The sequence below is a fragment of the Rhododendron vialii genome, chromosome 1a (genome assembly GCF_030253575.1).
Source record: "Rhododendron vialii isolate Sample 1 chromosome 1a, ASM3025357v1".
Lineage (NCBI taxonomy): Eukaryota > Viridiplantae > Streptophyta > Magnoliopsida > Ericales > Ericaceae > Rhododendron > Rhododendron vialii.
In genome coordinates, this window is record NC_080557.1 from 10,653,611 (window position 1) to 10,714,558 (window position 60,948).

Consider the following 60,948-nt stretch of genomic DNA (forward strand, 5'->3'; position numbering starts at 1 on the left):
TCTATTCAGGCTAATATGATTTAGCGAAGCCTTCATCTGTATCCGATTATGTTGAATTTTTCGCATGAATGATAGGCAAATTGAGGGCTACAAAATAAATACTTGGGATTGTCAAATAGAATTGTGGGACGAGTTCCATTTCACGTACATGAGGGACCACATGAGTTCATTTTGTCTCTTACTTTTGTGGCTCAAAGTCAAAAGACAAAAAAAAATCTTCGTGCTTTGTTTTTTTAAATAGGAATTGAATCTTCGTGAGTCCCCTTGAAGGACTGGGCAGTTCTATCCAGCCCATTTTCAGGCCCTTTCAGAACCCACTTTGATTATTGGGACCATTTACTTTTGAGACCTCATCGAGCACATTATCCAAGCGAAAAATCACAACGTTGGATATCGTTTGTAATGTTTTATGAATAAATTTATCTTCAGATAAACAGCACGGCAACGAATCTCATGTTTCTCAAGATATCTGTGTTTCGAAAAGATATCAAACCATTTCCAATCAACATCGATTTTGGCGTTTCTATTGTTCGTAATGGTCCCCATCAATTGAATTGGGCCGGAAAAGACCTTCTAGTCCTCAAAGGGACCGGAGATGATCCATTTACTTTTTACAAGTGAGCCTAAACTCGTAGTAAAACAATAACAGCCACTGTCCCCCTTTGGACAGTTTTATTGGCCAAATTATGAATCAGGATACATAAAAGGATGAGTAATCACATAAGATTAATAGTGAGGGAATTATTAATACAGTATCGTATCTCATCTTTGTGAAATAGATCATCCCTGCACCAATTGTTACACTCAACGCCAGATATGCTGTCCCATGGGATATATTTGTAATCCAATTTCAAGTCAAATATAGCCATTGTTTACTATAAAAGTTACATCAATAAACTTATCTGATAACTGTTTAATTTATATCTTCCCAAACGGATAGGCCAATCATTTTCTGGGTAAGCAGGTAGATACATAACAAGATAGGTAGATGGGTCAATGTTGGTCATTGGGCTCTAATATTTATTTACATTTTAGCATATGTGTTCGTGGGTGTTTTTTTTTTTAATTTCGTTTTAATCAGAGTAAAACATCTATGCAGATTTGACATGGAGGGATACGTTACTGGGTTTGGAAATCCTGATTGGGCACGGACTCATTCGGCTGCTACGACAACAGCTCCCGCTGTTTTGGCTATGTTAAGTGGAGGTGCTACATGTATGGGTAGAACTGTCATGGATGAAATGGCATACAGGTTGGGTTTAAACTTTAATCACACTGTTCTTCTACTTAATTAAGTTGTTTGATCTTGTTGGAAGGGGGTTTAGGACGACAAAAATGCGTATCTCGATATTGTTGTAATTATGACTCTCTCAAGCTAACAGGCAATTCCAGTTGATGACTAGAATGACCCAAATCAAAGCCGAAAGGCATCATAAATGGCTGGCCTAAAGACCCAAAACAATTTATGTGCACATCTCTCTCTCCATATATACATATATATATATATATATATATATATATATATATATATATATATATATACACACATTGGGTCACTGTTTCAGTCAATTTTCGGAACATGCAATTACTAACTAAGAAATGGTATATGCAAGTTGGGAAACAATGTCAATGTGTATCTCGATATTGTTGTAATGACTCTCACTGATGGTTGCTAGGATTGCATCTTTAGCTTGAAAGAGCAGATTACTGGATATATCGATACCGCATCCATCGTATCCCTTCTTACAAGCGAGGTCCTCCCAAGTGTTCAGGGCTGTGTTTTCGCTAATATCTCGAGAAATGAAGAGATGAAGAAAGTAGAACAGTTCATTCTAGATGGTTTTCAACTCCATATGCAATAGTTTTTTGCTGGATTATTTTTGCAAGCACTTCCAATTAGCGGCAGAAGAGAAGATAATAAATACATAATGCCAATTACTTAAGGCATTTGGAAACCCTGGTCATAATTAAATAGAAATTTTATCGAATCATGTCGCCTCTAGGCAAAATGACAATCCATCGAATGTAATCCTGCATTGATACACCAGTTTCTTTTTTTGGTAAGTAAATTCATTTATACCAAACACGCAAAGAAGCTACAATCCACAGGGGCATACCCCAGGAAAAACAGAACAAAGCTCAGCTCAATGTCAAAAGACAAAGAAAGGTAACCTATCTAACAATTGTTTACACCAAAAATACGAGAATCCAAAAGCCAATCATCGCAAACCCGCCTATTGCATGCAGTGAACTTTACTGAAGACCAAGAGCTCAACTTTGCCCTGACACCATCAAAAATAACCCCAGCAAGATCAGCCACACCACGGCTCTTTTGCTGAAAACTCTCAAATTACGCTCTCCCCACAAAGCTATAGATGATAGCAACTAGAGAGAGTTTGTAAACTGCATTTCTCAAACCTTTCGCACTTCTATTCTGCACAGCCCAATCAAGCTCTTGAGACAAAGGCAAAACATTCCGAACCAGGCCATTCCTTACCAAAACTTGTTTCTACACTTCAGAGGCAAAAGAACATTCAAAAAAGAGATGGGCAAGGGACTCAACCGCATCCCCACAGAGCACACACTGTGGAGTAATAGCCAAACCCCAGCTCCCCAATCTATCTTTAGTTGCTAGTCTACCCCAAACAGCAAGCCATGCAATAAAACTCCATCTAGGAACCCCTTGAGTAAACCAGCTAATGCCATGCCAGGGTTGAAAAGGGTTTCTATGTCTACAAGCCTCCCAAGCTGTCTTCTCAGAGAAAAGCCCATCAGCAGATAAGGTCCACACAACCCTATCACATAGAGTAGGATTCGGGAGAAAACCTGCAGGAGTGTGAAGCATGATCTGGAGAATTGTTCTACTCATTTGTCTTGGCCACTTCCAACAGCCTTGAACCATAGTATAAAGCCTTTAAAGCATTCCCCCTATTAACCACCACATCTTCTCCAAAAGTCTGGTATAAGGCTCCCAAAGGATGCCAATTATCAGTCCAAAGGAAAGCATCCTCTCCATTTCCAATAATATACTTGATCCAGCCCTGGCATAAACCTCTCAGATTCAGCAATTTCCTCATCACCCAAGACACTTCATTAGCCAAGTTTCAAAGTTGGTTAAAGATATCTTGTCTTCAGCATCTTCTTAAATAAGTTTTTGACACAAGGATCTTTAGAGTTCTCTTCTGATTGTAAAACTCTAACTGAAATACATGTTTTGGGGCAGTATAAATGGAGAAAACAAGCATTATGGGACGCCAAAAAATATCTGTTCACCAGATCGGTTACCTGGAGGATCTTCAAGTGGATCAGCCGTTGCAGTTGCTGGAATGCTGGTAGATTTCTCCTTGGGTGAGTTGTGCCTTTATTATAAGCTTGTTGTTTTTCTACTTATGCTTCATAAGTTGGATCAAAAGGTTTCCTTTGTCACAGGCACCGATACTGGAGGAAGTGTAAGAGTTCCGGCATCGTACTGTGGGATTTTAGGGTTTCGGCCTTCTCATGGTGTTGTATCAACCACTGGGGTCATCCCTTTGGCACAAAGTCTCGACACTGTCGGTAAGGAAGCATATGCATTGAATACCACAAAAGCTTTTTGGCCTTATCTTGCAGGGACTCGTAACAAGATAGCCCTAGAAGCCTGTGGCTGGAGGAAGTAGCTCTCCTGAGACATTCAACTATGTGTGTTATGCAATTAGTTTTATATAGTGACACAAAAACCTGAACGTGGAAAATGCCAAAAATGCAGGAAATATGATGTGGTAAATGCAAATATGTTTCGAGCCTTTGACCCAAGAAGCAAACTTCTCTCAGACTTTTCCCACAACAGTAAACTAATGCACTACAAGGAATAATAGGTTTGCCGGCGCTTGAAAAAGGCCGTTAGAGGCCCGTTAAACGCCGCCAAATGTGCCAATAAACGCCGCCAAATGTTTGGCAAATTTGGCGGCATTTTACACCAAACGTCGGGGACGCGGCCGTCGCCGTATGTTTCCGGTGCTTAAAAAACATCAAGGCAGAAGTTCTGCCGGCGCTTTTAGAAATTCCATTTAAAAGGTTCAGCCATTAACGTTTGGTGTCCGTCCCATTACGATGACGTCATTATGACATGTTATGCCAACGTTTTCTCAAAAAACGCCGGAATCAAGTTTTTAAAAGCCCACAAAATCTAGGCCCAACGTCATGCTCCCAAACAATGTTAGAACTCCATTATTTATAGCCCAGTAAAGTTTTACCCAGCAATTCCAATTCTAAATATTTGAAATTAGAACTCCATTATATTTAACCATCAATTCCCATTTTAAAAGCTTCAAGTAAATGTTCAAAAAAAAAAAAAAATTTAAAACCAAACTCAACTGAAAGGATGTGTTTTCCTTTTCACTTCCCAAAGGCCAACAATGTTAGCAACAAAACACAATGTCAGAAAAACTCAAATGTCTTTCAAGCATGACCCTTAATCCCTGATATTACAATTAGAATTACTCTCAAACTCACATGTCTCGCTAGACCAGTTTACAAAGGAAAAAAAACAACTAAAATTTTACAAACGTAGCGTGTCTTAATCCCTAATATGATGCTTCTTTTTGCCGAACAATGAATGACAAGGTTGAAAACTTTGAACACCCTGGATACAACTCTCTTTCAGCTTCCTTCAAGAAACTAAAGAATTTTTTTTGTTTTCTCATCTGGACCTTAGTTACTACTAGAACCTGTTGTGTCCTCTGTGGGACGAACAAATGGGGGAAATTCCAAAGGCATCATAATGCAGTTCATGCATTTCATCACCCTCGTATGAGTCACTCTGCCCTTTATCCTCAGTACGAGCTACAGGAGATGCTACAAATTCGCCATGAAAGATCCAACACGTGTAACTAGGTAAAAACCCATCTATATATCATTAAATGTCCACCTAGTACCTCATTTTTTACTAATTTGACATTCGTGCACTTCTTACACGGACACATGATTTCATTCGAATTCGGATTGATTCCACATGCTTACTTTACAAAATCCTTCACTCCTTGAATATATGCTGGATGCAACCTAGGAAGACTTATCCACCCTTTATCCATTTGTGTTTGTCAACTGTTATTTATTTATTTTTTTTGCACACGAAAAAACAAGCATCGCAATATCAAACAACTTGACTTCACATCACACAAAAATAAACAAACAAATCAAACATGTGGACCTGAATCCTCTAAAAATCGATCTCATTCTCCAAAAATCAAACAGGGTTGAATCATGAAAAGCTAAGGTTTAATCCAAAATCTACCCCCCACATCGTTCAACCAGGTGTCTCCAAAAGCCCTAGTTCTCAACTACCACTGCAACGAAGAAAGTTCAAACGATGACCATAATCGATTCAGAACTCACCAGGAAATGGTCGACTGTGAAGCTCTAAACCTGTAGCACTTCAAACTTTCCTGATGAACGAGAAGTAAAAGCTTTGGTCTGAGTTTCAATTGCATCTACATCTTCCAGACGAAAGAGATTCCTGATGAACGAGAAAAACACGTGAGAAGTTATTGAAATTAGGGTTTGAAAGAAAAAGATAGACTGCAAAAAACCTAGTTCGATTTTCACCGAAGAGAGATTCGAATAAAAACGTGAGATCTGAGTTTGATTTCCAATAAAAAAAATGAAAATCTCTGCAATTCAAACCTCTCGATGAAAACCTCTCGATCTTCAGATTTCTCGATCGAGAGAGGGAGGAGTGAAGTTCAGAGTTCTCGATCGGGAGGGAGGAGTGGGGTTGAGGTTCTGTTTGAAGGATGAAATGGGTTTACGCGTGTCCTCCGTTAGTGACTGGCGTTATGTAGTAGGAAACCTCCGTTAGTGACTGGTGTAATGTAGTAGGAAACTTACCTGAAGCTTTTGCAACACCAATAAGTCAAACATCTAATGGCGTTGTTGTTAACGCCATTTCCAGAATGCCGTTAGTTCCCGTTTTTCTCGTAGTGACGTGTAAAGAACATTCTCAATCCGTTGTAAAATCTACCATGATAGCCATTTGTCAGACCATTGAATCCAAACCTGTGACTTTGTTAAGCAACACCATTTATCACAAAAATTCATTAGTGTAGATGCATTGTTATTTTGAATGAGAATGACTCCCAATCTGGACAGGAAGTACGAGAAAATCATTATAATAGCTAGGCTGTTGTGTCCATGCCAATGTTAAGATTTTGTGGCACTCTTGTGTCCATTCCATTCTGTTTATTGTCTGATTGGTTTACAGTACTTGTGAAGATGCTATTGGTAACCTCTAGTACTTTTTTAATCAGTACATAATTCATAGTCGAGCACTTGTTATTCAGGGTGGTTTGCTAGGGATGCTGACATCCTGAACCGAGTCGGACGGGTATTATTGCAGTTGCCTGAGGTGGAACCTGTGAAACCTACTCACATCACTATTGCAGAAGATTGTTTCCCACTTCTAAGCATCCCAAACCATCGAGTAACTTCAGTCCTTGTTAAATCGGTGGAGAAGCTATTTGGTGGTACGTACGTAGGCAAAATGTGTACAAATCGTCGGTGTTTGTAGTTTTACTCTAGCTGCCAAGGGCATAGGTTCCATGTTGTTTCCTAATGGGCTTTGATTGATAAAGCAAATCTCACTTGTGCATGGATGCAATGAACAACTGTTCGACAAGTCTTCATCACTATTAATTGCATTCTGCTTTGATTTACATCACCAATTTGGTGATGCAGGTCACATTGTAAAGTATGCGTGCCTTGGGGACTATGTTAAAGACAAAGTTCCGACTTTGAAGCATTTCAAGGGCGACAGACTGGAGAATCAAGAATATAATGTTGCGCCCTTGGCTGCTCTCTCAAGTGCCTATAGGCGGCTTGAAAGGTGAACCTTATGACGTAGTCTTATTTGGGATCGATCTTTTGTTTCTTATTCTGACTTGAATAAGACCGTTTTTCATTGTGTGTTTACTCCTCCGTCAATTGCCTTTATAGGTCCGAATTCAAGAATAATCATGGTGAGTGGGTTAGTACAATCAAACCTGATTTGGGTCCTGGTATATCGGAAAGAGTGTGGGCAGCCGTGAGGTCAACAGATGAAAATCTCGATGTCTGCCACTCAGTGAAGACTGAACTGCGTGCTGCTCTCACTGCTCTCTTAGGGGTATTCTCTATCTCCTTCTCTCCTTGTTATCTCAAAAGCCATGTAACTTCGGTAAAGTGATAGTTCCATCCTTGTATATCCTTTGAGTCATCCAAAATTGCTCAGCTTCAATTATGCATATCTATGAAGCACATGTACTTCTAAAACCCCGTTGTACTCGTACCCGTAACGCATCGGGTACCAGTAATTTGCATGGTACTTCTAAATCCGTACTAGATATAAGAGAAACATACCAAAACTTTTCTCTTTGACTTTTGCTTTACCTTAGAAGTGTCCTATATATCATGCCATACCCAATATAGAGATGAAGCTAAGTTGATAACGACTTACTTTTTCTATGCTCAACATGATTGTAGGATAAAGATTTTGGTTGGTTCTTTTGTATAATGACATTAAATTTTGATTTGTACCTTAAGTTTGACATTAAACTATTATTTGATGTTGCATTTTCCCAAGTCATTTAGCTATTACCTTTATTTGAAGCGCATTTATTACGCGTAAATTATTGCTCTAAATTAAAAAAACATATTTGTTATAGTTGTACCCAACAGTATCCATTCCCTATTTTTTAGGTTTAGTTGTATCGTACCAGTACCCCTGTACACGTGCTTCTTAGATGCATATGGGTAGGTCTACATATTGATGAATGTTTCGTCTACTATGCCAAAATTAATATTCTAGTACATACAAACGAAGAAATAGCCGAGACCTACGGTGGATGTGGTCATAAATCCACACAAATAAATTCTGAATTCTCCTTTGGAGCTTCAACTCTTATTCAGTCTTGTTTTAGTTTCTGGGCTTACGAATGATCTTCTTGGGATAAATGACAAGAAGCTTGAATTAAGCAAGAAGACAACATATTACTGATAACTTATTTACCATTCTTACCCGTACTATTCATTCATGTTAATTATGTAGGACCACGGTATCCTAGCAATCCCCACAGTTCCAGGGCTTCCACCAAAATTGCAAACAGAGCCACCTACATTGGAAACATTTCGTTTCAGAGCTTTTAGCTTGTTGTCTATTGCTGGAATGTCTAGCTTCTGCCAGGTTCTCTCTCTCTCTCTCTCTCTCTCTCTCTCTCTCTCTCTCTCTCTCCGTTATATAAGTTATATAAGGAGCTCCCATTTTTGGGTCATACTTCGATGATCTAAACCGTTCAACTTGTTTAAAACATGTTTTTAAGGGTATTTGCTAGAAATTAGCTCAAAATATGTCCGGAAAGTGCTTTATCCAAACAATTTTTCAAGTAGCCGTTCCTATCTGCATTTATAAAAAATTATTTGGATTAAGCATTTCCCGGTCATACACACACACACACAAATGTGCATCTATGTGACACATCACACATGAACTTGTTATTTAGCTTTTTGATTACCAAAATAGTAATTCTGACATGCATACAAAAGAGTCCATGTGGCATATTAACTCAATATTTAGCTTCTTGATTACCAAAATAGTAGTATTTTTGACAGAGACATAAAAGTGCATGTGTGTGACATATGAACTTAGTAATATTTACCTTGTTGATTACCAAAATAGTATTTTTGAAGTTGGTCAATTTCACAGGTGAGCATACCACTTGGAACGTATGACAATCTTCCTATATCAGTTTCCTTGTTAGCGAAACATGGATCTGATGGGTTCTTGCTGAATCTTGTTGAGACGCTTTATGGAACTCTCAGGGAACAAATTGACATCGCTCAAGAACTGAGTTACTGAAGTTCTTAACTTGTTAATGTAAATCTCTATTTCTTATTCGAATAAATATAAGCTTTGGTGCATTATTACATTTCACGACCGTACATGTATATGACCTAGTCTTGACTCTTAAAATTCACTACTTCTCAAATTTCACTAATTTCAAATTTTACTGGTTTTCAAATTTTACAAATTTTTGCTGGATTTCAAATTCCACTAAATTTTATTGGGTGCAGATTTTACCTAGTGAATTTCACTAACTTTCAAACTCAAGAATTTCACTAGTTTTTCGAAGTAGTGAAATAAATGGAAAACTGGAACTGTAGACCATCATAAAAAGACTTCTGCTAACACGACCAGAGTTGCTCTAAGTATGTTAAATTGACATTACTCCGGAACCAAATTGAGCTTCAACAAGTCTCTTGCACAGAAAAACAGCCCAAACAAACACAATTATTCTAAGTCTCAACAAAGAAAGCATAATAACTGCATTTATATCAAAATTCTCAATAATCAATAATTCTTCACTTTTCACTACGATTTCGAGCAACAAAACGGAAGGATTTGCGGAGACCGACGTACCATGCGAAAGAGCTGGAGGTCTCAACAACGTCGGAATCACAGAACACGCACCAGAGACGGTTGCGAGAGGCGTGTTCGGGGCAAACAGAGCTAGGGTTTTTGAGGAAAACCAGACTAGGGCTAGGCGTGTTCGGGGCGACGGCCTTGTCTGTGTGGACACCTGGAATGGTGAATGAACGGTGGTTCTAGCTCAACGGCCTTGACTCGTGCGGCGGAGGCTTGCTGGGGATGGCGGCGCCGGCGGAGGTGATCTCAAGGCGGGTGGAGTCGGCGATGATTTGGGAGGCGGGGTCTGTGAAATTTAGGAGGGGAAGTCTGGCAGGGGTAATTTCGGTAGGAATTACCGTGCTTGCCTTGGTGGGAAATTCCAGAAGTTGGGTTGGACCTGGAGGCCCAATGGACTATTGTTTTTGGTACGGGCCCGTCAATAGCCCCATAAAATACTGTGTTTTGGCAAGAAGATTTCAAAATTTTTATCTACAAATTGAAAGAACTCAGTATTATCTACAAAAACGTAGAAAAAAGTTTCAATTTATTTTTCGACAAAATACTTTATATAGAAATGCTTTCTGTGAAGCGGACACACTAAATAGTACTCCATCCCTTCAATATTGCTTGTTGGATAACTCTTCTTCTTTTTTGATATTAAGGTATCTATTCGGGTCAACTTTCGCTCACTAGATTTTTCGAGAACTTAATTTTTTAAGGAAACACGCAATTAAATGCAACAAAATTAATCTCATAATAAGCAAATATGGTATACAATGTTACACTTTCTTACAAAAGTCAGACAATAAATAAGTATTTTTTTTTCTTTCATGGAAGGAGAGAAATGCATACCGTGGTGTTTGGAGTAAAGTAAAACTTACAATTGAACTTCTACATCATGCATTTATATTCTCTAAAAGTAAAGGCCACAAAAGTCAGACAAAGATAGAAGTACATTTTTTTTTCCACATGGGAGAGAAATGCTTGCCGTGCCTATCAAGAAAAAGAAATGCATGCCGTGGTGTTTGGGCTGGACTTTTAGATTTCCAATTTAACTTCTAACTTTTTTCTGACTTTTTAGCATGTTATTTTTTGTTGTTATGTCTGACTAATTTTTACTAGATTTTGGTCAATCTTTACATCAAATGATTGTTCACCTCGAAGAGAAGAATTTAAAAAGTACAAAAGTTCATAGGTTGACGGCCTTTCTCGATTATACTTTTCCGATTATAAGAAAACAACCAAAAAGTTTAAAGTGTCAGGAAAAAATTAGGCCATACACTTCCTCTATTCGATATATACACTTAACCTCATACCCAATATTTCCTCTACTTGGTTTTTTTGATGATTTCTATGCACTGGAAAATGCTTCAATATACTCATTATATGGGATGTATGGTATCTTGGTGCAAATTCTGTATATTTGATGGAAGTGGATAAAAATAGAGGAAATAAATGGTCGCTTCAAGGCACGTCAGAGCTTTCCTTAAAACGATATTCGCTCCGACCCATTCAACTGAATTTGGTGTGCATGCATCGAGTTAACAGCGAATTTGCCTCCAGAATTAATCCAATGAAGCCCAGTCCCGATTGACTATTTTTCCAACTGTATTATGCACCCATAATGAAGAACCAGAACACCTTCGGACTTTTCAAGCTGGCAAAAATGAGAATAAGGAAAAAAGGTTATAGTGAGAGAGACCGATTGATTGTGTTATGTCTATTCCACTAGTCGTCTTTATTCACTTGACCCTAAGAATCGCTCCATTTGGTTTGGTACTATTTGTTCATTTGAATTGAATAGACACAGCTTTTTGTTTAAACCTATTCACCAACAAAAACATTTAATATTCATTAAATATTTTTGGAATTCCAACATGATATAAATATTTGTCGCCCGATGTATGAATTCTTTTGGTGCTTCAATATATGAAATTTAGTGGTTCAACATATGAATTTATCTGAACTTTTATGGTCTTACATACAAATGTTTTTGGTCCATTTTTCAATTTTTGTAGTCCAATTTATGAGTTTTTAGTGGTCCAACTAACAAATTTTGTGGTTCAAAAAATGGCATAGCTCAAAAAAAATGGCACAAAACTTATTACTTTTGTGGTCTAACTCGAATTTTATGGTGTTGGATTATAATTTGTTTGTGGTGAAATATCAATTTTGTGGCTCCAGCCTCTAGGTACAAAAGTGCATACCGTATGCTCCTTTTAAGAGCCGTGTAACTGTGTCCCTTCCAACTTCTTTTCTCAAATTTCCCAATTGTATTTTCCGGATCCATGGATCAACATAGTCTAAATTAGTGGTTGTATTATGCAACATGATACATATATAATATGTGTTATTTGACGTTGTTTGAATTAATTTTTTGGAGAGCCAAAGGCACAGATAATTCGTTAGTTTGTTATTAGAGAAGTGGACAATTATGCTCTGATACAATTTAATTTTCTTCTGACAAATAAAATTCATCATTCGTAACAAAAGTAATTCATGTTGCATTACCATTACTGGTTCAGAAATCAAGAAATTTGAAAATGATGGTCTTCTAGGTAAAGTTAGTCAGTAGTCCGGAAGCACCATCACTTGGTGCTTCACAACCACACACTTATGGAGTCAACGATTAAGTGTATGAACCCCACATAAAACATGTGGTTCTTAAATCGTACGAAGCACCATGTGGCTTGCTCCTTCTTAAATTGTACGAAGCACCATGTGGCTTGCTCCCGAAAAAATGAATAATTACTGTCTTCTAGTCTCTTCCTCGTAAGTCAAAAAGTTGTTGACACTGTATGCATCATCCACATGAACAAGCTTTTTGGATGTCTCTGTTTTGTGAATTTTTTCTTATTCTTTGGACGTCTCTGTTTTGTGAATTATTTTCCCAATACCGTTTGACTTTGTTGGAAATTGGATTCAACCAAGCAGCTGTGAACAACTGGAATAGACCAGAGTCAAGTAATGAATTACTAAATTAGGTTTTTGTGAGTAGACCTGGGTCTTTTCTTAGTAGCTGCACTATTGCGACGCACAAATGTACCCTATTCTTGATCCGAAAAAGTTATTCAAGCCGTTCATTTTGTTTGGTTTGTCGCACAAGTGTATAAAATCGCACTAATTAGATACTAGTATAGGCATGAACCAACCATGTTTGTCTTGAAAAAACTTAAAGACTATTGTGAATATATTTCAGACAAAACTTCAAGGTAATCAATCATGTATCGTTCGTGTCGCTACCCTATCTCGGATCAGAGTGATTTTTGGCACGACTATTACGGATTGGAGATGGTGCTCATTTATGCATCACAACAGGTCCTCTAGTTAGAATTTAAGTAGTTTTTTTTTTTTTTTTGGACACAGAATTCTTACTAGGCGAAAAAGATTATTTATTTATTTTTTAATTGAAAATGACTTTGATACAAGTCATTTTGAACATCTTCAGAACGATTCCGGACTTTACCGGTTAGTTGATGCCAATTAAGTCCTATCAATTTATTTGAAAGAAATAGATGGTTGCATTTAATATGCCTAATTGTTTGCAGAATATTTATAAGGCCATGGGTGGAGCCAAACCCTTCTATGGGCACCGACCAAAGGTGATCCGAGCCGTTCAATAATTTAAAAAAAATTTGTGAAAGGCCCACGAAAAGTCAGCTCAATTCGATACGTGTAAATGCTCTATTGAATTTATGCATCTACAAGTATCAAATTGATCTTCAAAACATTATTTTACAAAATTAATGAACGGCTCGGATCATCCGTACAAAACCTGGAGTGAACCCTGCATGACGGTCGATGCCTATAGCATTTTTCGGGTGGAGCCGGAAGATGGCATGCAAGGTCACCTGAACCGTTGACTCAATTTTTCTGTAGGATTACTGAAAATTCTACTGGTGATATTTCATTCATCATTCTCCAAAGTTGAAATTTGTTAAGATTCAAATTTGTTCAGGTCCTAAATTACATGTACAATTTATTTTTTTTCAACAAAAATTACAGAGACACAATCCCAGTTGAACTACAACTGGGCCAGAACAGGGTACAGTAAACACAAACTCACTAGAGTTGGCCATAACCCAAGGAGAAAAGGCCTTTCCAACTTCTAACTGAATTTCTAACACAGTGTGCCCGGCGAGAGACATTATTGAAGTACTGGTTGTAGCCATCCCACTTATTGTTCCTGAAAATTTTTAGAACAAGAAAAAACATTAAACATTACCATTAAACACCATTAGAGAATCAGTACTTTCAACTTTGTCTCTCCATTGTTGGTTTGGACTGGTTCGTTTGGTCACATATATATCTCAATTCTGCCAAAAATATGTGAAACAAATCCATACCCTTAACACCAAGAACTTCCAACTTATTAAGCGTCGAGTCATCCAATAATCTAGCAAGAAACAGAAAAAAGATGGTCTCATGAACTGCTAGGAAAAAGAGTACCACCAACCAACTATATTGTCAAATTGATTATAGCATGCATGAACAAAGAAAAAGAGTACCACCAACCAACTATATTTCCTATCAACGTAAAATATGTCGCTTTTTGTATTACCAAATGTTCGGATATGATTAACGAAAACTCATTTGTTTGTCGTGAACCTGTTACTTATCCTGTAACTAGCAAGTTAACGATATGAACCCAACTAATATATTGAAATAACAATAACTTAGCAACGAGATTACAAACAAACATTTAAAAAGCAATATATGTACGTTGCAGTCTAGTAAAACAATCATCATAACATCAAAGCACTTACCAGAAAACAGCACCTAACTTCGATGACTTCTTCTCCAACCAATCTGGCTTACTCTTACCACCTTCCGGCGTGGTTTCTCGCTTCCAACTATTCTCGTAAACCATCTAGGTCTTCCAGTCAAGAACATAACAAATCCCATGGTCACTCCTATTACCAATCCGCATCCATACCCCATCAGCACGATCCTCCAAGTAAATCCACTCGCAAAGTCGCTGTCGTTGTCATCATATGGGGATATCGGCTGTGGTGGTGCCTCATTATCTCCACATTTCTTTGACAATGGTAATCCGCATAATCCCGAATTTCCAATGTAAGAATCATTCTGAAACGTATCAAACTGGTTTCCGTGAGGTATGGGACCAACTAGATGGTTCTTCGAAAAGTTTAAGACTGCAAGAAATGTCAGACTCGTTAGCTCCCTTGGAATCTTCCCAGTGAGTTGGTTTGAAGAGAGGTCTAATGACTCCAATATTGTAATGTTTCGTAACAATGATGGAAGACAACCGGAAAGAGTATTATGAGATAGATTCAGCAACCGAAGTCCTTGTAGCTTTCCAATGTCACTTGGAATCTCTCCTCTGAAATTGTTGTACGACAAGTCAATTGTTGTGAAGACGGTGAGGATATACTCCAGTTCAATTACAACCCCCTTCAGAACCAACTCCACAGAATCTCGATAATTGAAATCTCCCATGTATTCCGATGACGTTTTCGATTTATCCACATTCATCATGGCTTTGAAATTGAGGAAATATCGTTCCGGTAGAAGCCCAATGAAGTTATTTTGAGAAATGTCGAAAATTCGAAGCTTAGGGAAAGGAGCTTTAGTTCCAAAACTGCCTATAGGACCATGAAATCTGTTTGATTTCAAGACAAGAACTTGCAACTCTGGAAGAGACTCCAGCCAGTGAGGGAATGCACCATATAGATCATTGTTCCCAAGATCTAGAACTTCCATGCTTTTACAATTGGCCAAAGATCGCGGCACTGGTCCTTCCAAATGATTTCCATTTAGATTGAGACTCCTCAAATATTCACTTCCATTTGCAAATGTTGTTGGGATAGCCCCATGGAAGCCATTCCTCCGTAGATCTAACACCTCGAGATGATTGCTAACATTTCCCAAACAGGGTGGAATAACACCATTTAAGTTGTTATTCGACAAAACAAGAATCTGTAGGGAACTCAAATTGCAAATTGATGAAGGGATTTCTCCGGTTAGTTTATTGTGTGAGATTAGGAAGCTGGATAATGATGGTGATGGAACTCGGAGTGGTCCTTGAAGATTGTTAAAGGAAAGATCCACCGAAGAAAGATTGGGCCAGGTAGTGTTCCCCTCTACCCACTTCGGAATCTCTCCATGAATTTTGTTGTTGGATAGATCCAAAAAAACCAGATTGGGGGCTGAGTTTTGTAAGAATTCTGGGAACTTGGTTATATCGCAAAAGGACAAACTCAACAAAGAAAGATTGGGCATGGTAGCGTTGGCATTACTACCATTGCTCACTGAGATATTATTTTTCGAAAGATCAAGATTTTGAAGGTTTGAGCTGAATTTCTGTAGCTCTACGACACCACTTAGATTATTCGATGAAAGGTTGAGGTAGCGCAAGTTCACAAGACTTGAGATTGACTGCGGAATGGGACCATGCAGTTTATTGTTGCTCAAGTTAATGAACTCCAACTGTGAATCATGTTGGAATTCATGAATTTGTCCAGTCAACTGGTTATATCCAAGGTCTAACCGTTGCAATGAAGGAATACTAAACAACCACGATGGTAGTGTTCCGTTGAGGGAGATATTGGATAAGAAGAAGTTTTTTAGGTTTCGAAATTCACTTATGTTGTAATTAGGAATAGGCCCCGCGGTAAGTGGATTAGACGAAATGCCTAAAAAGACAAGTTGTGTTAGGTTGGCCACCCAACGTGGAAATGGGCCGTTGAAATTATTAAAGGCGAGATCTAAATACTCCAACTTTGTAAGCTTAGAAAAGAATTCGGGAATTGTACCGTCGAGATTGTTTACCGCAATGCTGAAATAGGTGAGTTGCTCAAGATTTGAGAGAGTAGACGGGACCTGACCGTTCAAATCGTTTTTTGATACATATAGTACTGTAATCCTCGTGAGGTTTCCAAGCGACTCGGGAAGAGGCCCAGAGAGTTCGTTGGAAGAAAGATCCAGGTAATTTAAAAATCCAAGATAGCCAATCAAATCGGGTAGTTTTCCATTGAGTCTAGTCCCAGCAAGGTCGAGAGTCGCTAGAGAAGACAAATTCAGCAAGGAATCGGGTAGACCCGAAGATATGTTTACTAGGTTAAGCTTCAGGTTTTCTAGTTGGGTCAGGTTCATGAGCAAGGCTTTGAAATTGTGCGGTTCAAGTCTTAGTATACCAGCCTTGGACATATCATCCCAAGAAGAAGTGAGATCGAGTGAAACGAGTTTGGATAGGTGGGCGATTTCCGAAGGGATTGAGCCTGAGAGAAAGGAAGAGGATAGGTTGAGATGCGATAAGCTCGTGAAGTGGCTAAAAGAGGGTGAAACGGGGGAGAAGTTGAAGTGATTGAATCCGAGATTGAGTTGCTGGAGGTGTGAGAGTTGGAAAAGAGTGGTATTCGGGTGGATGGTGCCATAGAGTTTGCTACAACTAAGGTCAAGCCCAGTCACGTGACCAGTGGACACATCGCACGTGACCCCATCCCACGAGCAACAATCGGTATTAGTAGTCTCGTTCCAAGATAGTGTCTTCAGGTAACCAAGATCATCACACCTGGAAGAAGCATAACTGCCTATGATAAACATTTGCTTAAATTGCAGCAGTGAAGATCTGTCATTGGGAGAACACGAATGATTCAACGAAGGAGATGAAGAGAGAGGGGATGAACAAGCAGATTGATAAAGGAAGAAATGGAAGAGAAAAAGGAAGAGCCATATCAACCTCTCCATTTGGTTTTTGGATTGAGAGTGCAAAAGTGATGAGTGTCTTTGGTTATGGAATTGTTAGATTGAAGTCATTGATCCCTTTATATAAACTGGTATACAAAGTGAGTCAGTGTACAACTAGTACTTCTGAATAAGTGTTTTTCAAGTTGAACTCGTTTTCTTTTTTTCAAAAACAATTAAAAAAAATACCTTGAAATTGGTTTTTCAAAGTTGACTTGACTTAAAAAACTTGAAATAACTCTTCCACGCCACTCATTTATGACTCAACTTAGAGTTCAAAAATAGGACAATGGAGCTAGCATTTTGATTTGAAGGGAGTAGTTATTAGCTCAAATTTAATGAATGGTTCAATTAAAAATTATACAAAATAAGTACTTTTCGGTCATATTTTTTGCTAATTTCTTAGGAGCACTCTTAAAATTACATTCTACAAATAATGAACAATCTGAATCATAAAAATTTGATCGGGTACTATGAGATTAAAATTTGCAATATTTTTTTAGATATTTTTTTGAGTGTCCCTTAAACCGTCCTGATTAAGAAAATAATAATAGTTTGCTCTTTATAACAAAGTACTCTAGCATTACCCCTTCATTGACTCAGACTTCCAGGTCAAGTCAATATGTAGAAAACTCTTGGCCACCGAAAACGATATTTTCGTCGCTTCTATCAAGGATCAGCTCCCCTCGTACTCCTCCAAACTCCCAATTTTTTGACCATATCGTGAGCCCAAAACAAAAATATACGAGTTTACAAAATATGAGTGTGATTTGATGTTTATAGACGCACAAACACATGGAAATTAAGTTGTCATACAAAATGAACAGTACAATTACAAGATTAATGGTTCGGATCATAATTTTGGTCTTGAAGCAATTACATGTGGTATGCCACATGTGTTTTGATTGGTAATACCGCATACCCATAACTATTGTATTGATAAACTAGGAAACAAGATGGCATCTAGTTTGTTATTATTAGTGTGGAGCATTGCTCCAAAAGCACTCAATAGATAATCCCTCCACATTTAGGGTCTTTCCCAACACATCCAAAGTATGGTGGTTGTCCATCTCATGTTTGGTTCTTTTCCCGACGGGTATGTCTAATTGGTTGTCATGTCTATTCCATGTCTATTACTCCATCCATCTCTAATAGGCAAATTTATGATTAATAAATAAGGTACTTTTGGCAAAAAATATTTCAAATTTTATCTACAAATTAAAAGAACTCAGTATTATCTGCAAACGTGGAAAAAAAAGTTTCAATTTAGGTTCTTACCAAATTTAAAGTTTTAATTTAGTTTCTTACCAAATTTAATGCATCACATAGCAACGAGTTTTGCGGAGCGGACAAATATAACTTGTACCCCCTCCATCCAATATTGCTTGTTGGATTTCTTTTTATTGAGAATCAGGTATTCGAGTCAACTTTTGCCCATGCACCAGGTGTTTTTTTAAGGAAACATACAATTATAAATACAACAAAATTATTCTCATAATAAGCAATATTGTGGAAAATGTTACACTTTTTCACTGAGGAAAATGGATTGTGAAACTATATATTCTAAGAAAATAAAGGCCACAAATAAGTCCGACAAGAAATTGGTATATTTTTTCCCCTCATGGAAAAAGCAAAATGCATACCGTGTTGTATGGGGTGGACTTAGTCTTACAATTGAACTTCCATATCAAGCATTTATAATCTAAGAAAATAAAGGCCATAAAATAGTTTGACAAGAAAGAGAGATTTTTTCCCTCATGGAAAGAGAGAAATGCATACCGTGTTATTTGGGGTGGATTGTGGACTCTGTATGAATCCTTCACATGTATAAGTTTTTCGGACATCTCTGTTTTGTGAATTTTTTTCCCAATACAGTTTGTCTTTGATGGAGATTGGGTTCAACTAGGTAATTGTGAACGACCAGAATCGATCCGAAAGTCAAGCAATGAATTCTTGAAGTAGGTTTTTGTGAGTTTTTTTCGTTAAAGTTTTTGTGAGTTGACTTGGGTCTTTTTTGAGTAGCGGAATAAATGGGCCAGCCTATTCTGGATCTAAAAAAGTGAGTCAAGGCATTCATTTTGTTTAGTTTGTCGCTCAAGTGTGTAAAGTCACACAGATTAGACATCGATATAGGTATGAACGAACCATGTTTGTCTTTAAACATTTTTTAAAGACTATTATGCATGTGAGACAAAACTTCAAGTCAATCATGTGTCGTTTGTGTCCCTACCCTATCTTGGATCAGAATGATTTTTGGCACGGCTATTACGAATTCGAGATGGGGCTCATATATGCATCACAATAGGTCCCCCAGTTAGAATTTAAGTAGCTTGATTTTTTTGGACACAAATGTTGAACTACAATTAGGCCAGAGCAGGGTAAAAAAAAACTCACTAGAGTTGTCCCTAACCCAAGGAGAAAAGCCCTTTCCAACCTCTAGATATATTGGCCCAAGTGAATTGTCTTTGCAGTACCATGAAAAGAGATGACATGTACCTGAAAGGTCACACAACACTCCCTTGATGACTACTGCCACGGATCTCCAACATAGCTTCGCCCCATATATTTCAAGTCCATTTTACTTCGATACCCAGTCCTCATGGCTTTGAAATTCCGAGAATACCTTGCGGGCAAAAACCCAAGCAAAGTCATTGAAAGAGATGTGGATGATTCGATGTATAGGGAAGCAAACTTTAGTCATCCAAGGGCATATAGGGCGATGGAAAAGGTTGTAATGCAGAATAAGTGTCTGTAGTTCTGGATGAGATTCCAGGCAAAAAAATTGGGTAGTAATGCTATTAGTGATCAAACTCACCCTTTATAGACATAGTATTTGTAAATTGAAACGGTAATGAAATAGTTTTATGTTTTAGGTTGAGTTGTAACGAGGTACTGGACTGTCTCGTAGACTTGTAAAGTGGTGTATTGCAATAAACAAGGCTTACCTATAAATGTACTATTCTCATTCATGGTAAATTCCATGAAATATTTCTTTTGGAGTATTATGTTTGTCAAGTGGTGCTAGAACAGTTATTGGTTGAGGAGATGGTGGTGGTTTCTAGCACTACTGGCGAAAAACCCCCGCCTAAATGAGGATCACAACTAGTGAATTTTTTCTTACGTTTGAAGCGTCCATCAAGTGGTACTAGATTTAATGAACCTTACATTTCAAGGACTTAGCCCTGAGCCATTAGCTCATATGAACCTTTCGATATATCTATCTGAATTTCTCATGCTTTTTTTTTTATATAGAAAAAGAGTGAAATCAGCCGCTGTGTTACTGTTAGATTTTTTTTTTAAGGGATACATGGTTTGGACTTTAATTTTCTTTTTGAAACCAGAAGCAAAAGTATTTGCATTAAGACAAAAATTCACATGCTAATGGGACAAGGATATGGGGTTCTTTCTTCGTTTTTTTCCAGACGATATATATCGGTGGGGTTAGTGGGGTGTTAGTATGTTAATCAACGGGGCGTTCAGAGGCTATCCATAGTCCTGAAACCCCAAACCTGTTTCCCATATGACTCAAACCTTGGTCACCACCTAGAATTAGGAGTCATATGGGGACTGTAAGCCGGAGTGTAGGTCAAGGCTTCAAGCCGAACATGGTGAAAGCATGAAATCTGTTTGTAACGATCCTAATTTTTGCCCTATTTTTTTCGAATAAAAATTTGTATTTTGAATTTTATTAAATAATTAAACTAACTAGTATCTGTCAATATTTTTTTAACCCATATGTTATAATGATCCAAAAATTTTAATAACTTAAATTATAATTTTATACAAAAAAATTATTTCTTTATAAAGTTAGTTAGATAATTGTAGATTGTGCTCTATTTTAGTTTAAATCGGATTATCAAAATTTCCTTATATGTGTGTGGTGTGCCACATGTACCATAGTATTTTTCCATCACCTCTTTATCAAAAAAATTCCGGCTCTCTCCCTCTCCCTCACCCTCTCCCTCTCCCTCTCCCTCTCCCAGCCGTGTCTCTCTCTCTCTCTCCATTAAATTCTCCTCCTTTCTCCCCAAGGAAACCATCCCCCTACCCATTTCTTGCCCACCACCCACCCGGTTCTCTCTCTCCTCTCTTCCTCCTTGCTCCCCACTCCGCCCCATCTCTTTAAATACCTCTCTTTCTCTCTCCAAAATACACAACAAAGTACACAAACCCCGCTGAAAAATTAGTAGGAGGAAAGAAAGAAAGATAAAGCTTGGACGCTCCACACTAGACGGACACCAATTCAGGTTACACATTAGTAGCCCAGTCCTCAAACATCTCAGAACTGTACCGCAATAATTCTGATCCATTCCCGAGGTCCCGCGCTCCGTCGTCTTCTCCGATTGTCCAAAAAACATCCGGAACCATTACTCGCTTTGTGACCAAAACCGAGGTATTATAATCCCTCTCCTACCTTCTCCTAAGTATATTGAGTGATTGCATATGGATTTTATGTTCTGGGGAATGCTACGTACAAAGAAAACTTACCCCGAAAATACCCCGAAAACAGCAGTCAATGGTTGAGAATCACTTTGATGATTGGGTCACACACATTAAAGTGAATCTCAACCATTGATTGCTATTTTCAGGGTACTTTCGAGGTAAATTTTCTTTGTCTCTAGCATTTCTGATTCAGTAAACCCTAGAGGTGGGATTTGAAAATTTGGTTAAAAATTACACTGTAGCCCTTTTAGTATAATTAGTGTATTAAGTTTGACCCCTGTACAAGAATAACTTGTTAAAATTGACCCCTGAAGTTATTAAGTTTATACTTTGGTCCAAAATGTTAATAATACGGGTATTATAAATTACAATCAATGCCGGAGGTGATTAAATGTAATGTTCGGCCCTATAGTTGGTATGAACAAAAAAAAATGTTTTATGACTGTATTGTTTTAGCTAATATTTTATAGGTAAATAATAATAATGATTATTAAATAAAGATTTCCTGTATTAAAATTTAATTTCTTGGCTACACAAGAATAAGGGCAACGGCCCATTTATAAAAAGTTTATGATTGCATTGCTTGTTATTGTTTTAATTATTATTTTGATTAATTGTATATTGTACCGATACTTGATTTGAATGCTAGATTGAACCCTAGAGACATGGGGTGGTATGCGAATAGAATTTATCTAGACGATGCTAAGTTAATGAAAAAATAGTAAAGTGTTGAAATTGTGAGATTGTGGATTGTGAGTTGGCCATGGTTAAGGGTGACCTGCAGGGCCCAGCGATGTAATTGCGGTGACCCTAACATAGGGTACGCCATAGGAAGTTCCAAAAGGTAATCGTGTCCTTGCAAGGCTAGCAAGGGGGGATTGTCCCATGACACGGTCATAGTTAGTGGCTTAGGAATGGTGGCAACCCTAACGTATGGTACGCCATGGGAAGTTCCAAAGGGTAATCGTGCCCCTTGTTATGGTCTTAAATGAATTCATGCTAAGTACATAATTTAGGTATATTCATTTAGGACCCCGTGTGCAGGACAAGTAAGGGGGGATTTCCCATGATACGGTCATAATTAGTGGATATGGCAGGAAAAGATCTCGTAGATGAGATTTTAGATTTCACGTAGGGTTAATGGATAGTAATAAACCGGTTTATATAAAAAATCTCTGTTTTACTTTTCCACATCATTATTATATTGTTTACTTGCTAGTTGTAAAGTAAGAGGGCTAGTTGGGTTGGATTATTCTACTGGGTGATTTATCACTCACGGATACGTCTGTATCTTGGTAAATCGGTTGCTTCGGCGATCAATTTGTCAGAGGGTGCAGGATTCAATGATGGTGCAATTCGACACGGGAAGAATATCAAGAACGTAGATCGAGTATGCTTGGGATCCGTGTCAAGCCTAGAGTTGGCTCTGAAGTTATTATATTTTGAATCAGTAAATCTATCTTGGAATTGTAATAGTTAAACCTCTATTTTAGAAAATATTATTTATTTAGCAAATATTTCTTAAGAAATTATTTTATATTGCTTCCAAAAAATCGGAGCGTTACAAAATGGTATCAGAGCATAGGTTCAACACTCGACCTTGGGTAGATTGTGTAGACAACATTATGAGAAGCATAAATCTGAGTAGCTAAACGTTTACCATATATATTACTTCTCTAAAACTACGAGATATCCTACCTAAGTATATCATATAAATATTTATTTACCTGCCGTAACTCAGAGTTCGAGGAGTTATGAAATCGACATTGACTCCGATCAAAAGGAAGCGATAAAGGAACCATTCCTTTTATAATTGGTTGGGCGATCAAACGAGACGAAGAATTCCAGTACGAAGAAGTCAAAGAGACAAACCTTGCCAATGAAGGAAAAAGGTATTGTCAAAGGAGATTTCCTTTGACAATATAGTATCTCAAAGAAGAAGATTTCCTTTCTCTAGGAAGATAACGATTAAAAAATAGGCCGAATAGGCCAGGATCAGTGTCAGAATGATGTTGCAAGCGCTCCCTTTTGAGAACCAGATATTTAGAAACCCTCAAGACCCTAAACCTAACTTCGTGGAGTAGTTGTCACAAGATATGCACAAAAGGTCAATGACGTCGTTCCCTACGAACATCTTGTCAACCCCACCAAAAAAGACAATACGCGTAACCCTAATGCCAATGACAATGTTGCCTATGTCAACGACAATGCTTTCGTGAACTCCGAGATCAACGCCAACTCAAACCTCAACGCAATACGGAGTATCAACAAGGATGTGCAACTCATACGAGTGATTACTGCCACGACTACACCTACACTCCAACCTCAAGTTTCGTACGCCCCTTGTTCCTAAAGATGGACAGATCATAGTAGGAGGATTCTTAGTACTACGTCTGACTTGTAATCTTTAGGCCATAAAAGGAATTGACTTTGACGACAAAGGTCGACTATTAGCCAATTGCGCTATTATCAAAAGTGATAAGAGAAGCGAAAATCATTTTCTACAAGGGAGGTCTTACTCGTTTAAGGGGGGTAGACAAGACCCTTCTGCACCTAACGGGCACAAAACGAGGAGTAATAAGCTCTTTGGATGGTTAGTGAGCCTTAAGGTGGAAGAAACAGATCGTATGGAGTTGAACCCTCCTGACATTGTTTGCAAATACGAAGATGTGTTCCTTGAGGAAGTACCAGGATTAAAGTACCAGGATTACCACTACTAAGAGAAATGGATTTCACCATCAGGCTACTCGATACGGCTCTAATTTCCATGGCCCCGTATCGGATGGCTTCAGCAGAACTACAAGAGTTGAAAACACAATAGCAAGAACTTTTAGAAAAAATGTTTTATCTAGCCCAGTACCTCACCTATGGAGCCCATGCCCTATTTGTCAAGAAGAAAGAGAGGACACTTCGACTTTCGACTTTGTACCGACTACTGCCAACTCAACGAATTCACAATCAAGAATCGATACCCTCTACTGAGAATAGACGACTGGTTCAACCAATTGAGAAGGTTGACTTATAGAGATTGTGACATATCTTGTCACGTTCTCGATTTTCAACATAAATAATAAACACTTTTAATAAATAAAGTCCTCGCTGTAATATAAATAATACCCCAAAAGACCTTTCTGTTCACTGTTCTCAAATAAAATTTAAATATTACATTTCCAACTCGAAGGCCTCAAGTCATCAAAATACCAGTATCCTACAGAAATATTATAACAATTTACAAATAATATCTTTCCTAAAAGTGCTCTTTCAGATCTTGTGCTATGAAATCCTTCTTCAATACCTTTTAAAGGTTTGGTCACAAATGCACAACAAGCACTCCATGTCAACATCCTTGAATCATACTTGAAAATGATAGGGTGAGCTATACTAGCCCAGTAGGGAAATCTATACACAAACTATATGAAAATGCGATGAATCATGCACCTAGAGTTAGTGAATACGACAAGATCTACAAAGAAATATGGGTCTTCCACCACGAACGAGCGTACTACAACCAGGGAATCATAATTTCATAAAGATAACCCTAATAGCTCACACATCAAACTAGAAGCAAAAATCGACTGGAATTATTCCAATTAGACCACAACTTGTCCTCAACTATCATTTGTTCATCGCTACGCAAATACTCCATTCTGCCTCGATCTATATGAATATGTGATGATCATGCACCAACAGTGGTACGTGAGCATCATTATATATGTACAACGAAACCCAAGATGCTAATGACAATGAGTATATCTATCGGCAGAACAACACGAACATATCATTGGATTTCCCTTTTTGAACATAATTGATTTGTCTTTTATTTCTCAAGTATTAGCCACTCCATGCAACAAGAACTAGTTTTCTTGATTTGTACCCGAAAATGTCAAGGTAGGGTGAGCTTACTAGCTCATAGAGAAATCTTGAAATGAAATACATGAAAACATGTTATATTCAATTACCGAACAAGAGGCTCAACGAGAAAGGATAGTAATCCAAGATACAGTTCAAAATCAAATGACAAGCCAAACATTAGATTAACAACTTTATCTCTCTTTTCAGTTCTCAAGCAACACAGGTCATAAGTCTAGCTCAACCAATCAACAATGCGTGATATGTGATGCAAAGCAATGCACCGGGCAATGTTGGGCCCCGTAACCCTCTCCAAGGTCCCACCAAGAAGGTGAACCGGACTCCGTCCATATTGATGTGAATTCCGGGCGGTGTTGGGTCCCGTAACCCTCGCCAAGGTCCCACCAAAAAGGTGAACCGGGCTCCATCCATATTGACGTGAATTCCGGACGGTGTTAGGTCCCGTAACCTTCGTCGACATCCGAAGTTGGATACGACTCCATCCATTATCCATATGCTATGACATGCCACACCACGATACATACAAAGTTCGATATCACACATAGCCATAACACTCGAATCATAGGTCCATAAACATCCTTCATTATGCACAATCCATCTATAATCAATCTCACACCTATTATCGAGTTAAAACGATTATACAACATTATTAAAAATTGTATACTCAATATTTTTCAATGATTCCAACGCCAAATTATCACCAACTTACTAATCTTTAAAACCCACAAAGACCCATAACCAATAGCGTCATTTAACCATAACAAACAATGAAAAAAAACGCATCCCGATACGCTGCCCAGATTTTCAGATTTTCGTTCAATCTTCTAAAAAATTACTATAAATTGAGTTCTTAATATTTTTGAGTGATTCCAGTCCCAATAGTTGCGCGATTGAACGAAGCTTAAAAGTCACGAAGGAACCCTTGTCAAATCTGCACTCCAAGGGTGGTTAAAAAGGGTTTTTCCCAGGCTACACGAATCTATCACGCAACATGACAGATTGACACCCCTCCACTCAAACAAACATAACTTTCTATGTACTAAGAGTCTTAAGACGATTCTGGTGGCAAATGAAAGCTGACTTCAAGACCTTCGAACTAATTTAAAGTTTGTATAAAACAGATATCGGACGAGGAAGTTATGGCCGTTCGAAGTAGGCTTAAACCCAGAAAACGAGACAGATTGCAGACCAGTATTCTAAAAATCACCATAAATTCAATTCTCAACGGTTTTGGGTGATTCCAACGGAATTAGAACGGGCTCTAAGTCTACTCTATTTCATACGAAGGAACCAAAATTCAAATTTGAGCTTATGAAGGCGTAAAACCCCAAAAACACAGGCCCTGTTCTGCTGATTTTCGGAAATGGAAGGAACAAGCTTAAACAACGAAGCAAGATACGATCTAGGTACATAAATACCGTATAAACGCATAACAAGAGTAAGAAATCCCTACCTCATAGGTTTTGAGCAAAACCCGACCTTTTGACCAAGTCAACCGAGCTCCCGAGGCCCGATCGTAATTTTTCTTGGATGGATAGAAAGCCCGCGCTCCGTATAACAACTTTAATTCTTGGGCTTTATTCGAAATCACGCCCTAAGTAGATAAAATCGAGGAGAGAAGTAGAGGGAGAGTTTCGGAGGGGGAGAGCCGAGAGAATAGAGAGAAAGGAAGAAAAAGGTGGAAAAGGGAAAAATGGTTTTTTTCCTGTACGTCCATATATATGTATACACATATACTTATCACACTTGCACCCCTGTACTTGCAATAATATCACATCGATCCCCTAATCATATAACCATGACACTATTCGTATTTCCGCAATTTACGTCTTTACTCGATAATCACAATAATCCTAAAAAAAAAATTACGGACCAAAAATTTGGGTCTCTACATATCTAAAGATGGCATTCCACACACACCACAAGTTTGTAGTCATGCCTTTCGGACTAACCAATTCCCTCGCCATTTTCATGTGTCTGATAGACCGGATTTCCACGACGTACTTGGACAAGTTGTGGTAGTGTTCATTAATGATATTCTTGTATACTCTCCAACAGAGAAAGAACACAAATTAAGACCACTTGAGGATTGTCCTACAAGTACTTCAAGACAAACATTAATATATGAAGGCTAGTAAGTGCGAATTTTGGATGAAAGAAGTCAAATTCCTAGGACATACAATGTCAGAAAAAGGAATCTCAGTCGACGATAGCAGGGTAGGAGCGGGTCATGAGTTGGAAAAGACCTTCTACGGTGTTCGAGATAAGAAGCTTCTTAAGATTAGTGGGTTACTATAGAAGATTCATTTAAGATTTTCTCAATTTTGGGTAAGCCATTGACTCGATTAACCAAAAAAGGGGTTAAGTTCGAGTGGAACAATGCATATGAAAAATCGTTCTAAGAACTGAAGAAAAGATTAACCAGCGACCCAATATTAATCAATCCCGAACGAAACGTGGGATATATACTGCGACGCATCCAAAAATGGATTGGGAGCTGTACTCATGCAAAATGGAAAAATTGTCACTTATAGATCCCGACAATTGAGGCTGTATGAAAGGAATTATCCAACTCACAATTTGGAACTGGCGACAGTAGTATTCGCCCTAAAGTTTTGGCAACATTACTATACAGAGAGCAGTTTGAGGTATTCACTGACCACAAAAACTTGAAATACTTGTTTACGCAAAAGGAGTTAAACATGAGACAAAGGAGATGGATGGAATACTTAGAGGATTACAAATTCACGATGTCCTACCATCCTCGAAAGGCAAACGTGATCACTAATGCACTAAGTCATAAGAACTAAGGACAAGTGGCTAGTTTAGCTATAAGAGAATAGAGGATGATGGAAGACATTGGCAGATTCAAGCTGCAGCCAGCCGCAAAAGGCATTGACGCTTGTCTCCTCGCCTTGGTCGCAACCCCAGCCTTACACCGAGAAATTCTTCTAGCACAAATCTTTGAACAGAAATGTGATTTCATCAGATATCAACTATCGGCAGCCAGGTGGGCAATCCACGCTGATAAGAGCCTTCACTTCCAAGGGACAATTTTTGTACCAAACATCGGTACCCTTCGGGAAGCAGTACTGAAGGAATTCCATCATTCCAATTTTTCCGTCCACCCAGGGAGCACTAAGATGTACCAAGGCCTCTGCCGACAATACTGGTGGGGCAGAATCAAGAAAGACTTGGCCAAATACGTTTCGACATGCCTCACCTACCAACAAATAAAAACAGAACATCAGAAGCCGGTGATACCCTACAACCGTTACCTATACCTAAATGGAAATGAGAATACATCACCATGGATTTTTGTGACAGGACTACCTAGATCTCCATAATCGAACAATGCCATTGGGTGATAACCGACCATTTGACTAAATCCACACACTTTTATCAATATGGATGACGGATCCGACGGACACTCTCAGCTAACTCTACATTTGAAAAATCGTGCGATTACACGGTGTACCCGTATCCATTGTATGTGTTGTGATTCACGATTCTCGTCAACCTTTCTAGGATAGCCTACACAAAGCGTTGAGAATCGATCTTCGTCTCAGGGCTGCCTCCCATCCCCAAATGATGGATGATCTGAAGGACGTACGATCCAGATCTTAGAAGACATACTTCGTGCTTGTGTCTTTGGACTTTAAGGGAAGATGGGAACGACATCTGCCTCTAATCGAGTTTGCCTACAACAACAAACCATCAATCCAGCATGAAAATGACACCATACGAAGCTTTGTATGGGCAACCCTGTCGATCGCCGGTTTGTTGGACTGAATTGGGAGAAGCAAACCTATTAGGATTAGAGTTAGTTTGAGAGATAACAGAAAAGGTCAAGATCATTCGCTAACGACATCTGGCTACGCAGAGTCAGCAAAAAAAAAAAAAAGCTACGCGAACAAAAAGGATCAGACCACTAACTCTTTAGACTGGGAAAAGGTCGAACTTAACAAAGACATCATTTTCGAAAAACAACCAAAAGAGATTCAAGACTATATTGAGAAGTGCATCTGAAGAAAAATTCATTTCACTCGTCTGAATCTTTTGGCGACATCGAGGATTTGAGGAATCAACTTGGGAACGACAAGATACTACGCACGCCAACTACCCTCGTCTGTTTCCACCAGAACTTACACCCTAATTTCGAGGACGAAATTTTGTTAAGGGAGGTAAATTGTAACGACCCTAATTTTTGTTCTATTTTTTTCAAATAAAAATTTGTATTTTGAATTTTACTAAATAATTAAACTAACTAGCATCTGTCAATATGTTTTTAACCCATATGTTATAATGATCCAAAAATTTTAACAAGTTAAATTATAATTTTAAACAAAAAAATTATTTCTTTATAAAGTTAGTTAGATAATTATAGATTGTGCTCTATATTAGTTTAAATCAAATTATCAAAATTTTCTTATATGTGTGCGGTGTGCCACATGTACCATAGTATTTTTCCATCACCTCTTTATCAAAAAAATTCCGGCTCTCTCCCTCTCCCTCTCCCAGCCGTGTCTCTCTTTCTCTCCATTAAATTCTCCTCCTTTCTCCCCAAGGAAACCATCCCCCTACCCATTTCTTGCCCACCACCCAACCGGTTCTCTCTCTCTTCTCTTCCTCCTTGCTCCCCACTCCACCCCATCTCTATAAATACCTCTCTCTCTCTCCAAAATACACAACAAAGTACACAAACCCCTCTGAAAAATTAGTAGGAGGAAAGAAAGAAAGAGAAAGCTTGGAAGCTTCAACTAGACGGACACCAATTCAGGTTACCCATTCGCAACCCAGTCCTCGAATATCTCAGAACTGTACCTCAATAATTCTGATCCATTCCGGAGGTCCCGCGCTCCGTCGTCTTCTCCGATTGTCCGAAAAACATGCGGAACGATTACTCGCTTTGTGACTAGAACCGAGGTATTATAATCCCTCTCCTACCTTCTCCTAAGTATATTGAGTGATTACATATGGATTTTATGTTCTGGAATGAAAGAAGTTGATCCGACGCTACGCGGCCGGAACCGGCCATCTTCCTCTGCTTTGCCGACTGTATTCAGTAAACCCACGAGGTGGGATTTGAAAATTTGGTTAAAAATTACACTGTAGCCCTTTTAGTTTAATTTTTGTATTAAGTTTGGCCCCTGTACATGGATAATTTGTTAAAATTGACCCCTGAAGTTATTAAGTTTATACTTTGGCCCTAAATGTTAATAATACGGGTATTATAAATTACAATCAATGCCGGAGGTGATTAACTGTAATGTTCGGCCCTATATATAGTTGGTATGAACAAAAAAAAATGTTTTATGATTGTATTGTTTTAGCTAATATTTTATAGGTAAATAATAATAATGATTATTAAATAAAGATTTCCTGTATTAAAATTTAATTTCTTGGCCACACAAGACTAAGGGCAACGGCTCATTCATAAAAAGTTTATGATTGCATTGATTGTTATTGTTTTAATTATTTTTTTGATTAATTGTATATAGCACCAATACTTAATTTGAATACTAGATTGGACCCTAGAGACATGAGGTGGTATACGAATAGAATTTATGTAGACGATGCTAAGTTAATGGAAAAATGGTAAAGTGTTAAAATTGTGAGATTATGGATTGTGATTTGGCCATGGCTAAGGGTGACCTGCGGGGCCTGGTGATGTTATTGTGGTGACCCTAACGTATGGTATGCCATGGAAAGTTCTAAAGGGTACTTGTACCCTTGCAAGGCCAGCAAGGGGGGATTGTCTCATGCACGGTCATAGTTAGTGGCTTAGGAATGGTGGCGACCCTAACGTATGATATGCCATGGGAAGTTCCAAAGGATAATCGTGCTCCTTGTTATGGTCTTAAATGAATTCATGCTAAGTACATAATTTAGGTGTATTCATTTAGGACCTCGTGTGCAGGACAAGCAAGGGGGGATTTCCCATGACACGATCATTGTTAGTGGATATGGGAGGAAAAGATATCGTGGTTGAGATCTTAGATTTCACGTAGGGTTAATGGAAAGTAATAAACCAGTTTATGTGAAAAATCTCAGTTTTATTTTTCCGCATCATTATTATATCGTTTACTTGCTAGCTGTAAAGTAAAATGAGTAGTTGGGCTAGATTATTCTACTGGGTGATTTATCACTCACGAATACGTCTGTATCCTGGTAAATCGGTTGCTTCGGCGATCAATTTGTTAGAGGATGCAGGATTCAATGATGGTGCAGTTCGACACGGGAAGAATATCAAGAACGGAGATCGAGTATGCTTGGGATCCATATCAAGCCTAGAGTTGGTTCTAAAGTTAATGTATTTTGAATCAGTAAATCTATCTTGGGATTGTAATAGTTAAACTTCTATTTTGGAAAATATTATTTATTTAGCAAAAATTTCTTAAGAAATTATTTTATATTGCTTCCGAAAAATCAGAGCGTTACATTGTTTCTTAAAAATTATGTTGGATCTTAGATTAACGAAAGGGATCTTGATAGCGGTTGCCATTAACTTTTATTTTCCTTCTAGAAACTGATGCAAGGAGGTGTGTCAAAAAAGAAGAACGCGCAACAAGGAGAATCACGAACACATATGAACTATAGGAGCTCCCTCTACGAACACACAAATATGAGAAAACTTCTCAAATTTTCATTAATCAATCATGAACAACTCCTTAGCCTTAAAGCTTACAACCTTAATTATACTAACAGAATTCCTAAACCTAGTTATCTTAAAATCTAAAAAAGAAAATAAACATAAGGAAATAAAATTGACTGCGTCGTTTCAAGTCAAAGATAAATTTATAATAACTTGGAGTTAACTACTACTCCGTAGAACAGTGGTTAAGACTGAGTGTCGATCCTCAGGGATAGTATGGCTAAGTTACGCTAAAATCGAATAACTTCTAAATTAATTCGGACAAAAAAAGTTGGATTGATTTGATTTGTTCGGGATAAACTAATTAAACCAAAGCAATGGAGGAAAGTATCTAGGGTTTCGAATTCACCCCGACCGCGTAACAACGATATGCATAGGCTAGGTTTATTTATTCGAATCAAAATGGATTATCGCTAGAGCTTGCAATCCCTTCCGATAATCGTCAAGTGAATAATTGGGTTGTTAAAAGGCATAGACTATCCTATAGCACGGACCGTCTCACTAGCCCGTTCTTGTCGCCTAACGGCATGATCGGTCTTACCAGCATAATCTATCTCGGAACTCCAACTACAATCATTGAAAACCATTGTTTAACTCCGTATTTAAAAGCCGCGGATATAAATACGGAACAAATTGAAAGTATTAAAATCATTCTGTAAAACTGAAACAAGTTCTAGTTAAACAATCTATCCAAATATTAAAACCTAAACATATACCTATACAAGTTACTTGATACGGTGCTTCATCTCCTCCGTAGAAAATGGAATTAGCCAGCCATAGAAGCCGAAGGCCTGTTCTCTCGTAGTAACCGTGGCTGTTGTATCGAAGATCCCCCAAACCCTTATGGTCTTTTCTTTATATATGTGTTGTCCTCTTTCTAGCCGACTCACTTGTCGTAAAAATGGCAACCCAATTAACCTGACCCCACAAGATTACATATCCTATTACGTCTAAATCCGCCATACAAATGAACCCTAAAAGATAGGGACTTCAGATTAGTGTTGTGCAATGAGGTGCGCACCTCCAAGTCGTCGGACTGTGCATCTGACAGCTTGGATCTTATCTCGGCAACCAACGATCAAGAGCCATTCATTGCCGAGATAAGATCCGAGCACAGCACGGTGCTGCGCAACCACTGCATAGCACCATTTCCCAGTTGAAAAGATAGTACATAAATCGATCACTATCAGGTCCAAAAATATATACTTCAGAGGAGCCTAGCTAGTCCTCTTCACTATCATCACTATATGAAACTAAACCTGTATTAGCTACAACATGAGGCTTATCAGCATCACCATTGGCCGATTTTACCGAGTCCAAGTTTCCCATATCAATCTTTGCCTTCTTCGCTTGTGGCTTGACTTTGATAATCATACCCGAAGGGCGAGCCGGTGGATTCTTCCTCCCAACTAATCTTTTTTCTTGGACCTCAGGAACTGGGAGTGTTTTCCGTAGCCTCATGTACAACTGCAGACTGTTCTGCAAGTACTGCTGCTTGGAAACTCTGCATTTGCTGGGCTTCTTCATCCGCCATTTGCCTTTCGTATTCTCTCTTGGACGTCTCTAGCTTTTCAAGAAACTCTGTCTCGTCCTCATCGAAATCTTTGGGTGGTCGATGCTTGAACCGCTCATTGAATTCAGCGTCTCGTCTATCCTTGTTCTTCTTTAAGATCTCGTAGAGGGACCTATGTCACCTATCTCTCTGAGCAGTACCATCGTCAACTCGAGCACCCCGACTTCTACTGGCTTCGACCAACGTTTCCTCGGAAACAAAATTCATCGGCCTCGTTAAGGGAGGAGCCATATCAACTCCATCTCCAATTCCAAACACTGTGGTGGTAGGAGTAATATTTTGCACTCCCAAAAAAGAAGCTACCCGCCCAACTCTTTGCCGGGAAAACAAAAAAAGGAAAACAAATACTACTTACTAGGCTACTACAAAAAACGCATCTGTCTCAAATCCACTAACACGCTTTTATATGGGCTACAAAACTTAACCACCAAGAACCCTAAACAATTGTTAGAATAATATTAGGGACGCTTTTATATGGGCTACAAAACTTAACCACCAAGAACCCTAAACAATTGTTAGAATAATATTAGGGATAGTATGTTACCAAGTTTTCTGGGTTTTATTATTGTATTTCCTGTTTAGTTTAAGATTTTATTTACGCTTCCTAGTAAGTCTATATTTCTTTTTTATGCCTGTTTTTTCTTATTTATTTATAAATCTTGCAGCCTATATAAAGTCACTAGAAATTGCTCATGCCTGAAGGCACGGCTCGAAATCGATATTTAATTCATACTCAATTTTGAAGGCTAAGTCTCCATTTGGAACATTCTAACTACGCAAAAAATAAAAAATAATAGCTCAAGTACATCCACTGGTTAACTTGAATCAACACATATACAAACTAACAAACTAATAGTTATAGCCCCCGTACCTGAAGGCAATTATCGCCAGCCATTTAAATTCACAACCAGTTCGACCATAGTACAACCTGCATATCACAACTGGCAAAACCCAACTGTAATCAATAAATTCATTTTATGTGCTTAAAAAAAATCAAGCTTCAAAATGTAAGAATACAAAACCAATAATTATACTTAATCAGCCCTTCAATTAAGAATACAAAACCAGTAATATGTAGCTTTTATTAATTAAGTTTTCTAAAATCAAGAAGAAAAGACAAAACATAATCAGTCCTTCAATTGAATATAAAAATGTAATTCCACTTCTACTGCATTATTGAAAAAAAAATTTGTAGACTTTCTAAGTTTCAAGCTCCAACCAACTCGATATCTGTTACTTGTTATCTATTGCAACTTGTCAAAAAATATTTGGCACTTCCGTTCATATACCATTTCAATTATCTAGCAAAAAAATTTAATGTCATACAACCTATCAAAAAAAGGAGTAAACAACAGCAAACCACTTACTGATTTTTATGTGGTTCTCCCTAAATAGAGACCGCGGTTCGATTCAAAGTCATCCAATTCCACTTCTTCTTAATCATTGCCCGTGCCTGAAGGCCCAAATCAAAGAATTCATTATTCAATATGATTTCGAATGACCTTAGGTAGGTGCATGTGAGCAAACTGATTGTGCCTAAAGACACATACCAATACAATTTTATCATCACCACCAAAAACCACTTGCTCGTTATGCTATTGACTACATCGATTACTACTACAGACAAACTCATCTTTGTCCAAAAATAATGTGATTGTATGACCACCATAGTACAAAACAACAACCATTATAATACTGGCCAAACTTAAACAAATGAAATAAAAAATACATGAAAAGCCAAATTCAATACTTGCCATAGTCAAATCCAATTCAAACTTTTGGTACATTAATTGCATTTAAATTCTAACATGAAAAAAAAAACTAAATAATAGAGTTAATCTCATACACAAAAGTAACAAAAAGGGTACTCCACAAAGGTTGTATTTAGCAAAAGGATCATAGTTGCAAAAATTTGTCTTCAACATTTTTCAAGTATCTTGAAATTTTTCTCTTCATCACCATCCCAAAATTTCTTGTGTCAAAACATACCTATTTCGTCCAAAGAGCAGAATTATATGAAACTGAACATAATTATGTGAATCCTTTCTTGTAAAAGTTATCTTAGTCATCGATCTCGTCTTTTCGTCCGAACACTATTGTGGTACGATTATTTCTTTTGTAGATGTACTTGTGAATATACTTCACACATCTCATTCCAGCAAAAACTTCTACATTGATTTGGGGATTGAATAGTCGAGCAAGATATGTATTGTAAGAGACCACCTCATTGTTATCAGCTATTGACTCCTTGCAAAGTACACCTAAAGAGTATAACGCTATTTAATCTTTATACCAAAAAATAATAATGAAAGAATGCAAATAAAAAGGTATACATAATAATGGATTAAGCATGAAATTGAGTAAGTTGTTTTTACAATTTTCACAAAGTCCCCGTTGAGCTGAATAAGAAAATAAATAATTCAATGAAAGACATAAGTCACAATTAAACTCGACTCTTTTAGTTACTACACCTATGTGCAAAGCAATTTGAATTTGATACGTCAATAGAAGTTTATATAATGCATGTGACTATTACTATAAATGCATACCATTAGGTGTGTCAATTTCAACAATTTGCTCTTCATTTGCTTCTTAAGCATTCTCATGCAGACGAATTTTTTTTGACACGTGAGCCACATTTATTTCTTCATCAACTACTACTTGAGTATCTGCATGTGTCTCCACTCATTCAGCCACTGGAACCATATTAATTACATTCTCACTATTCATATCTGGACACACAAAAAGAAAATGAGAATTAAAAGAAGGCATAAGAAAATGAGGGTCAAACAACTTGTAGAAATTTGCCGAATAAAAAACTAACTAATTTTTCTACTATTGAATCCAAATCATTAAATTTGATGTAGAATACCAATAAAAAATCAAAGGAAACATGCAAGCTAAGAAACAAAAAAAGATGGTATCAAACTTTTTAAGTTAGGGAATTGATAATGCCAAAATCCTTTTTGCTCCTGTCAAAACCTTTTTTGTTCCTGTCAAAACTCAATGTTTATCTCTCATTGCATGATTTAATTGCCCTCCACTACACAAATTATATTACAAAAATGCACCTTGAAATCTCTTGGAAGTATTTTAACGTTATTGCAGACATTTTCCAAAAATTATTTCGCTTGGGAAAAATAGAAGAGTTAAGTCTATTCAGAATATGTGCAAGATTTCGAAAAAGTTTAACCAAAAAATAGAAGAGTTGATCTATTCAGAATATGTGCATGGGAATTTAAAACAGAATATACTCCATATCTATATATACTATATAATAATTAAGCAGGGGTTTAGAAATCGAGCGTAATTTGCCGAAAAGAAAGGGAACGAAAGAGCCATACTTGGGAAGAGAGAACTGGAGGGAAGGCGAGAGTCGGGTAGACAAAAAAGAGAACTGGAAAGAAAACTCCCACACCGTCGCAATTTGTTCCTTAGGTAAACAAAAAAGTAATCGGAAAAAAAACTCGAACGTAATTTGCCGAAAGAAAGAGAACGAAAGAGATATACCTGTGGAGAGAGAACTGGAGAGAGGGCGAGAGTCATGAAGACATGAAAGAGAACTGGATTGAAAACCCCCACACTGTCGCGCTTTGTATTTTCAGCAGAGAGAGGGCGAGAATGAGAGTGAGGGAGACAAAAAATAGAAGTGTAAAGCAAACGATCAGGAAGAGAGAGAGCGCGCGAGAGAGAGATTCGTTCACCCAAATTTCGTTACCAAAAACGGAAAAGAATAAAACGGCAATTTCAAGGATTGTTTTCCATTATGGCATGACATTATGTCATTACCCGAAATTCTTCCCTGTAGGATGGCATTATGATCAGTCATTATATTCAGTCAAAATTAATCATCTTTATATTCCATAACTCAATATATAATGTCAACCCAAAAATTTCGTTCATTGCCAGAAAAAACTGACTGTTCCATAACGTAACTCAATATAGTGTCAACCCAAAAATTTCGTTCGTTGCCAAAAAAAACCTGACCATGTTGAACAACTCAACAGCTAGGATTTATGCAGAAAAATGTGTACTAAATCAAACGGTGAAGATTTATGCAGGAAAAATGTGTGGGCCACCATACCGTCATGAATTGTATTATAGATGATAACCGTTGGATGGATATTATATTTACAAAAATGCCATTGTAGAATGAAGGGTAGAGATTTATGTAGGTGTTAGGATAAATCTAGAGCGTTGGCTATCTTTTGGATTCAAACATAACTCTGTTTTATTATATAGATGTTAGACCTATATTTTACACACAATCTATAATATATCAATTCTTTTTTCTTTACGAGTGCCCGATGAATGGCAACGAAGTTTGGGCCGCCTGCCGAAAGCAAAATTCCACAGGGCCTAGATGCCAATCTTTAACACAGTTAATATTCTTAGACGAAACTTTACCAGTTACTTGATGCCAATTGAAGTATCAATTTATTTGAAAGAAATAGATGGTTGCGTTAAATATGCCTAATTGTTTGTGAAATATGGTAATCATTCCAGATACAAGTCTATGGCCATGGGTGGAGCCGAACCCTTCTATGGGCACCGACCAAATTAAGGTGCACCAACTGTCACACGGGTCTACTCTGGGTCTCGTTTTGATAATTCGAACCGTTTAATAATTTTAAGTAAATTTTCGAACGGCCCCCCGTAAAAAATGAACTTTATACGATACATGTGGTGCTCGATCCAATCTTACAATTTTTTCATTCAAATTACAGGAATTGAGATGATTATGTCCTATAATTTGAATGAAAAAATTGTAAGATTGGATCGAGCACCTATCGAATTGAGATGATTTTTTTGGAAATCGGATTGAGATGATTTTTTGTAGGGCCACTCAAAGTATTATTTTTTCATTCAGATCATAAAATTGGAAAATTAGATCGAGCGCCTACAAGTATTGGATTGAGCTGATTTTTTGCAAGGCCAACAAATAAATTATTTTAAAATTATCAAACAGCTCGGATCATCCATGCGAGACTTAGAGTGGACCTCATGTGACAGTCGGTGCCTATAGCATTTTTGGGTGGAGCCGGAAGATAGTAAGCAAAGTCACCTGAACCGCAAACTCAATTTTTCTGTAGGATTATTGAAAATTCTATTGGCATTATTTCGTCTATCGTTCTCCAACGTTTAAATTAATTAAGATTCAAATTTATTCAGATCCTAAATTACATGTACTTTATTTTTTCAACAAAAATTACAGAGACACAATTCCAAAAGTTGAACTACAATTGGGCCAGAACAGAGTACAAAAAACAACTCACTAAAATTGGCCCTAAACCCCAGGAGAAAAGGCCTTTCCAACCTCTAAATTTATTGGCCCAAGTGAATTGCCCTTGCAGGGCCAATTAAAATGACGGCCCAGGACACTTTCGTGCCCAAATTACCAAGAAAGAAAAGTCCCATTTCCAAAATTTACCGGTCATTAACAGATAGGGAAAATGACGGTCAAAGACATATTTTGATAATTAATATTCGTTAAAGACATTTTCAGTATTAATAAATGTTCTCAGCATATTCTTGGCGAATATTAATTATCAAAATACGTCTTGGACCGTCCACATCCTTACCCGTCATTAACAAAAAATCACGTTCTTACAGGTCATTAAATGGGAATTCTAATCCTCGACTGTTATTTTTCAAAGAGATGACGTGATAGGTCACACAATTGAGAGCACACAGGATTTTAAGTTTGGGTGAGCGAACATTGACTTTAAACGACTATCATCATATTAGTGCCGATCATCCTATTCAATTACTAAGACATCGTGATCATCAATAATTCCAACTGAATATAACCTTGGGAATCCCTATCCATTTTGAGTAAGTAAAAGTAGTACTACAAAAAAAAAAAAATGCTAAAAATAACAGTATTGTTTAAAATGGTGTTGGTGGTCGAACTTATATAACTTTTCTAAGTACTACTATTTGAGACAAAAACTATTGTGATTCTAGAAAAAAATTGTACCATCGGTAGGGTGGTCATCCGGGCTCATCAATCCGCACCTCTTCACTGAGAGTCTAAGGGATGGAGTCAGGATTTTATCCTAGCAGTGGCGAAATGTGAATTGGAGGATGCTACCAACCGGGGGTGCTTGGCAGCGATACCAAGCGGCTGATCTAGCCGTTCATCTCGGCACAAACGACTCGGATCTAATCCGTCCGTTGCTCGGATTAAGATCCGAGCCATCGATTGCCGAGATGAACGACCGGACCAGCCGCTAGGCACAGCTCCCAAGCACCCCAGCTTGGCAATATCCCCGGGTCTGCGAAAAATGTATTAAAAAATAAAAAGATATATTACAATATGAATAGTCTATAAAAAAAAATTAAAATAACGTAATAAAAATTATAGTAAATGATGTTTGTCATTTTGTACATGGAGTACAAAAAAAACTAATTTAGTTTTGGAATACTATTTTGGGTCTCCTTTCTTGAAATAGAGGATTTAGGATTAGTATATAGCAAAAAATAAAGAAAAAAATTTAGCAGCCGGTGGCGAGTCTATATAAGTTGGGGATAAAAAAAATTTACATATAATAATTACATTTTAAAAAATTCTTGCCATGGGAGCCGCCCCTACTAAACCCCCTAGCTCCATCCTTTACAATTCCACTATTTGCAACTATATCTTTCTTAATGAGGTTCCCATCCAATTGCCCATTTAACTTAGGCTGAAATTAATTTTCATATGATTAGATTATGGCGCCATACTTTTGTATTCAGCCCATTACGTTAAATTCATGAAAAACCCAAGACTATGGAGTACCCGTGCTGCAAATAAATGGTACTAATTCTACTCAGCGGCTCCCTGCCGAGAGAGTGCAGAGCGGCTGATCTGATCGTTTATCTCGTCATGAACCACATGACTTTTTAGATTTATAATCTCTTTCAATTTCTTCAACTCTTGTCCATATATACTTCATCGGAGATTCAAACCCGCCAAATGGTATCTCTTTCAATTTCCTCGACTCTTGTCCATATACATATATGTAGACGTAGGTTTATATGCATTTTAATTTACAATGAGCGTTTTTGAGATTCGCTAATAGTATTTGATTGATTTGGATGATGCTTTGGAGACATATATGTATGTGTTTATATATCCATTACTAGTCGGGTTGCACATAAACTGACTCGGACAAAAAATAATAATCAAATTCGCTAGGTTCTTGTGTATGCTGGTCAATTCTATTGATCATCACTTGATTTTGTTGTTACAAAACATTGATTCTTGAAGATGATAGTTGGATATCTATAAATGTATGATGTACATATCTCTACGCGATTATTTGTGTGGACTCAATTGTATTTGTGTGGACTCAATTGTTGATGCAGCAAAACGTTACTGAAGATTGCGATGTTGCGGTAGTGCGTATGTTGGTTAATTATACTGATCATCACTTGATTTTGTAAATACTTAAAAGATTGATTCTTTAGGATGATAACGTTGGACATCAATAGAGAGATGCTTTTTTTTTTTTTGATAGGCAACAAGATTTTATTAAAGCTCGACAAAGGGTACATCGAGGCGACTAGACTCTATATTCAAGTGAGAAACTTGAGACATAGAACAGGCCCAATAGAGAGATACATGTTGGATCTATATATGTGTGATGTGCATATTTATAGTTGGATATCAATTGTTGCCACGGCACGGTTGAAGCTGTTGAAGAACCAAACGGAAGTGCATTTGAAGCAGATGAAGAGGGAATTGGCTCAATTTGCCAGAGAGAGAGAGAGAGAAAGTGCTGCGAGAAGTCAGAGAAGATAGAGGTGTGTGTGTGTGAGCATATTGTATTTGTTTTATGCTTGTGATTTATGATTCAATAAAAGTAAGTTGAAAGCAGCAAAGACTACTAGTCTGCTACTCCTTCCGTCTCCATTTAACAGTCTCTCATTGTATTCTAGCCGAATAAAAAACTAATCATTTAGGAGAAAATTTTGTAAAGATAGATCACTCACACGCAGAGACTGTTGGTGCAAAAATTGGAACCTTCAAAATCTGGAGCCTTCTGAAACTTGAACAAACTGATGGAAACCGCTTCGAGTCACGTTACGTCGTCGCTTTCCGAAAACAGTATTCGCCCCCACCAATTGGTGTGCACCGGGTTACAGCGAATCTGTTCTGAGGATAAAACGAAGCCCGATCAATGATCTTCTGCCTGCGTCCGCACAAACGAAGGACAGGCAGAATACCGAGCCTATGAGAATCAATTGAACCAAGGACTGTTAATTCCGTTTCTGCAGAATAACGGAATAACAGTATAGAAAACAACGAGACAGAGAAGCAGGAGAGTTTCTGGATATTTTTTTTTTTTTGGTGTTTTTTTGGTGTATCAAATGAATTATCCAATGGCCTATTTATAGACTTATAGGCACCCTTACGTGAAAGGTTGTGTCTTTTGTAAACACACATTAGAAAGGGTATGTCTTTTGAAGACAATTAATTATGAGAAAGGATCATGCCTTTTAGTAGGCACCCTTTCATGCCAATAATTAATTAGGAAGAGTCGTGCCTCTTAGAGGCACCTCCATGTATCACATCCCTTCCTAACAATCACACCCCATTTTAATAGTCACACCCTAAGTTAATAGGTGTAATAACTATTCACGTAAAGTCATATCCCATGTGAAAAGGTGTCGCACCTTTTCACGAATAACCTCCCGCAACCTTTTATTTTGAAAAACTCCAACAATCCCCCACCATTTTCGAAATAGAGAAAAAGTTTTCTTGGTTCCTTTGAAAAGACTTGTGCATCAATGAAGGTGTCTCACGACTTGAACCATTCACCTAGTGAAAACACATCAAAGTTAGTCGGAAAGCATAGTAGATTTGTCTTTGAACTAGCGATCCTTAAATGACCAACCGGACATGTCTCACGCACGCATCTTGCCTGACTCAGGTATTCAAATTTGCCGACACGTGGTTTGGCCGTGTGTCTTTATCCTGAATTTCGTGAGCGCTCTAGAGTCCTAGCCCTTGAACCCATAGAAGGCGGCACCACCTTCACACTCATATAGGTAGACTTTGAAAGTGCCCCTGTAACTACAGCACTTGAAACCTAACAAACCGTTAGAAGTCTATTAGAAGCTAAGTAGCTTAACCTCCATGTTTACATTACAGGTACCAAGCATTTACCATGGGATGGATAAAATCGGAAAATGCTTGCAACCACAACTTATGGTGTACTTTGCTCATTGAACCCAAGACTTGAAGTTATTCAAGCGTTGAGTCGAGTTTCCACCAAGAGTGATTAGATTTCAATGGGCTTGAGTCCCATCCCCTGTGATGTTCTCCACATCAAATCCCTTGCAAGACCTTTTGTTAAAGGATCAGCCAAGTTTTGACTTGATTTTACATAATCAATGGTTATCACCCCATCTGTAATCAAGTTCCTCACATAGCTATGTCGAAGTCCTATATGCCTGGACTTTCCATTATACACCTGGCTATAAGCCCGTGATAGAGTCGACTGACTATCACAATGCAAAGATATAGGTGGCATAGGTTTTGGCCACATGGGTATCTCCCACAACATACTTCTCAGCCACTCTGCCTCTTTGCTCCCTGCTGCTAGTGCTACAAACTCAGCTGCCATAGTTGAGTCTGTAATGAGACTTTGTTTCTTAGATCCCCAAGAAACTGCTCCTCCACCAAGTGTGAAGACCCATCCACTTGTTGACAAGTGATCTTCATTCTCGGCTATCCAACTAGCATCAGTATATCCTTCTAGAACCGAAGGATAACCACTATAAACCATCCCATAGTCTATAGTTTTCTTTAGATACCTCAATACCCGATTAACTGCGTGCCAATGGACATCGCTCGGATTATGTGTGTACCTACTTAGTTTCCCCACAGCGTATGCAATATCTGGTCTCGTGCAAGTCATGGCATACATCAAGCTTCCTATCACTCTAGAATATTCTAGTTGTGAAATTGCTCTACCAGTATTAGGATACAACTTAACATGTGGATCAAATGGTGTAGAAATCGGCGTGCAATCAAAATGATTAAACTTCTTTAGAACTTTCTCAATGTAATGAGACTGACTAAGGATTAAATTTCCATTTTGTCTCTTAATTCTGATTCCCAGAATTACATCAGCAACACCCATATCCTTCATACTAAAACTAGATGAAAGGATATCCTTTGTACTTTGAATGCTTTCTAGATCAGTCCCAAAGATAAGCATATCATCCACGTACAAACATATGATTACACCTCGATTACCACTAAATTTACTATATACACATTTATCAGACTGGTGTATCCTAAACCCGTTTGATACAATCACCTTATCAAACTTTTCATGCCACTGTTTAGGTGCTTGTTTAAGTCCGTAAAGAGACTTAACAAGTTTGCATACTTTGTGTTCTTGACCTTGCACAACAAAACCCTCCGGTTGCTCCATATAAATCTCTTCATCCAACTCACCATTTAGGAATGCAGTCTTAACATCCATTTGGTGAATCTCAAGTTTATAAATGGAAGTCAACACAATTAGTACTCTAATTGTAGAGATCCTTGCCACCGGAGCATAAGTATCGAAATAATCAATACCTTCTTTTTGCGTAAAGCCCTTGGCAACCAACCGTGCCTTGAACTTGTCGATTGTACCATCGACCCTCATTTTCTTCTTGAAAATCCATTTGCAGCCAATGGCTTTGGAACCCGGAGGCAAATCAGCAAGAACCCAGGTATTGTTACCCATAATAGAATCCATTTCATCCTGGATTGCTTCTTTCCAAAAAGCATAATCTTGTGATTTCATAGCCTCCCCGATGGTCAAGGGATCCGATTCCACATGAAGCGAAATCATGAAATGATTATCTGCAATCTTTCTAGTTCCTTCAACTAGATAAACTATGAAGTCAGGACCAAATGGCTTAGCAACTCGAGCCCTTTTGCTTCTCCTAAGTCCGTCATGTTCCGTAGGTTCCGCCTCTATGTCAGACTCCACAGAGTCTGGCTCATTCTCTTGATTAGGCACCTTTGGAATAGATACGAACCTATTCTCATAAAATACTGCATCACGTGATTCAATAATGGTGTTTACTCCAACTGAATCATTTGGCTCAGAAACTAGAAACCGATATGCTTTACTAAGTAAAGCATAACCAATGAATATGCATTCAATTCCTTTTTCACCCAACTTCTTCCTTTTGGGTTTCGGCAATCTAACAATCGCTCTACATCCCCAAGTTTTGAAATAACTTAGGTTCGGTTTCTTTCTTTTCCATAACTCATAAGGAGTTATATTAGACTTTTTGAGAGGCACCCTATTCAAAATATAAGTAGCAGTAAGTATGGCTTCGCCCCACATACCACTACTTAATCCTGAATTGCTAAGCATAGCATTAACCATCTCAATCAAAGTCCGATTCTTTCTTTCAGCGACTCCATTTTGTTGTGGAGTATATGGTGCAGTTTTCTCATGAATGATCCCAACTGATTCACAGTAATCAGGAAAATGGTATTCACCACCCCTATCAGACCTTAAACGTTTTATCTTTGTTCCACATTGATTTTCAACTTCGGTTTTAAAAGCAATAAACTTCTCAAGAACTTCATCTTTTGAATGCAATAGATACACATAGCAATATTTGGAATAGTCATCTATGAAAGTTACAAAATATTCCTTACCTCCTCTAGTTGGAGTGCTATGCATGTCACACACATCACTATGAACAAGTTCTAACAGAGTAGTTGTTCTTTCAATTTTAGGAAATGGAACTCTGGTTATTTTAGTAAGTGAACACACTTTGCATTTATCAACCATATCAACATCATATTTAGGTATCAAATCTAATTTAACCATAGTATCCATTTTCCTAGTATTAACATGCCCCAACCGATTATGCCATAAAGAAAGAGAGTCAATCAAGTAAGCGGAAATAGCAACTGTGTTATTAATATTAAGCTTGAACATGCCCTCGTACAAATAGCCTTTCCCAACAAAAGTACCACTCTTAGACAGAACAAATTTGCCTGACTCAAACACTAACTTGAAACCATGCTTATTAAGCAGGCTTCCAGATACAAGGTTTTTCCTAACTTCTGGTACATAGTAAACATCAGTCAGAGTCAGAATCTTCCCAGAAGTGAACTCTAAGTCCACTTTTCCTTTGCCTTTGATAAGAGCAGTTGATGAATTACCCATGTAAAGAACTGTACCATCTTCAACCGATTCATAGTCGGTGAAGAACCTCTTATCATTGCACACATGCTTTGTAGCCCCTGAGTCGATCCACCAGTTATCAGCATCCTCGAGAACATTAATCTCGGATATGACAGCCACAAAGTTATTCTTTGAACTCGATGCCCCTAGATCATTCTTCTTGTTGGACTTGCAGTCCTTCTTGAAGTGCCCTGGCTGACCGCAATGCCAACATACAACTTTTGGCTTTTTCCCTTTTGGTTCATCGCCACGGTCATCGCCCTTTCGGGCTTTCTGCTTCTGTTTACCTTTACCCTTGTTGGTACTCTTTACTCCCTCCACTACATGGATCTTGGAGATATTATCTCCAAGTTCCTCCTTTTCTTGACGCTTTGACTCTTCCTCCACCCGAAGATGGACAGCCAATTGTTCCAGCGTAAGATCTTCAGTTTTGTGTTTAAGAGTTTTCTTATACTCTTTCCAGGAGGGAGGAAGTTTATCAATCACAGATGACACTATGATCGATTCATCCATGTTCATGTTCTTAACCTTAAACTGATTTAAGATATGCTGAATTTCATGCAACTGATCAATCACAGACTTGTTATCAATCATTTTGTAGTTCATAAATTGACTGACCAGAAATTTCTTACTTGTTGCATCTTCAGTCAAATACCTCCCTTCCAAGGAATCCCACATCTCCTTTGCAGTCTCCGTATCCGAATACACATCGAACAAAGCATCCGAAAGTGCATTCAGAATATGACCCTTGCAAATGTAGTCATCACTTTCAAACTTCTTCCTCACACGAGCCTCCTCCAATGTTTCATCTTCATTCTCCTCCGGAAAGGGGTTGGTGAGAACATACACGACTTTGAGAGTCGTAAGCAAAAAATGCAACTTCTTTTGCCAACGTCTGAAGTTACCGCCATCAAACTTGTCCAATTTCACGAAATCTTGTGTCAACGCTCGCAATGATTTTGAAGCCATGGTAGAAATACTGTTTTCGATTGTTGGTGCAAAAATTGGAACCTTCAAAATCTGGAGCCTTCTGAAACTTGAACAAACTGATGGAAACCGCTTCGAGTCACGTTACGTCGTCGCTTTCCGAAAACAGTATTCGCCCCCACCAATTGGTGTGCACCGGGTTACAGCGAATCTGTTCTGAGGATAAAACGAAGCCCGATCAATGATCTTCTGCCTGCGTCCGCACAAACGAAGGACAGGCAGAATACCGAGCCTATGAGAATCAATTGAACCAAGGACTGTTAATTCCGTTTCTGCAGAATAACGGAATAACAGTATAGAAAACAACGAGACAAAGAAGCAGGAGAGTTTCTGGATATTTTTTTTTTTTGGTGTTTTTTTGGTGTATCAAATGAATTATCCAATGGCCTATTTATAGACTTATAGGCACCCTTACGTGAAAGGTTGTGTCTTTTGTAAACACACATTAGAAAGGGTATGTCTTTTGAAGACAATTAATTATGAGAAAGGATCATGCCTTTTAGTAGGCACCCTTTCATGCCAATAATTAATTAGGAAGAGTCGTGCCTCTTAGAGGCACCTCCATGTATCACATCCCTTCCTAACAATCACACCCCATTTTAATAGTCACACCCTAAGTTAATAGGTGTAATAACTATTCACGTAAAGTCATATCCCATGTGAAAAGGTGTCGCACCTTTTCACGAATAACCTCCCGCAACCTTTTATTTTGAAAAACTCCAACAGAGACTAGACAGAACTCACAAGAAATTAATACTCTCCAATTTCCTTTTCGTTTCTCCCGCCTGTCCCTTTCTCTGCTTCCCTTTTTCTGTAAACATTTCTCTGTAGTCTTTTTTTTTGTATTGTATTGTATACGAGTCTGAAAGGTTTTCCATCCTTGCATTTTTTACTGAAAGGTTGTTTCTGTTTGGAAGTTTTGCTTCTGAGAGAATCGGCCCATGTGATCCTTCCCATCAAAGTCCAAAGAGAGAAATTTCATCGGCTCATGGGATGGGTGCTTACGGAAATCGAACTCTGCCCATGCACATGGAAGTATAAGGGAGACACCAACTACACTCCACTCCACTTGCGCCGTGAATAAGTTTTACGGAGCTCAATCTCGCGCATCTAAAAATATTTTGGACGATCTGAATTAAAAACAAACTATTACCAGTTAGAGATATATATTTCCGGTCAAAATTTAAAAATATATCTCAATCATTGATTACCGAAACGGACGAGTGAGATTGTGCGCCTCCGTGAATAAGTTATTCTCATCATTCACACGCTGTTATTTGACACTTGAATATGGCACCTCTTTGTTTTTTTGTATTTTGCTTGGAAAAACAGGATAAGGCTAGGCAAGTCGTCATATGCATGTGTTAATAAATCGATCAGGCCAAAAATAAATCAAATAAAATAAAGCGGTAAGGAATCTAATTCCAAAAGGAGGAAAATTGGCCAAAATATTCATGCGCATGGAGATAAATGGTCCATTGAGCAGAACAATGTATCGTTCAAGCTCAATTTGAAAAATATGTGCAACGTTGTATTGTTTACGAGAAACTCGATAATAGATAATCGATAATTGAGAGGAAAAAGAAACAAGTATCAATGAATGGAAATAAATCCCAACAAAATTGGCATCCGTACCGAATCCAATCACGTGCTAGAAAAAACAAGCAAAACAAACAAAACAAATCCAACCAAAAGTTGTGTAAGCTACAAAGAAGTTTGTGCTTCCTAACTCAATCAAGGCAGCTACCGAAGTGTTCCATAGAGCAACTCTAACTTTGACAAGTTTTCACCACCTCCTCACAACTAGGAGCCAAATTATTGAAGATTAAACCAGGTTTTTTTTTTTTTTGATAATTTAGATGTCTTGGCCAGTTTAACAATTAAATAATCGTTAAACGAACTGGCGATCTCATCAATCAACGATTGCGATGTGTTTTTTTAACTTTTTTGATTGGTGATAAATATCTTTAACCGGTAAAAGATTGTTTTTAATGTAGACCGTGATTGATGAGATCAACAGTAGTGTGTCGCCCTACACGCGCACTTCACAAGATGCCCTACAGCACCCCAGAACCATTGCAAATAGTGAGGTTTCCCATTTGTTTTTTAGTGCTTTTGTTGTGTGTGATTCTAAGCACTAAAAGACAACATTTTGAGTGCATTTATAAGAAAGTGGGTTGCAAAAATCAATATCCTTCCAAGTATTTTCAAGCAAGAAAGATGTTTAAACGAAATTGCAATATAAAAAGGGCAAACAGAATTTTTGTTTAAAAGTGCAATTGGCCCACTCCAGAATCCATAGGGGTAACCTACCCTATGATTTTCATTCAATTTGTAGCAATGCTAATTCTTTGTGAGCTGTCTGTCTTTCGTAATTTATACACAGAAGTCAGGCGTGGAATCAATCAAGCATTTATCGATGTCTCACAAAACTGATTTTTTTACAAGAATGCTTAAAAAGATGTTTGAAAAAATTGAGTGACTCCGATCATTTATGTGAGACTCTGTCCCATAGAAGGCAGTGTACACTTGGTGTACATCAAATGATGTACCCATAGTAGGGCTTTACTATCCCAACGTCTCTCTCTCTCTCTCCTCTATTTCTCTATCTCTCTCTTTATATATATTTTTAACACATGAAGAAAGGGTGGCAGCCGATATTTCTATCTCTAACTCTCTGTCTCTCTGAAGCACACTTCTCTGTTTCCCTATCCCTCTCTCTATATATGCTTAATTGCACCATACATATTTTTCTTCATGCAGTTTTTTCTTTGAATTTTTTCGCAACGAAGTTGTGTTTGTCAAAATTGAGATATTTTTGTGTTTTATTCAACAATATTTTGTGCATCAAACTCACAATGTCCATTTTCGGTATTAAATTTGAAATGTTACAAATATTATACTGCCTTTGCTATAAATTTGAAACGTTACAAATATTATACTCCATCCGTCCCTTTTTTTGTGTCCAGTATTCCATTTTGGGCTGTCCCTTAATAAGTGTCCATTTTGTAAAGTTAGGGCGTAAAAGTTGGTGTATTTTGTCTATTTTGTCCCTAAAAGTAGATTTTATTTTGAAAAGTTAGTGAGTAAAAGTGTAATGATGATGGGTAAGTAGAGAAAGTGGAGGAAAAAGTTGATGTGAAAGGTGTAATGATGATGTCTTTTTAATAAGTTGGAGTTACGAAGCAGGACACTTAAAAAGGGACGGAGGGAGTACTGCATTTTCGGTGTCATCAAAGGGGGCGTGAAAAGAGAAGTTGTCATAAGTTTTAGGAGTACTAGATTTTGGTGTGTGTTGTACCTACTTGCAGTTTTCTTTTTTCTTTTTTCCTTCTGATTTTTTCAATTTTTGTAATCTTATTAATAATTAGGTGGGACATTTGCATTGTATTCGTTGATATGTCGGTATGCAAAAATGGATCAAGTCTAGCTTAGAGAAGAGCCGATTTGTCAAGTATTTCTATGATTTGATTCGGCTGTTGATAAATAAAAGCCTAAGGTGGGAGAAAAGTACACACCCAACGTTACGTACTAGGAAGCATTTGGATGTAGCTTTTCCAATACTATTATGAACGTTAGAGTTTATCATGTACTTAGCGTTATCATTCTCTTTATATTCAAGGGAAGTTCATTTGGATACTGGTTGAAATTAAGGCTGAAGGAGTTCATAAGAGATGACAATGATCTTTATTCCTTTAGTTGTTTGAAACGTAGAAGAAAAGAACAGTGGAGAAGAGTCAAACAACGAGTCTGCTAACGATGAATGTGTGAATATCGAGGGAAAGAAAGTTAATAACGAGAGGCAAATAGAAGCAGTGGAGAGGGAATTGAAGTGTCGGATAAAGCGTGGTGTGCGGGAATTGTTCACTTGTTGAGTGAGAATGAGGTGATTGCAGGGAAATGAGCTAGCATGGGGAAGAAGGTAGTGATTGACTACAATCCAACTACATACAGAACAATTCCCCCAATCCTTAAAGCTCATAGGTCATTCCAACCTTTAGCAAGCGCTGATGAGGAATATCAAAAACCTTCTTTGTTTGCCTCAAATTCCTTCTTATGAAATTGTAAGCATAGTCAATCCAAAAAGTCTAGGTATACAATCACATATGAGGGGTTGTAGTTGTGGTTGTGATTTGAGTTGTTGAATTGTTGTGTACCTAAACTTTTTGGATTGACTACACTTACAATTTCATAAGAAGGAATTTGAGGTAAACAAAGAAGGATTTTGATATTCCTCATGAGCGCTTGCTAATGGTTGGAATGGCCTATGAGCTTTAGGGATTGGGGGAATTGTTCTATATGTTGTTGGATTGTAGTCAATCACTACCTTCTTCCCTACGCTAGCTTCTTTCCCTGCAACCACTTCATCTCACTCAATAAGTGAACAACTCCCTCACACCATGCTTTATCCGAGACTTCAATTTCCCTCTCCATTGCTTATATTTGCCTCTCATTAATAACTTTTTTTCCCTCGATATTCACACATTCATTGTTAGCAGACTCATTGTCTGACTCTTCTCCACCGTTCTTTTCTTCTACATTTCGAACAACTAAAGAATAAAGACTGTCATCTCTTGTGAACTCCTTTGGGCTTTCAAGTTTCAACCAGTATCCAAACAATCTTCCCTAAAATATAAAGAGAATGATAACGCTGAGTACATGGTAATCTCTAACATTCGTAATAGTATTGGAAAAGCTACATCCAAACGCTGCCTAGTAACTAACGTTGGATGTGTACTTTTCTCCCACCTTATGCTTTTATCAACCAACAAGTCTGTCCACACAGATAATTTGTGCACAGATTGTGCACAGATTTTGTTGTGGGATCCACCAAGGGTCCCACACAAACGATCCGCGTTGTTCATTAAATGTAAAATATATTTACAAGGGTATCCGCAAGAAATCAGCTCAATCAGATATCTATAGGTGCTCGATTCAATCATCAAACTTTTCATTATTAAAAAATTTGAATGAAATTTAGATGATTAGATCAAGCACCTATAGGTATCGGATTGAACAGGTTTTTTTGTGTAGACCTTCGAAAATTTATTTTGCATTTAATGACCGGCGCGGATTATTTGTTTGGGCCCCACAATAAAATCTGTGCACAAATCGTGCACAGTCTATACACAGATCATGCACAAATTATGCAAAGATTGTCTGTGTCGTTTGTTTATCAACAGCTGAGTCTAATATTCACGAGTGAAGTCCAATTTAGACAAGAAAGCTGCTACCCACACAGACAAAAGCGCACAGATTTTTTTGTAGGGCTCACCACAGGTCCAATACAAATGATCCAAACCATTCATTAAATGTAAAACACTTTTTCAAGAGGTCTCGTGAAAAAATCAACTCAATCTGATACCTATAAGTTCTCGATCCAATCATCTAACTTTTCATTGAGATTTCATGATAATAAAAAGTTAAATGATTGGATCGAGCACCTACAAGTATTGGATTGAGCTGATTTTTTACGAGGATCCTGGAAAAAGTGTTTTATATTTAATAAACAGCTCGAATCATTTGTGGGGGATCCGTGGTGGACTTCCAAAAAAATCTGTGCACAATTTGTATATGAAATATCTGTGTGAACAGACTTTCTGTTTAGACGACCACTTTATAAATGGGCTAAATTATTGTGGCCCAAAACAACTGGGTTGGGTCCATCCAAATAGATCAAAAGCCCACCCAAAATGGAGGTTGTACTTTTCTACCACCTTATGTTTTCATAAGAAGACATGTTTGTCCTTCTTTTAAAATAATTTGGGAAAATCACGGCCCAAGACATATTTTGATAATTAATATCCGCCAATGACATTTTTAGCATTAACAAATATTCTCAATATATTCTTGGCGAACATTTATGATCAAAACACGTCCTTGGTCGTCATTTTCCCTAATAATTTTCCAAAGGCCCTGCGAAAAATTTGCTCAATTCAATATGTGTAGGTGTTGGATCCTATAATATGAATGAAAGATAAAAAGATTGGATCAATCGAACATCTACATGTATCAAATTGAGCTGATTTTTTGCGGGGTCATTAGAATTTTTTTATTTTTTTAAAAAGGACAACATGTCTTCTTCTGTTATCTTCAAATAGAGCAATAAAACGAATGAGTTATTCAAGCTCGACTCCTTAAAAGTGTTAGATCGACTGTAATTGTAAACAAGTCAAGGTCAAACACGTCTTTAAGCTTTGGTAAGTTTTCAAGTCAAATTTGAACAGTCGTGCACTCAACTCAATAATCTCGTATCACTTCTAAACTCGACTCATAATCGGCTAGATTAAATCTCGTTTCAAGTCAAATTAAGTTTTCAAGCCAATTTAGACAATCTACTACTTGGCTCGATAGGTCGGAAATTCAGTGGGGCTTCGGGGGGGGGGGGGGTCGTCCCTGCCCAAATATTTATTCTTCTATTTTAAGTATATAAGTAAATAGATGGTTGCATTCAGTATGCCTTATTGTTTGAAGAATATTGAGATAACTATTCCAGTTACAAGTTCTTATGGTCACCAGGTCATGGGTGCATCCTAAGTCACATAACTTGGCTTCTCTTGTTTCTCACTTGAAAGTTGAAACCAGCACAGACTACTGGTCTACTACTGAGATCCCTCCGTCCCATTAATAGCCTCTCATTTTATTCTAACAGGAGAAAAAATTAATTATATGGGAGAAAATTTTGTAAAGACAAATCATTCACACAGAATTCACACGGAGACCAGAGATTTCACGAGAAAGGAAATTTCTAAAATCAATCAGCCCAATGGGCCGACACTAATAAGTATGTGAATGTGTATTAAAATGTGTAAAAAAAAAAACGCAAGAATAGTGTTTTTCTTGTCTTTCTTGTGTGTTTATTGTCAGCTGGCTAACAATAGAAAGACCACCGCACAAGAAATTACTCCCCAATTTCCCTTTCGTTTCTCCCTCTTGTCTCAGAATCTCTCCTTCCCTTTTTCCTGTAAACATTTCTCTGTAGTCCTTCTTTGGATTGTATACAAGTCTGAAAGGCTTTCCTGGGAATGGTGAGGCGTTCTGTTTGAAGTTTTGCTTCTGAGAATCGGCACATGTGACATTTGCTTTTCAGAAATGATATGAGTACAGCAAAAGCCGTACAAACAGCTTGCACAAATCAATTTTGGATCCGTTTCGGATCCTAAAAAGATAATTGGAGCCGTTCATTTTGTTCAAATTTTGTTTTTTAGGGTTCCTGTGAAAAATCATCTCTATTTCTGAAAAAATAAGATCCAATGAATCTGAAAACGGAAGATCCGGAATCCAAAAGTAACAATTAAGAACTTAGAAATTTGTCAAGATATTCGTAACACTTAAATGCCCTAGCGTGTTACGAGAGTCTATGTTGTGCCTAAGATAAAGTTGGATAAAACTAGGTAAATTCGTTTCGATCATGGCTACAAATGTTGATCAAATTACAATTTTGCATGAATTGCTTACTCGACAAGATGAAAAAATTAAACGTCTTAGATCAAATAATTGGGATTAGGATCGATGGACTCGATATTGGTGATCACATAACACAAATGTCGTGCTTAAAGAACTCAATGCAGGATAAAAAATATTTTTACGATACAACGTCTATTTGTAACAACAGCTAAAAGGTTCGTCTCCCCGTAAAATTTAAAAAAAAAAAACACTAGTACTATCCCAACGCATCTCTCTCTTTTGGTAATTAAGAGTTCACAAACTAGCCGGTGTATACAAAGTAGGGAAAGTCTACAATACATACCATTTAAAATGGTGTACCTATTTTATGGTTCATTCATATCATTTTAGCGTGTTTCGTAACTTTTATTCTAAAATTCATAACTTTTCAGCAGTACGATTCGTAACATTTTCATTATGATTCATAACATTTTGGTGTATCTCGTACTCTTTATATGATTCATAACTTTTTAGCAATAAGATTCGTAACATTTTCTCTATAATTCATAACATTTTTAGGGTGCATATGATACACACCTAAATAAGAGGTGTGTATTGTAGTCTTTCCCATACAAGTAATACAACTCCAATCAAATTTGCATAAAATAAGCTACAATACAATTAAGCATTTAAAGGTACATATGAAAATCTCTCACGTACCGAAATCAGTGCAGCATTTGCCAATGCATCCTCATAATGATTTTGCTTCACTAATCAGTTGAATCATACCCAAAGCGTCAACTTCGATTTCCAAATTCTTCACATTTTCCTAGCACCTTACGCCTCAAAACTCTTTTAATTAATATATATATATAAGTGAAATCCAAATATCAGAACAATAGGTGCACACCAAATGTACATCGGGTGGATTGGGATCCACTTCAGGGTTTCCTAAAAATTATCGGAGCCATTCAAGTTGTTTAATTTTTTTTATATGAATCTTTTTAAAAATAAATTAGCTGATCAGATAGATATGAGTAAGGTCTTGATCAATTCTTTGTTCAATTGCATATTACAAAATTGAAATAAAAATTGATTGAGCTTTTCTCGAGATCTTACTGAACTGATTTTTTTACGTACTTCATTAAAAAAATACTATTTTAAAAAAATTGAGCCACCAATCATTTGTGTGAGACTTCTAGGTGTATACACACGACCTGGTGTGCATTTGTTGTTCCCATAGTTGTACATGATGAGTTCGACTAGGGTACATCATTTGGTGTACACAAAATGTACACCGCGTCGTTTGGGACTCACTTTCAGATCCTACTCAAATGATCGAATCTGCTCAAGTTGTTTAGAATATTATTTTAAGGATTCTTATAATAGATCAGCTCATTCGAATATAAATAAGGGCTTGCTCATTTATTTGCAGGATCCTTAAAAATATACTCTAAGCAAATTGACTGACTCCGATCATTTGTGTAAGACTCCGAGATAGGTCACACACAACACAGTATATATTATTTTGGTGTACACCAAATGGTGTGAGCATAGTTTTATTGGTACATGATAAGTACCCGTAGTATTTTTGCTTGAAAAGGGATAGTGGGAGCAACAGAGTCCATATAAAGGTGCTCTTCTCGGTTTCTCTATCCCTCTCTATATATATACTTAACACATGCATGAAAGGGTGACAGCCCCTCTCTCTCTCTCTATATATATACTTAACCAGTATTAGGTACTACGCAACGTTTCTATGTAGCTTTTCCAATACTGTTACGAACGTTAGAGTTTATCATGTACTTACATTCTCTTTATAATATTCCAAGGAAGATTGTTTGGATATCGGTGGCCATCTTAGTCTTGCCAGCGTTCAAAGGCTTGGAATTAATGATAAAGTCGGTTATGTCTTCGCTCCAATAATTTGTATCTGGTTCCTAATGATTCGTGGAATTGGGGTCTACAATTCCATCATGTTCGATCCAACCGTAATCAAAGCATTGAATCCAAAGTTCATCATTGACTATTTCAAGAGAAAAAAAGAGAGGCATATATGGTTTTCCCTTGGTGGCGTTGTGCTTGCCATTACAGGTTTCATTTTCTTTTACCATTGTTTGTTGCTTAATTCTTTGCATAATTGAAGTTTGTAGGTTAATAAGTAAAAAGTATTGGGTAATTTACTCTCACCTTATATATTTGCAAAAATACAAAAACTGAGGCAATGTTTGCGAATCTTGGTCATTTCAGTGTTCGGTCTATACAAATAAAGTATATATGTGCGCTATGGCCTATAACTTATCCACTCCTAATGTTAGCCTACATTGGACAAGCCTCCTTCCTTAGAAAGAACAATGACAAGCCTCTTTCCTCATTTGTTGTTTTCTGGGTACACATGCATATGCCACTGTTCAAATTTCAAATCTATTAATTGATTAATGAAAATTTTGAATATGTGCATTAATGTAGATGGAGTGTATTGGCCAATGTTTGCGGTGGCCGCGCCGTGTTGGCAGCAATCATAGCAAGTCTTGCGATGATTTCGGGTGCTTTCTCAATCATCCAGCAATCCCTTGCACTAGGGAGCTTTCTCAGGGTGAAGATGGTCCAAACATCGGCTAAGTACGAAGGATAAGTTTACGTACCCGAAGTCAATTATCTTCTCATGTTGGCATGCGGAGCAATCACAGTTGCATTCAGAAACACTATACCAAGATAGGAAATGTGCTTATGGTAAGATTGAATACGCTGCGCTTGAAAAGTTAGAATAATTATTAGGAAAAGTGTGCGGTGGGGCATCACTGCACTCATCTTGGTGTAGAGTGTGCAGAGGGACAACATTCTATGAAGTTTTCAGAAAAGTTCAACGACAAATAGATGTACAAAAAAAAATAGCTGATTTATGTACTGCATGGATTTTTGGATGCAGGGATCGCAGTGGTGTATGTGTGTGTGTGCACGCGCGCGTGTATGTATATATATATATATATTCCTAATTCTCGTCATGATATGGAAAAGGGCGCCCTATGGAAAATCAACGTTCTTCGATCTCGTGATCTTATACATTCTTATCATTGGCTCAGTCGAGCTCCTCTATTTAAGTTCCGTCCTCGACAAATTCCATCAAGGAGCGTACCTCGTGTCCTCGTGGCCACCTTCGCCGCCTTCTTAATGGTGATAATGTTCATTTGGAACAATGTTTACAGAAGGAAGTATTATCACTAGCTAGATCACAAGGTTTTCCCTAATAACGGAGGCATAGAAAAATCATTGATAATGAAAACTAATGTCTAATTAATTCCAGGGATTGTGATCTCATACTCAGAGCTTGTTCATGGAATCCCACCCATATTCAAGATCGGAGTAGAAGATCGCAAGCCCTGGAACTCGACAAAAGTTTCCATTATCAATGATTTCCTTTACCTCCGTAGGGAAAACCTTGTGATCTAGCTCGTAATAATACTTCCTTCCGTAGATATCGTTCCAAATGAACATTATCACCATTAACAAGGCGGCGAAGGCGGCCAAGGGTAGGTACCCTCCTTGATCGAATTTGTAGAGGGCGGAACTGAAATAGAGGAACTCGACTGATCCAATGATAAGAATGTATAAGATCACGAGAAGAATGTTGATTTTTCATATCATGATCATGACGAAAATTAGGAATACAGATGTAACCGGCATCACAAACGCCATCGCGATCCATTCATCCGAAAATCCATTCAGTACGTAAATTAATCAGCTTACCTTTTTTGTACGTCTATTTGTTGTTAAAACTTTTCGATCAGAAAGCTTCGTAACGCCACCAAGGGAAATCCATGCCTCTTTTTTGTTTCTCTTGAAGTAGTCAATGATAGAACTTTGGATTCAATGCTTTGATTACGGTTGGATCGAACTTGATGAAATTGCAAATCCCAATTCCACCAATCATTAGGAACCAAATACTACTAATTATTGGAGCGAAGCTGGAGCTGACTTTATCTACTACTTGACCAGATAGGTCGGAAATTCAGTGGGGCTGTGGGGTTTGTCCCTGCCAAAGATTTGATTATTCTTCTAGTATTGATTAGTAAGTATAAGTAAATAGATGGGCGCATTCAATATGCCTAATTGTTTGTAGAATATATTGAGATAATTATTCCAGTTACAAGTTCTTATGGTCACACTACAAGGAACACTACAACACGGATGGCCTATTGCGAGGAAATATGGCGAGGAAAAGAGATTTCGTCGCTAAAAGTATACAATCTGCGAGAAAATTCAATTTCGTCGCTAAAAAGTTACATTTAGCGAGGAAATTTAATTTCCTCGCCAAAAAGTTACATTTAGCGAGGAAATTATTATTTCCTCGCAAAAGGGTTACATTTGGCGAGGAAATTATTATTTCCTCGCCAAATGTAACCCTTTTGCGAGGAAATTTGTTTTCCTTGCTCAATGTAACCTTTTGGCGAAAAATATTTTGTCACCTTTTTTAGGACTCATTAAATTTTTTATATGTAAGTCATTATTAATTATGTTCATGTATCTTTAATATCACGATGGTAAGGGATAATCAACTACATAGTTCAATATCATTAGCAAATTTATTAAAATAAAAAAGTGATAAATGGAAAAAAATAGTTTCCTCGCCAATCACATTGAATTGATGAAATAAAAAATATGTTTCACACGAATTATATGAATTCACTTTTCCCCAACTGAAATTAATTGTTAACAATGTCAGTATGTTCAAATTCTACTAAAATTTATTGTTTGAATACAAAGATTTTTAAGTCACTCGGGGTGATTTAACCGTCCAATATATTAGCACCAGGGATCAAATTGCCGATATTTTTACACAAAAGGACTTGTGTCTTCCCGCATCGGACACTACGTTTCAATCTGAAGGTCATGCCTCAACCATCAGCTTGCGGGGGGATGTCAACCAATCAGTGCAAATCAATTGATCAAGAAAATAAGTCCTAATAATGTTAGCCATTTCAGGGGTTATATTTTATCATTTGCAATATCTTTTGTAAAACTTATCACTTGTAACCGTATTTGTATATAAATACCCAAGGAATAGAACACTCTAGGTAACAAAGTGCATTCATCAATTCTATCGTATTGTTCTTTTGACTGTTATAAATCCAAAAAAGGGATTGGACATAGGGATTATAAGTTTGTGGATGAATGATGTGCTTTTCAGAAAAAGAATGCATGGGATATATGGATTGCTTTTCGTAGAGATAACTGATTATTAATTCATACAAACAAAATTAATGAAAAGCTAAACAAAAGATAAAGTACTTAATAATTGCGAAATGTATTTTCAAAATATCACTAATCTATTTTCAAAATATGTAAGGTTAACCCCATTTAAAAAGAAACATAACAAATTATTACTATTGTAATATTGTAGTTGAGTTAAAATTGTTATGGGCGCATATACACAGTAAGAACAGATTAACCCACTAAAAAAAATATCGTATTTGCAGAAATTTAAAGGGCTCAAACTAATTTAGGCACTACAAAAGGTTACTAAACTTAGAGAGAATTAAAACGAAGTATAAAATAAACAAATTTAGAAAGTTATAAAGATTTATTAAAGATATATAACAAAACATTAAATTATAAAAAAATTCAATAAAAGCGAATAATGTTAATGATTTAAAAAACAAGTTTAAAGAAACACTACAAAGGGACTAAAATTAGAGAGAAATGTTTAAAGAAACAAATTTAGAGAGGTGAAAGGATGTACAAAAGGTTTATATATAAAAAAGACAAAGGTTTGAACTGGAAATGAAGTTGGTGTGATGGATGGAGTGAATGCATACAGGAGGCCACGGTTCGAATTCGCGCGGAAGCAAATGAGCTGGAGAACTATCTATTTTTAGTTTCAAGAGTTTTAGCGAGGAAAAATTTCCTCGCCTAAACTATAATTGGCGAGGAAAAAATTAGTCTAGCGAGGAAAAATTTCCTCGCCTATTCTGTAAACATTGTATTAGTCTAGTGAGGAAAAACTATAGCGAGGAAAAAATTCCTCGCTAATTGGGTCAGAATAAGCGAGGAAATTTTTTTCCTCGCAAATTCTTTTTGCGACAAGCTTTTTGCGAGGAAAACGGGCGAGGAAAAATTTCCTCGCAAATACATTTTGCGAGGAAATCAGCGTTTTAGCGAGGAAACTAAATCCTCGCTACAAGCCTCTCGTGTTGTAGTAGTGGAATAATAGGTTAGCCGGCACTTGAATAACGCCGTTAGATTCTCGTTAAACGCCGTCAAATGTTCAGCGGCATTTTATACCACGTGTCGGGGACACGGCCGTCACTGTATGTTGCCGGCGCTTAAAAAATGCCGGGGCAGAAGTTCTGCCGGCGTTTTTAAAAATGCCGTTTAAAATGTTCAGCCGTTAAGATCCAGCGTCCATTCCGTTAGGTGACGTTATTATGACGTGTTATGCCGACGTTTTTTTGAGAAAACGCCGGGATCCAATTTTTATAAGCCCAATCCAGTTTTTAAAAGCCCACTAAATGAAGGCCCAAAGTCATGCTCCCAAGCTTCATTATTTAGCCCAGCAAATTAGAACTCCATTATATTTAACCATCAATTCCTATTTTAAAAGCTTCTGGTAAATGTTTGAACCAAAACAAAGTTTAAAAACCAAACTTCAACTGAAATGATTTGCTTTTTTTCTTTAAATGGCAAAAATAACAAATGCAATTTTTTTAACGAAGAC

General features: G+C 37.5%; 2 protein-coding genes, 1 long non-coding RNA gene and 2 pseudogenes across 9 annotated transcripts in view; 2 read left to right on the forward strand and 3 right to left on the reverse strand.

Annotated features, from left to right (window-relative positions):
• Positions 1 to 9,038, forward strand: part of LOC131301090 (amidase 1-like) — a 9,988-nt gene extending 950 nt beyond the window's left edge. Inside the window, exons 2-9 of one of the 6 annotated variants that reach the window (XM_058327258.1) lie at positions 1,100 to 1,252; positions 3,224 to 3,348; positions 3,430 to 3,555; positions 6,318 to 6,500; positions 6,712 to 6,859; positions 6,970 to 7,138; positions 8,060 to 8,194; positions 8,714 to 9,038. In XM_058327258.1, coding sequence (XP_058183241.1) covers positions 1,100 to 1,252; positions 3,224 to 3,348; positions 3,430 to 3,555; positions 6,318 to 6,500; positions 6,712 to 6,859; positions 6,970 to 7,138; positions 8,060 to 8,194; positions 8,714 to 8,866 — 1,192 coding nt within the window. In that variant the 3' untranslated portion in view covers positions 8,867 to 9,038. Of the gene's footprint in view, positions 1 to 1,099; positions 1,253 to 3,223; positions 3,556 to 6,317; positions 6,501 to 6,711; positions 6,860 to 6,969; positions 7,190 to 8,059; positions 8,195 to 8,713 lie in introns of all 6 variants that reach the window. The other 5 variants (XM_058327250.1, XM_058327233.1, XM_058327242.1 and 2 more) reach the window with 5 other exon arrangements.
• Positions 2,049 to 9,802, reverse strand: LOC131301145 (uncharacterized). Of its 2 annotated transcripts, none has more exons than XR_009191169.1 (3): positions 9,428 to 9,802; positions 5,374 to 5,494; positions 2,049 to 3,661 (listed from the first exon to the last, which is right to left on the reverse strand). It is a non-coding gene; the product is annotated as an uncharacterized LOC131301145 (long non-coding RNA). The 2 variants fall into 2 exon arrangements; XR_009191170.1 differs by lacking the exon at positions 9,428 to 9,802 and adding an exon at positions 5,866 to 6,333.
• Positions 9,803 to 13,296: 3,494 nt separating this feature from the next.
• On the reverse strand, positions 13,297 to 17,125 carry LOC131327960 (receptor-like protein 34). The gene is made up of 2 exons (XM_058361076.1): positions 14,182 to 17,125; positions 13,297 to 13,601 (listed from the first exon to the last, which is right to left on the reverse strand). Exon 1 carries the CDS (start codon positions 17,123 to 17,125, stop codon positions 14,195 to 14,197), a length of 2,931 nt encoding a protein of 976 aa, XP_058217059.1. The 3' UTR covers positions 13,297 to 13,601; positions 14,182 to 14,194.
• A 16,185-nt stretch (positions 17,126 to 33,310) lies between these two features.
• On the reverse strand, positions 33,311 to 33,988 carry LOC131301137 (uncharacterized; annotated as a pseudogene).
• Positions 33,989 to 53,288: 19,300 nt separating this feature from the next.
• LOC131327969 (potassium transporter 5-like) lies at positions 53,289 to 58,156 on the forward strand (annotated as a pseudogene).
• Positions 58,157 to 60,948: the final 2,792 nt, after the last annotated feature.

Excerpts from the sequence above, each read along its gene's own strand:
- LOC131327960 (XM_058361076.1), bottom strand. The coding sequence starts at position 17,125 with ATGGAGAGGTTGATATGGCTCTTCCTTTTTCTCTTCCATTTCTTCCTT.